This window comes from Quercus lobata, chromosome 2, assembly GCF_001633185.2.
Source record: "Quercus lobata isolate SW786 chromosome 2, ValleyOak3.0 Primary Assembly, whole genome shotgun sequence".
NCBI lineage: Eukaryota > Viridiplantae > Streptophyta > Magnoliopsida > Fagales > Fagaceae > Quercus > Quercus lobata.
Window position 1 is genome coordinate 85457907 of NC_044905.1, and position 63259 is coordinate 85521165.

Consider the following 63259-nt stretch of genomic DNA (forward strand, 5'->3'; position numbering starts at 1 on the left):
AAAACTGTTCACATGTACTTATAGTCACATGACATTTTTAATGACACTATATAAAATTTTTTGCAATCTAAGTTGCATAAAAACCTTGCTCTAAATTTTATATTAGATAAATCTAAAAAAAATTGATGTCATCAATCACATAAAAATTTCAAGACTCTTGTAGTTTAAGTAGCAGCTCTCCACTCTCATTGTAAATATTGAATTATCCAAAAAAAAAAAAAAACTCAATATCATAAAAATAATTAAGACATTTATTTATCACTGTATGTTGAAGTTGCACCAATTATATCCATTATCCACCAATTTTGGCTCAATAGACCTATAAGGTATGGAAATGAAGGAATATCTAGAAATTAATTAAATAAATAATAAAATGAAATATAAAAAACAATAGTTTTTATATAGAATAAAAGTATTGTCTTTTACTAGTCAAGAAACTATTTAAATTCTAATCAAATTAACACAATTACTTAAATAGGATCTGAAGAGGGTAAAAATATGGCTTGACGAACTTCCATTAAATGGGCCTGACGGATCCATGTCCGTGGGCTGATAGAGGGCAAGCCCAACTTGTGCAAAGGCCCGTTATGGATAGATACAGCAGAAACCCTAGATGGAAAATACTTGCGACACACACTTAATCACCATAGAATCCCTAGGTAAATGGAATCCTAGCATGAAGAGGATTGCGGAAGATATGCACGTAAATGAAGATCTTCTCTACAAGGAAATGTCTTGTCCATCACGTTTGGGACTATTTAAGAGGATTCCTATAAGGAAAAGACTTCTACGCCAAGGAAGAGATGCTAACCTTCTACTACTATAAAAACCCCAATACCCTCACAAATCAAGGTATGCATAATTTACCCTTCTCTAACACTCTAGAATTATGAGAATAGTTCTAACTTGACTTTCGGAGGGTATTCGGCCGGCACCACACCGGTACTCTTTGTTAGGTCTTCTCTCTTTTCTATACAGGTATCGTTACAAGTGTGCGAGGGACCTGTAGTTCACTAGTGATATTTACGGCATCATCAGTTAGCACCATCTGTGGGAACACCGAAACTGCAATTTGTAGGCTATACAAACGCTACCCGGACAAAAGGGTTGCACGGTTACTTACACGCCCGATGGCAACCACCAACAACGTTTAGGAAAACGAGCCTCAACCTACTACCCTGGAAAGACAGGTCCTAACCCTTACAGCGGCAGTGGAGCACTTCACCAAACAAAACCAGACCCTAGAGGAACAGCTGCGACAAAAGAACGCGGTGATGGGAAACCAAGAAGAAGATCAAGAAGGTGCTAGTGCTGATCGCAGGAACCAGGAGAGACCGGAAGGTAGTAACGTCCCAAGCAGACCAGAGCGACAAAACATAAGCCTCCCAACCCTCATGGATACGGCTCTGCCTATTGTTGCGGAGATGCAGACAATGAAGGAGCAGATGAAAGTTATGATGAACGCCCTCAAGGGACGAGTATCTAGCGATCTTGACGACCTAGTCAACCGAATCGACTCACCGTTCACTGCATCCGTCAATTGCTTCCCTCTGTCGCATAAATTCCGCATGCCACATATAGACAGTTATGACGGAGTCAAGGACCCTCTAGATCACTTAGAGACCTTTAAGACCTTGATGCACTTTCAAGGAGTTGCAGACGAAATCATGTGTATGACCTTCCCTACAACGCTGAAGGGCGCTGCGAGAATTTGGTTCAGTCAGTTAACACCTGGCTTTATCAGTACTTTCAAAGAGCTGAGTGCCCAGTTCACTTCGCATTTCAGTGGAGGGCACAAATGCAAGAAGTCTACTGCATGTCTGATGAACATTAAGCGATGGAAGGACGAGACGCTGAGGTCCTACATAACCCGTTTCAACAAGGAGGCCCTCTTAATTGACAAGGCGGATGACAAGATACTCGTGGCATCATTCACTAATGGGTTACGAAAAGGTAAGTTCCTATTTTCTTTGTACAAGAACGATCCAAAGACCATGTCGGATGTACTTTACAGGTCTACCAAGTATATGAACGCGGAAGATGCATTGCTGGCCCGCGAGGATAAGCCCTAAAAAAGGGAAAGCAGGAAGATACACGGCAGGATAGGGGGCACAAGGTGGCTAGGACCGGAGAACGACGGGATGATAGACGCTCCAAACCCCTCATTGGGAGATTCACAAGCTTTACCCCATTAACTACCCCAATAGATTAGGTCTTAATGCAGATCAAAGACGAAAAAGCCCTAACGTTCCCTGGCAAGTTGAGGGGAGATTCAAGCAAAAGGCCAAGGGACAAGTACTGCCGCTTCTATTAACACCACAGGCACGACACAGCTAACTGCTATGATCTAAAACAGCAGATAGAGGCCCTTATAAGATAGGGGAAGCTACAGAGGTTCGTTAGTAAGGAAAGAACGGATCCACTTCAAGAGCAGGCCCTGCGACGGGAGAATGAGCGCCCAAGGCCACCCATTGGAGACATAAGGATGAACATAGGGGGCACGACAACCTCTGGGTTGTCCAAAAAAGCCCGGAAGACCTACTTGAGAATGGTCCAAAACGTTTAGTTTACAGGCATTGTATCCAAGATGGCATGGATCGACAACCCCATCATCGGATTTTCAGAAGAAGATGCTCGAAGGCTGCACCACCCGTATGACGACGCACTTGTTGTCAACCTAAGGGTAGGAGACTACAACATGCACCCGGTTCTAGTCGACAATGGTAGTTCGGCAGACATCTTGTATTACCTGGCTTTTCAGTAAATAAGGATTGATAGAGAACAGTTGGTCCTGGTTAATGCCCCTCTAGTTAGTTTCGGGGGGATGAGAGTGTTCCCCATCGGTGCCGTCACGTTGTCAGTAAAGGTAGGTGATTACCCCCAGCAGAACACAAAGGAAGTAACATTCCTCGTGGTCGACTGTTCGTCCGCTTACAATGCCATTCTCGGATGACCCACCTTCAACTCATGGAAGACTGTAACTTCAACCTACCATTTAATGATCAAGTTCCCAATGGATTATGGAGTAGGAGAACTGTGTGGAAATCAGGTGGCAGCATGAGAATGCTATATTGCTATGCTAGAGATGGACGATCATCAGCAAACAATGTGCATAGGAGAACAACGAACAGTGGCGGAGCCAGTTGAAGAGTTAGAAGAGGTAATCCTTGATGACTTAAGTCCAGAACGAACGACTAGAGTGGGTACGTTGGCAAGCTGGCCGGTGTGCCAAGAGCTCACGGCATTCCTAAGAGACAATCAAGATGTGTTCGCCTGAAGTCACGAGGACATGTCAGGGATCGACCCCTCAATCATGGTTCACAAATTGAATGTATCACCCTCATTTTCCCCAATCCGGCAGAAGAAATGAGTATTCGCTCAGGAGCGGGACAAAGCCATTGTCGAGGAAGTACGAAAGTTGCTTGAGGCAAATTTCATCCAGGAAGTGTACTACCCCAATTGGTTGGCAAATGTCGTCATGGTTAAAAAGGCCAATGGAAAATGGAGGATATGCGTAGAGTTCACGGACCTCAATAAGGCCTGCCCCAAAAACAGCTATCCACTCCCTCGGATAGACACTTTGGTAGACTCAACCGTAAGACACCAGCTTTTGAGCTTCATTGACGCTTTCTTGGGCTATAACCAGATTAAGATGGAAGAAGCCGACCAAGAGAAGACCTCTTTTGTCACTAGCCAGGGACTGTTCTACTATAAGGTGATGCCATTCAGACTAAAAAATGCTGGAGTAACATACCAAAGATTAATGAACAAGATGTTCGCGCACCAGATTGGGAGGAACCTACAAGTTTATGTTGATGACATGTTGGTGAAGAGTCTACACGAAGAAGATCACCTAGGCGACCTCTGTGAAACCTTCGACACCCTCTGGTTATATAACATGAAGCTGAACCCAGGTACGTGTGCGTTCGGAGTGATGGTGGGGAAATTCTTGGGCTTCATGGTATCCCAAAGAGGTATAAAGGTTAATCCAGATAAGATACGAGCCATAATAGAGTTAGAACAGCCAAGGACGGTCAAGGAGGTGCAAAGTTTGAATAGCAAAATCGCAGCCTTAAACAGGTTCGTCTCGAAAGCGATAGACAAATGTCTACCTTTCTTTCGCACTCTGAGAAAATCGTTTGAGTGAACGGACGAATGCTAGATGGCGTTTGACAACTTAAAGGCATATCTTTCATCTCCACCGTTACTTAGTTCATCCAAGCCAGGAGAAGAGCTTTATCTATACTTAGTTGTTTCACAAGCCGCTGTTAGCGCAACTTTAGTTAGAGAGGAAGACGGATCTCAGAGACCAGTCTACTTTACAAGCCGAGCACTCCGAGGAGCAGAAGAGAGGTACCCTCAGATGGAGAAGTTGGCCTTCGTGTTGATAACTGCTACACGAAAACTCAAACCATATTTCCAAGCACATACCATCGTTATCTTGACAGACAAGCCCTTGAGAAGAGCCATGAGTAGCCCCGAGGTAGCAAGAAGAATGGCTTTGTGAGCAGTGGAGCTTAGTGAGTTTAACATACAGTACCATCCGCGAACGGCTGTAAAAGGGCAAGTAGTGACTGATTTCATCGCCGAATTCACCCTCGAAGATGGTCAGGGGGCAAAGGAGACACAGCAGTGGAATATTTATATGGACGGATCTTCAAATAGACGAGCAGGAGGGGCCGGTGTGGTGATCCAAACCTCGGAGGGGGATAAGATCGAGTGCATGATTTGATTGGATTTCCCCACGACCAACAACAAGCAGAATATGAAGCCTTGGTGGCAGGGCTAGACCTCGCAAAGGTTGCAGGTGCAGAAAATGTGGTTGTACATTACGACTTGTAGGTAGTAACAAGTCAGATTAATGGCGACTATGAGTGTAAGAACAAAAGGATGAAGAGGTATCTAGAAGAAGTGAAGAATCGAATCGGCAGCCTCGAAGTCAGATTTGTTCAAATACCAAGGGGTGAAAATGAACGCGCCGATCGACTAGAAAAAGCAGCCTCGGTAGAATTTATGCTTGTCCCCGAATAGGTATTGTCATTTGTCCAAGTCTCCTCGCTTATCGATGATGGAACAAATGTGCAAGAAGTAAATTCTGAAAGCAATTGGACTATGCCATTGATATCATACCTGAAGACTGGCGTTTTACCAGACGAGAATGACACTACTAGAAAGTTAAAGGTCCAAGCATCACGATTTGTGCTGATAAAAGATGTTTTATACAAAAGAGGGTTCTCCCGACCGTACCTGAGGTGTCTATGCCACGAGGAAGTAGATTATGTAATGAGAGAAGTCCACGAGGGTATCTGCGGAAACCACTCGGGGGCACGATCATTAGTGCACAAGTTGATCTGAGCAGGATACTATTGGCCTACAATGCTGAAGGACGCACATGCTTATGTTAGGGCTTGCGACAAGTGTTAAAGGTTCAGCAATCTCATCAGGAAACCATCCAAAGAACTGACTCCCATAACGGCCCCTTAGCCCTTCGCTCAATGGGGACTAGATATCATGGGACCCTTCCCAACAGTAGTTAGGTAGCTAAAGTTTCTGGTGGTTGGTAGACTACTTCACGATCACAGAGAAGAACATTAGAAGTTTTGTTTGGAGGAATATCATCTGCAGGTACGGGATACCCAGAGTGCTTGTCTCCGACAACAACGCATTTAGGGACTTCTGTTCGGAGCTAGGTATCAAGAATCACTACTCGTCGCCTGCACACCCCAGGCTAATGGACAAGTTGAAGTCACGAACCGGTCCTTACTTGATCATTAAGACTCGGCTCGAGGGGGCAAAGGGTATCTGGCTGAACGAGCTACCAAGCGTTTTGTGGGCATACCAAACTACAGCAAGAACGCCCACTGGAGAAACGCCTTTTCGACTAGCATACAGAAGTGACGCTGTAATCCTGACAGAGGTAGGGCTCACAAGCTTTCAGGTGGAGAACTACGACGAGGATAAGAACGAAGAGGCTATACGACTTTAGCTCGACTTGGTGGACAAAGTACGAATGACAGCGGAGCAAAGGATGGCGCGGTACCAGAATCTCATGGCGAAACACTACAACTCCAACGTCAGGCATAGAGACTTTCAGGTTGGAGATCTTGTACTACAGAAAGTAATGGGCGCTACTAGAGATCCTTCGCAAGAAAAGCTCAGCCCCAATTGGGAAGAACCTTACAGGATCGCATCATGGCAGAGGAAGGGGACCTACCACCTCGAGACACTGGACGGACAAAAGTTTCAGCACCCATGGAACACGGAGCACCTACGAAAATACTATTAGTAGAGATAGCATGAAAAGTAACAACGCTTTTTCCTAGTTTTTACTACAATTATTAGTTTTACTTTAACAACTTTTTGCTACAATACTTCAAGTATCTTTTTAAGCCCAAGGGAGCAGGTACTTTTCTACAAACACATGGTTTTTTAAGAAGAATATCCAAACACATCTCTACGTCTTTTCAACCTGAATTCTCACAAAGTCCACAAGCTGGCTGGATCATCCTAGGAGGATGAAGATTCTAAGTCCACAAAAGTGGATAGATATAAATAAAGTCCACAAGCTGGACGGATCATCCTAGTAGGATGAAAATTCTAAAGTCCACAAAAGTGGACGGACATAAACAAAGTTCGGATACTGGACGGATCATCCCAGGAGGATGAAAATTCAAAGTTCACAAAAGTGGACGGGTAAAAAATTAAGTCCAGAGACTGGACGAATCCTAAGAAGATAGAAATTCGAAGTCCACAAAAGTGGACAGGTAAAAAACTATGTCTAGAGACTGGACGGATCAACCCAAGGGGATGAAGAATTCCTAGTCTAAAATGTACGGTATAAACTACCTAGTTCATGAAATGGACGGTTCACCCATACAGAATGCAAATTCTACTTAAAATGGACGGATCGTCTAATTAAAACTTTGGTCCTTTTGGTGGATGGACCATCCTTGAATATTAAGCCTATAAGGTGAACGGTCCATCCAGAGCGACGAAAATATATATAGAAAAGGGTGGGCGGACCGTCCATTAAGGATAAAAGTCTAACCGAGTCCGTAAGAGGGACAGTCCCTCTAGACATTAAGACAGACGCAACTTATAATTCCATAACACAATGTGGACGGACACATTTTGGAAGTTCGGTTTTAACCCAATGGCCATAAAATTAAAGGCCTCACATAGTGGATGGGTCGAATGAAAGATGGACCACTACAATCATAGCAACCATGAAACAAGCAATTAAACCAAAATGGGCAGACAGAAATATAAAACCCTTGAAGGGGAGAAATTGTTTAACATATACATAGCGATGGATAAAATTAAGGGATTGTTTTCCCAACTTACAAAAAAAAAAAAAATAAATAAATAAATAAATCTACTCCTAAGGATCTGCGCCCTTCTCCTGACGGGTGTCGTCTGCCACGATTTGAACTTGACCTTGGGCATTTTGGGCCAAAGCTGACTCTTCATCACCTTGAGTTCCATCCTCAGCAAAAAGGTCGTCAGTGTCCTCTGAGGCGACGGGCATGGCAGAGGTTTGAGCTTGGTCCTCAACTTTAATGTTTGAAACATCCAGGTCGAGGTAGGCTTTCTTAACTTGATGGAGGGCGTCGTCAAAACCCTGCAGGAAAGATTCTCCCAGCTCTGACAACAAGGCGTCGGAGTCACGATACTCACGTATCGCCACCTCCTTAGCCTCACGAAGCCTATCCTTCAGGTCCTAAATCTCCTTGTCCTTTCCCTCAAGGGCCTTTTTTGCCTCCTCCGTGCTCAAGATCTTTTCTTACCCTCTCTGAAAGTTCAAAATTTTTCTCCATTGTGGATTTCCAACTATGTAGCTGGTTCAGCTCATCCTCTGTTTGCTCTGCCTTGGCCCGTACACGCTCCAGGGTTGTCTTGTGAGTAAGACACCATCCCATCAGCCCTTTCATCAAAACCATGGCCTGAAACACGAAAAAAAGGGGGGTTAGATTGAAAGCAAACTGGAAAGGACGGACATAAAGGTGGTGGGCTGGATTACCTGGGCGATTGCAAAAAGACTCGTCTCCCCCATGGCTTCCGTGGAGTGGTTGCCCAAGTCCTCATAATCCTCCTACGAAATGATGGATGAGAGCTGTTCCAAGGCATGTTTAGAATCTTCGCGGAGGAGGACGAACGGCTTTTCTTGATTGGTGGATGGAGCCTTCGTAGGGCTTTTGCCAGCCCCATGCTTCACTGGGGTGACCGTCTTCGCACCTTCAGCCATTAGCCCTACAACGGGCTCCAAAGGGACTTTGGGCTTCTTAGCAAGACGGTCCCCTTTAGGCAGCTGCTTCCTCTTTGTGGACGGGTTGCTTGAGCCCGTCTCTTTAAGAGCCACATCGCCGGTCTCCTTTTTCTTGGCAGCTTGCGACCTGATCAGTGCTCTCCTCTTAGCGTCGTCCATTTCTAAAAAGGTGAACGGGTGAAGTTAACAACTAAGATAAAAATGAAGACCGTTCAAATAGAATGAGGATGACGGACTTACGTCTGCAAATTTTTTCTTTGTATTTGACAGCTGCTGGCGTTGGCTCAGGTCCGTCATAATACCAATGGATGGTATTAAGTGTAACTTATTTTGCCCAAGTCCTTTCCTCTGACTGGGTCTTAGAAAAAATCTTCTCTAGAAAGCTGAACTTCTCAAGTTCAACTTGGGGGCGCTGTCTAACTGCAAAGAAAGAGAATGGTTAAAACTGTTGGAAAAGTTATAATAAACTGAATGATTGTAAAAAGTTCACACACTAGGATGGGTGCATACTAGACGGATGCAATATGCTTCAAGTCGTGTCGACGGGCATGTGTTCCGTGTCCCCTGGACGACACATCCACTTGTCACCTTCTAGAAAGAAATAACGGCTCTTCCAATCCCTATTTGAGTTTGGTGTTTCAAATATAACCTTTAACAACGAACTCCTTGGCACGAAACTATACATTCCTCTTAACTTGTCTATCTCATCCGGACGGTAGTAGTGAAGGAATTCCCTCACCGTCAGCCTCCTGGCACCGTCAGTCATAGCACCGTACAGGACCTCCATTGCTATGAAGACCCTCCAAGCGTTTGGAGACACTTGGTTAACGAATAGGCCCAAGTATTTAAGGAGCTCACGGTGAAGGGAGCTTAGTGGAAACCTAAGTCCCGCCTTCAGCATCTGTTCATACACTCCGACACCTTCTAGCCCTTCATAGTAGCACTTCTCTGACTTATAGTGCAGATGGATGAGGATGTTATTTGGAATTTGGAAACTATCCCTAAGTGTTTTGAAGTGTTTCTCCTTGATGGTGGACATAAAATTATTCACCGTCCATTCCGGTAGCATGATGAACTCCCTAAGTCCATCAGTACCTACTCAGAAACCTCTTCTTGTTCAGCCATCTCCATATCCTCATTTTTATTAGGACGAGGAAGAGGCGAATAGACTCCTCTCTTTGCCTGGACTCTCTTGGTCTTTATGACTGGACGGGTATACTTCCTCGTAATCCGTCCCGTCATGGACAACTAATTGGTTATTTGACGCATTAGACATTGCCTACATGCGACGACAAAACCTAAGACTCTGACGGATCTAGAAATTATGACGGGTGTATAAAGTCTAGGAAAGTAAATAAAGGGGGTAAAAGTATATTTGCAGGTAAAAGGGACTTGCGAAAAGAGAGTACTTACCAATTTTGTGAATGAACGGAGGAAGTGTGTTGATAACGGATATAGCAACTGGACGGAGTGGTCTCTGACAAGGATGATGGTTGCGCTCTGATAGTGTGTTTCAGCAGAAAATGGAGAAATGAGACAGGCAAATGTTGATATTTATAGAGGAAGTGCACAGAAGACGAAGTGACGCTTCGATCCGAGGTAAAATCCAATCATAGAGCGACACGTGTCATGCGTCATAATGGCTTCCGGACAACCTGTTAGGCGTTGGTGCAGTTCACGGCATCCACATTGAAACCGTCGACTCACAGGCCTTTGAACCGTCATCCCCGTAACTTTGAACCATCACCCCACGGGTCCTTCCACTCAAGGTTGACGAACCCATGGGGTGAAGGGGGCAACTGAAAAGGGTAAAAATATGGCCTGACAGACTTCCATTAAATGGGCCTAACGAATCCATGACCGTGGGCCGATAGAGGGCAAGCCCAACTTGTGTAAATGCCCGTTATGGATAGATACAGTAGAAACTCTAGATGGAAAATACTTGCGACCCATACTTAATCACCATAGAATCCCTAGGTAAATGGAATCCTAGCATGAAGAGGATTCCGAAAGATACGTGCGTAAATGAAGATTTTATTTACAAGGAAATGTCTTGTCCATCACGTTTGAGACTATTTAAGAGGATTCCTATAAGGAAAAGACTTCTATGCCAAGGAAGAGATGCTAACCTTCTACTACTATAAAAGCCTCAATACCTTCACAAATCAAGGTATGCATAATTTACTTTTCTCTAACATTGTAGAGTTGTGAGAATAGTTCTAACTTGACATTCGAAGGGTATTCGGCCTGCACCACATCTGTGCTCTCTATTAGGTCTTCTCTCTTTTCTGTGCAGGTATCATTACAAGCGTGCGAGGGACGTGTAGCTCACTGGCGATATTTACGACATCATCAGGATCAAACCTCCTAATTGATTCATTTAGAGATTTTCATATTTGATTTTGAGGTTCGAAAGGGAGTTTTCTGCAAAAATATTTTCAAAATCAATTGTAAATGATTTTTATGATTTAGACAAATGTCAATTTTCATTTTTAGATGATTTAGTTGAAATATATTAGGAAATAATTATTTTGTATTATTTCTTTTGTTGATATTTTGTTAACATTTAGTTTGGATTTTTATGAATTTTTATTTATTTATTTAAGCTTTGGCCCCCCTATGTCTCAATCTTGCATAAGCTGTGAGTATAACGAGAAAAAACACTATTAACACTTTAAAGTTTTATCAACAAAATACTCAAATATGGGGAATTGCCATAATTTCATAATAATGTATAAGATAACTTTCACTAACATACCTTCAAGTTTTGGCTAATGTCAATCAGGTTCAAGATTTTTCAAAACTGTAAAATTCGATCGCTAAAGCTAACTTAACCCTTAAGACCATTGAGAAAAATGACTAACTGGCTTAATAGTGTTTAGGAACCAAATTGGTTTTAGGGATCAAAATAATTAGTTTTGAAAAATCTTAAACCTAATTGACATTGGTTCAAACCTAAAAATATGTTAATGAAAGTTAACCTAATGTATAAGATTGCATCATCGAAGGAATCTTTCGATGTGGAGATAAGCATGAACAATCTTATAGTGAAGAGAGGCATTATAGTAGTTTTGTAAAAGAGGAGTTCTCTTTTACAATTTGAACTAACTTGGTTTAGGCCTAACTTATCCGAGCTTGTTTCCTTCTTTCCCCATTGATGAGTAAACAAGTATTTAAAAATAGAGTTTCCTGAGTACTCGGCTTTCAATCGAGAACGCACATTGACGTCTTGCAATTGGGCTTTAAATAATCTTACAGCCGAACAAGTCCAGATACCCACCGGCACTTGTGAACAAAAAAAAGGGGAATGACACACAACCCAATGACTATGAACTCTCTCCTTTTACTTGGACACGTTCAATAAGTAGTTTGAAATGTTTGTTCATTTCGGATAAAGTTTAGATACAGTAATTCAAGTGCAGCATATTGGGTTCTTTTAATTGAATTTAAAATTTTGATTGTTTTGAATTTAATTATCCTGAGAAAGATAACATTATTGGTATCTTATTGGTCAATACATTTAAGTATTTGAATTTAATTAGAAACGTAATGTACTACATATAAAGTATCGTATCTAAATTTTATCCTTAATTTTAATATCGGTTCCAAACAAATTTGGTAAAATAGGATTTGTATTTGGTGCAATAACTAGGCCTATTTTACCATATAATAATGAACCAACGACTGAGCTTGAAAATCGAAAATTTACTTTTAAGTTTAGCCTTTAGATAAGACAATTTTTTAACCCTTCAATCTTTTTACCATTTTATCTTTCAAATTTTTACATCTCATAACACCATGGTAATTGCACCATGCAATAATTGCATGGGATCCAAATTTGGTAAAATATAGATAAAAGTTTGCTTCTCTTGGGCCTTGTCATTTTCCTATAATTTGTTCTGGGCTCTTTGGTATGTTTGGGGAATGATTATAAGTTAGATTTTAAATTTTCTTTTTAATGTATTGTTTGTGGGTTCCACATTACTTTTTTGTCTTAGTTTTATTTCAAAAATTTAACTTTCAGTTTTTTTGACAATAAACTAATTTTTAGTTGTTTGTCTCACTTTATACAAATAAGCTACTAAAAATAAGTAGGAGTAATTCTCAAACAAACATACGGGATGGAAAATAGACATACATGCAACAGGCCAATTATGTTATGGCCTAAGATGAAACAAATTTGAAATTTTTGCATTTGAGATAAACTTCCTTCAACCTTTTTATTTCTTAAATATATAATCTAAAGAATGATAAAAAGCTATACAATTGAATTTGGAAATATTCTTCCTTCTCTTCAACTCTTATCTCTTTTATTGTTTAAACTTAACACCTTATCTTATAAAAAATGAGTTTTTATTATTATTATTATTTAAATTTCAACAGTAGTAAGACTTTTATTTTTAATTTTTATTTTATAATATTTATACCAATTAGTCAATGAGTTATAGCCTAAATAGCATTTCACCCCTCGTGACTAGATTGCGGTTTCAATATTGTTTGGGAAATTTTAGGCATCTAGTTTGGGAGTGGGATAAGTGTTGAAATTTTGTGATGAAAGAGCGATAAAAATTTATTTATTTAATGTCATGGTTTGTAATAGAAAAGAGAAATGAGGAATATTTTTTAAATTAAACAATGGTTTCTTTATTTTCTTTTCTTTTCTTTAGCAGTACTAGCAAGCGCTAAAGCAACTTGATACAAATTTATAGGAATGCTAACAAAGTAAATAGAACAAAAACTATTCTCATTTCAGAGAAAGAGGCTGTACTATTCTCATGATAACAAAGTACATGAACAGTATCACTTGTTGGGGAAAAGGCGTAAAAAAAAAAAAAAAAAAATGCAGGAAACTTAAAACGCAGCAAACGCATCGTGGATCCAACCTCAGCCTCAGCCTCAGCCTCAACAATGGAGTTTTGAGCTTGTACTTTAATTTGGAATATTGTTTTGACTTGAGAGACCATGGGGTATCCTTGTTTTTCTTTTTTCAAGAATAATACAAATAAAACCCTATGGCAGTCTTGAGTAGAATTCTAATATTTTTCTTGAATAGAAAATGAAATGGAAAATAACATGTGACTCTCTATCAAAACAAAAAAGAAAAAGAAAACGAACATATGGCTTGACCTTATTAGAGGAGAGCAGAGTTTTTAACTTTTATTGGTTCAAGTCTGTGAACCCCAACACTCTCTGGTCAACATCTGTTTCCCCGCCTGTATAGCTATTGTTCTTTGTAAGAAACGTGGACGGGTAGGTATGACTGTCCGCTGAAGATTGGCAGCTATGGCCTATGAAACTCCAGCACCATGCCTCTCTTCTTCTCTTTTTTCAAGATTCAAGAATCCATTTCCGGCATTTTCTTTTTCCATCCCCACAAGACCATGGTACGTACGATCAGATTTTGCTTTCATAATCACAACTTCTTTTTCTTGAAGCTTTTTTTTTTTTTTTTTTTTCTTTCGGTAGTAACATTTTTATTTTTTATCAATATATATCCTTGATCATGTCTATACATTAATGGGTCTGCGTAATTTTTATGTTTAATTTAACAAGTTTTGATTTTCTTTGGTTCTTTTTTTTGGGTGCAGTCTCTCACACCTTTGATGTTTAGGTCATTGCTGAGGCTTCTAACATCACTAATTGGTGATCCTGCGGCATCAGTCTCAACCTTACTATTCTACAGCGACCTTTTACCTCAGAATGTCGTTTTGGAGAGATTGGTTCAGCATGAATTACTACATGAAGAAAATTATCTCTTCCATTTTCTCATAAACTTCATGAGATGTTTCTGGTAACTGTTTCGTGAATACCACAAGCTGAGATTTGACTCATCTCTTTTTCTCCATCTCCACATGGATTTTTATCAAAATGAAACATAGTTGGTTCTCAATTTTCTTTTTCCTTTTTCTTTAATTGTTGAATAGTGGATCCGCAGATTTTTTCGTGCAATTGTAAACTTAGTCATTTGGTGAGTCTATTAATTTCGGACTTAATTTTACACTGAATAATGTTTTGTTTCCGTACTTCCATGTCAATAAGAACTTCTGTTCGAGTTAGTGAATGTTTATAATCTTGGTGTTCTCTATTATGATCCACCAAAAGTCTCTCTTTTTTTTTTTTTTTTTCCTTGTATGTTTGTAAGGTAGACAGCTGATAATTGAGGAAAGAAATCAAGGACCCCATCCCACCAATTATTCGAGTTAGTGCATTTTAAAAGCAGTATTTGTTCGAGGGTCTTACTAATTAATGTAGCAAGACCCAATTTGAAATTTTGAATTACTAAATTGGATCAAGATCATCTCCATATTGATATGGTAGAAGTCATATTCTTGTTGTAGATACAACAAACGACTAGTCTGCATTTAAAATTGGATGGATCAAAGTCTCTTTAATCAACTATGCTTTTTAAGTTTTTGTATAAAAAAACTATGATTTTTAAGTTTTGAAATTAGTTAGAACAATGTCATTTTTTTGGTTTTTTCGTGGGTGCCGTGTACGAATATCTCTTTGAAAAATCCATAAACTCATCATTGTTTTTTGTTTAAATGCTTTTAAACCAAAGCCTAAGGCCACATCAATTATTGTCAAGACTCAAGAATAATCAAATAAGGGTATGAAGGTAAAATTGTTCCAATCAGTTGGCCTCTGATTGGGATTTGGAATTAACTGAATAAATCATTAGTCATTTAAAAATTAAGAAGAAAATTGGTTAAATTTAGGGGTGTGCAACCAACTTGCTAGCCCACCAAAACCGACCTGACCCAATTCAACCCGTCGGGTTGGTTCGGTTTTTAGGGTTTCGTGGATTAGGTTGGGTTACAAATTTTTTTTTGATAGTGGGTCAGGTTGGGTTTGGGTCATAAAATTCCAAACCCGCCAAACCCAACCTGACCCACCCATATATTTAATATATATATATATATATATTTAAAATATATTATATAATTAATAATTTTTTTAAAATAACTAGCTCTTCCTTTCCTATATAAAAACCAATTAGTTCACACAAACCCTAGTAAATTACAATTGTCAACCCAACCCATGTGAGTTGGGTTGGACTTATGTGATGGGTTGGGTTGAGTTGAATTTTTGTTAACCTACTATGGTGGGTTGGGTCAAAAAATCCCCTTAACTCAACCCAACTCGACCCATGCACACCCCTAGTTAAATTATTGATTTTAATGATGGCTCCATAATGATTGCTTTTTATCATTAAAGTAAGACATCAATTAATTTTTAGTGTAGGCAGAGTTTGACTTTGAATCTCAAATCTCTTATTTGATGATAAAAACTTTTACAAGTTGAACTATCCTAAAGTCTAAAACCCGCACATAAGATAATCACTTATTTGACAACATAATTTTTATTTGAGATGGTGCAAAGCTGTGGGCTCACTGTCGAGGGACCTTGTAATTGCCAATACCAATGTGCTCTCTTTTTAAGACTTAATTTTAGCTAATGTCATCATTTTCCTTGACCCTTAGTATTCTTAGTCAATCCAAAGTGGCTTACTTAATTAAGCTCGGGAAAAAAGACAATTAAGAACCTATACTAACATAGGTTGTTACAAAAACATAAATAAAGGAAGCATTAGGGTTTATGAGATCTTGCACTATGACACATATTTGGGGCTGCTATCTCTTATTGGAAGAAACAAAAAAGCAAGTCTTGATTACATTAAAGAAAGAGTTTGGAGGAAATTGCAGGGTTGGGGAGAGAAGTTGCTGTCACAGGCGAGTAGAGAAGTCTTGATCAAGGCGGTGGTTCAAGCCATTCCAACTTATACAATGAGTTGTTTTATGCTTCCATTGGGTCTTTGCCACGAAATTGAGGGGCTTATCTGTAAGTTTTGGTGGGGGTAAAGGGGAGATTGTTGGAAAATACATTGGGTAAAGTGGGGTGATATGTGTGACCCAAAATCGGAAGGTGGAATGGGCTTTAAGGAGTTATCATTTTTCAATGAAGCTCTTCTTGCAGAACAAACATGGCGATTGCTGCACAACAAAATCTCTTTGTTCTATAGAGTTTTTAAACCAAGGTTTTTTTTTTCAGAATTGTTCCATCATGGAAGCTAAAGAAGGTCATGGAGGCTCTTATGCTTGGAAGAGCAATTAGAAAGGGCGGTGTGTCATTAGAAGAGGAGTAAAATGGAGAGTTGGGAATGGAGAATCTATTAAGATTTGGTGCAATAACTGGTTGCCTACAGTAAACAATTTAGGAGTGACGACCCTTTGAGGGTAGAATTCCAAGACGCTACTATAAGTACTCTAATTGATCCTTTTTCACGTATTTGAGATTTTAATTTATTATCCATTACCCTTATCCCCACAGATACAGAGCTGGTTTAGAAAATCCCCTTAAGTCATGGACTTTCTGAGGATGCACTCTATTGGCCCTATGTGTAATTGGGACAATACTCCGTCAAGTCGGGCTTATTTTTTCTCAAGTTCAAGTCATGTTGCCTATCATTACCAACCCACAATCCATCCTATTAGCCCAAGCTACCATGGAAACAGATTTGGAAATTTTCCTTGCCAAGCAAAATAAAAAATTTTCTATTGTGAGCAAGCCGTAATGCATTGCTAACAAAATCAAATCTGGTGTGGCGTTGCGTCATTGATGACCCATCATGCTTTTCTTGCTCCAATCAATGTGAGGATGTATTGCATGCACTATGGTACTGCCCGAGGCTATCACAAATCTAGGATGAAGAACCTCAATGGAGCTTTAGACAAGTTTCAAGACACTTGGAATTTGCTCAATTACTGTCCACGGTGTTGGAATTGAACTACAACTTAGAGTTATTCGCGATGATCCTTGGACCATCTAGTTTAGGTAGGCATGGAAATTTTTACTTAACTCGACCCGACCCTAATGGGGCGGGTTTTACTTGACTTGTGAAACATTAGGGGTGGGTTTAGGTTGGGTGCTGGTCTTAGGCATACTCACCCCGAACTTGACCCGAATACAACAAAATTACAAAAATACCCTAACTATACATATATCACTAACTTCCAAACCCTAATCAATCTCATTCTCAACTCTCAATTCTCACTTCTCACTCAGCTGCCGCCCCCCTCAAGGCTTATGCTCTCCCTCCCACTTTCACTGCCCCACGCCCACGCCTATGCCCACCCTCACTCTCACCGACCCATCAACCCACGCCCACACTCACTTTCTCAGCTGGTTGTCGTCATCATTACCTCCATTTGTCTTTGCCGTGAGAAGTCACTCCGTTACGCCTACGTCAACTTTGTCCATCACCACCACGATTTGTATCAAATTCTTGCTTTGTTTTAGGGTTTTCTTGGTGAATAATGAAATGGGTTTGTCATGGTTTTCTTGTTTCTCAAATAGGTTTTTGAGAATTTTTGGTATCTTGGGTTTTCTTACTTTGTTTTTATCTGTCTCTTTGTGTGTGTGTTTTGTATAAGTTTATGTATTTTGTGTGTTTTTATCTCTCTGTTTCTTTGGTTGTTGTCATCGCTTGATTCTGGGTTTTGGTTTCTTTTATTGATTTTGATTTGGATTTCTATGCTTGTGTTTGTATTAGGATTTGTGTTTGTGTTTGTTATTTTGAAAGGGAAAATCATAAATCTGAAAATTTTGTGTTTGTGATTTGTGTATTTACGTTAGGATTTGTGTTTGTGTGTATTTTGGGCCAAGCATGATGGGACAGGACGGGCTTGCACGGCTCGACGGGGCGGGTTTGGGGGTTAAAAAAACTCGTTTATTAAACGGGCAGGTTTGGGTAATGGGAGTAGGCCTGCGGGGCTAGTTCGGGCATAAAGAAACCCGCCTTGAACCCGACTTGTTACCATTCCTAAGTTCAAGTGCAACAAGTTCAGCTTCTCACCGCTGGGCTTCCCATATGATTAGGTAATGCAGCGCGCCATTGTAGGACTTCAAGAGTATTGAGCAGCCCAACCACTAGTCCAGCCACAAGCAAACAAGCCGAGAGTCAGGTGGAAAGCTCCTAATGGCGGATTTTACAAAATAAATTTCGATGGGGCAATGTTTACTGAGATAGATAGAGTTGGGATTAGAGCAATCATTCGAGACTACAAATGTTTGGCTATGGCTTCTTTGTCTCAAATTATTCCTCTTCCCTTAAATGTGGTGGAACTTGAAACTCTGGTAGTAACAAAAGCCTTAGAGTTTGCTTTAGAATTGGTGCTGGATTATGCTATTCTTGAGAGAGATTCAAAAAAACTGATGAACTCATTGATGGATGATTTGCTTTCCTTAGCTTCTTTTGGACTTCTGATCCAAGATGTAAAAGTTATTGTTGAATCTTTTCAATGTATTAGTTTTTCTCATGTTTGTAGGGAGAGTAATACCGTAGCTTATAACCTAGCTAGATATGCATGTCATGTCATTGGTTATTCAGTGTGGATGGAAGATGTCTCATCATACATCTTTGCTATTTATCAAGTAGATTTGCTTATTTCTTAATAAATTTGAAGTCTCATTTCTAAAAAAAAAAAAAAAAAACATAGGTTGTTGCAAATCCATATTTATACAATGTGGACCGGATGCTTTTTCACCCTATTGGAAAGCATGTGCTCAATTGAAAATTCCAATACCCTAACGTATTGTTTGTGTTATCATGATGTGATTATATAATTTTATTCTTCCAAATTTTTTTTTTAATGAATTATTTTCATTCTTCCCTATGTGAAAAGGATAAGGTTGAGATAATTAGTTGGACAAATGCAGTCAGGTACGATCAATGCCTTTGCTGACATAGAAATTAATCACATTATCTAAACATCATTTTGAATATGGACAGAAATTGCATAAATTAAGAATTATGCTATAAACTAACCCTAGCTAAGCTGAAAGGACACTAATCAGTTTTTCTAAAATTTAAACTATATTCTCCCTTTGGATTGTTGTCAGTGAAAAATAATAATAATAAAACTCATGAGAAGAGCTATGAGTAGAATCTTACAATAACCATTTTAGCCTTAAATAATTGGAAGATTTTGGTTTATTTGTTCTCCTCCTCTATGTTTATCGAGAACATAAAACGTTTTATTTTGTCTCACATGTTATCTGAAATTGTCCCGAAAATCTATAATAACCACGTTAGTTGATTGGTCCTTTTCTAAGTTGGTCACTACTCATTCCATTGTCCAACTCCAACCAAGTTTGTTACTTTTCAATTTCATGGCTAAAACTAGAAACTTGAAACAAAGGATGAATACAAAACATATTGATTAATAAGTCATTTCTTTTCCTTTCTTTTAATTTTTGCCTCAAATAATACACATTAAATTACCGGACAAGAACCATGTAACATGCGCTACCATTTAAAAAAAGAAGAAGAAAAAAGAAAAAGAAAAAAAGGTAACATGCGTTGCCCATGCTAATAATTAAAGCGAAACAAACATTTTCTTTTATGTTTTTTATAATTACTAGTATGATTTGTTGTATTTGGTGTATAATAAGAGTAAGGCCAATGATAAATTTATATAAAAATGAAATTGCTTTCTATGACAATTTGCAACTTTAATAATAAATCTAAGGACATACCAAATTTCATAACATATTAAAGTAATTGATGTAAATGATTAACACTTTTTTTTATTATTTAAAAAAAATTAAAAATGTTTAAATGAGGAAAGACTATCCTATATCAGAGTTAGAGAAAACTACAGGTCTCAGAAATGAGTTACATTGGACTTATAGATTACCTACCAAAAAAAACTACTAACAGCAAAACTTACCGTTTACTACTTAAATATGACGTGAAATTGGATATCTTATTATTGCTAACATTTAGCCGCTAAATAAATATAATGTTGGAAGAACAATTTCTTAGGCAAATACCTAGTTTAAACCGTTATACAGGCCGTTAATATTTTTTTCCCTGTACTTACAGTCTGACACAACGGCTCTGAGCCCTAATTTGTCCAAGCCAAAAACAACACGACAAAACAGGTAAACTAAATAATGTTTTCCTCAAAACAAAAAACAGAAAAAAGAAAAAAAGAAAAGAAAACCATAATATAATGTAATCAACAAAAAAAAAAAAGAGTTTCAAACGAGCTCATTAACAAGCGCACTTGATGTTCATCAACATATGCGGTCCAGCTCAGCAGCAGATTCCATCATCTACATTGACTCAAGCCCCTAAAAAAAAGAGAGGTCTTCACATCAGGCGGCCCACGACCCACGATCCCAAAAATTCCCACCATCTTCCCAAAATACCCCTATTCCATTCAAACGACGAGTGGCTGTCTATATCTAAAACTCATTTGTCTTTACCCAGGTCATTATCGGTCTTTCTCAAAAAAAAAAGGTCATTATCGGTAAGTACGAAAAAGTCCGTTCTCAGTTGAGAGAGTGGGTGAGTGAGTGTGTGTGAGAGGCGGAGTTTTTTTAAAAAAGCGCTTTGACGCATTTTGGGCTTATCGCTCTCTCTCTTTTCTTAACCTGTTCACTACGAAGAGCATTTCGTTAATGGTGGATCTTACTCACTGAGTCGAATCGTTCACTGAGCCGAAGCGAGTACGAGATCGACAACAATGTTGGACGGACTTCTCGGCCGAGGCTTTGCCTCCAAATGGTTTTTTTTTTTCTTCCTTTTAACAAAATTTTCACTCACTTTTTTTCTTTTCTTCTCTCTATTATATATAAATGTATAAGGATTTTGGATTTGGATTTGGATTTCAATTTTATGTTCTTAACTTTTTAAATTTTGATGTGGTTGTAGTAAGTCGTTGATTAAACTGACGAAGACTCGGATCGATGTGATACGGAGGAAGAGAAAGGCGACTGAGAAGTTTTTGAAGAAAGATGTGGCTGATTTGCTTGCGAATGGCCTCGATATCAATGCTTATGGAAGAGTAATTGCTCGCTTGTTCTTTTTAGCTTTACATTTATGCTCATCTGATTTGATCTCAGAGTCGATTGAGTTTTTCTTTTTTGTTTGGTTGCTGAGAAAATTTTTGGAGAAAGAAGAATTCAAAATTTTGAATTTTGAGTTCATTATCAGAGATAGAGAAAAATAAAAATCCTAAATTTCAAATTTTATAGATAACAAAATCATTTCTTAAAAAAAAAAAAATTTGAAAGAAGAATCTTTACACTTGGTTGGAATCTACGTATGTTTTTCTGTGCTTCAAAGGTTGTAGTATTTCTTTACAAATTTAATTTGTTTTGTGTTGAGTGGCTTGTACTCAAAGAAGGGTTATTGTTTATTGCATGGTGGTGTGAAACAGGCTGATGGACTTCTAGCGGAATTGATGCTTTCATCATGTTATGATTTCGTTGAGCACTCGTGTGATTTCGTATTGAAGCATCTTTCCATAATGGAAAAACAGAGGTTTGAATTTGAATTGCTTTATTGTTATGGCTTTAGATGAATTATTTGCGGCCCTTTAATTTTCATCCAAAGTTTCGAGATAAAACCAATGTTATAAGCTAGCTATACGATAAGTCTATATTTGCACGGTTGAATGTGATACAACAACCACACATTTAGCGCAGCCTGCTCTAAATTTATAGCCCTATTATCTTTAGTGCACCATATTGGCTGGAAAATCCACCTCATATGCCAATATATGCCATTTTTGTACCATTAAACTTAATTATTATGTGGTCATCTATGGAGCTCATTTTTCTACCTAAGAAGCACGGACATGCCAAGGACACTCCTACATGTGTGTCAGTGTGTTGTGAGGAAACAATATTTGTTTATTTTTATTTTTTTAAATCCTTTAGTTTTAGATATGTTTCTAAAGATTTTGATAGGTGTTGTTATTTTCAAAACCTAAAAATAAACATAAATATGCCTATACATAACTAAATGCACCTAAAAATATGTATTCATTAATCAATTGGTATAGTGTCATAATTTTTCAAGAATTGTTGTGTTGCCTTGTTTTGTCATGTTGTGTCCGTGTCCAAGCTTCTTACAATCATGCAATGTGGGCTTATCATGTAACTATTGGCCATCATGGATGACCTCTTATACCATTCAAATTGGATATGTATGTACCATTAGATTGAGGCTTATTGATTTGGATAAAGCCTAATGTGTATTATTTTATGAGCTGGTGTGTCTCTTCTTATGATGAGTTTGGCATTGATACATTTTTGTTGGGTCCTGTTCCACCAAAAGTTCATTTTATGGTGCAAGTTCTGCTTTCCTACCTGAGGGCTTGGTCTTGAAGAGCCAATGAAATGGAGTTAGAGTGACACAGGACAAACCAGGACTTTGCATCAATAAAATTAAAGAACAGAAAAATAAAGGATAGAATGTAGGAATACTAAACCCTAATTCTAATTGATGTCGGGAACCCTACTTATTGAATTACATAACTAATCCTGACTTTAAATAAAATACTAATAAACCTAAATTAATACTAGGACCCAAAAATAAAATACAATTGACCAATAAAAATAAAAATTAACTCTAAAAAGAAATAAAACTAAAAATTTAAAAATATACATTTTTCTCTTCCTGCATCATAGAGTTTTCTTCATTTGACCTTAGGCAATTATTCTTGATACTTGTTCTGAACTGCACTGTTTTGACTATACTTTTCTATCAAATTTTCTTTGCTTGACATTTCTCTTGCTTCATCTTCTTTGCAGTGAATGCCCTGAGGAATGTAGGGAAGCTGTGTCATCCCTGATGTTTTCTGCTGCAAGATTTTCAGATTTGCCAGAATTACGTGATCTCAGGCAAATGTTTCAAGAGAGATATGGGAATTCCCTGGAATTATTTGTGAATCAAGAGGTAATGCTTTGTGAACTCACTTTTAATAGTACAAGTTCATAACTGTTATATTACTAATCAGTTAAATTTCATTTATAGTTTGTAACACATTTAACTTCAAAGCCAACTACATTGGAGAAGAAAGTTAAGTTAATGCAAGATATAGCACGGGAGTTTTCAATAAAGTGGGATGCTGGGGCTTTTGAAAAGAGGATGTCTAAACCCCCCACATATGTACAGGTATGCTCTTTTTTGTTCTATTGTTCTTTGTTCAATGGTTTTACTGACAAATAGAAATAGCGAGCAGATCTTGGGATTGTTAAGATTTTTGGGACATCTTTCATACACTCAACAAATGTTGTTTTGCCTACTTGTTTTTTTTCCCTAAAAATAATTCCTAAAATAAGTTTTTAAATTTTTTCTGTGATTCATGTTCTTGTTCTCCATAAAATATCTTCCACTATCTTGAATTTACCTGCAATTTCTGTGACTGACTGCAGAACCAACCTAAAACTTATGGGTCTTTCAATGTCGTTGATGAAAAAACCAAATCATCCAGTGGTATGAAGACAGTCTCAAGAGGAGAGAAGGATGATTTTTTATATAAAGAAAGACTTGACCTTAATTATGATGGGCATAAATTATGCAATGGCAAAGAGGGTAGTTTATCAAAAAGAGAAGAACTAGACCTTCCATCTAGACGTGAACTCTCTGGCAAGGGATACAAGGCACTCAATGGCAGAGAAGAAACTATCCTGAAAAAGGATGGTCATGACACGCCATTCGAAGGAAGGCAGGAGATTGCTGATGACAAGCATGAAGAACGTAATTGGATGGGAGATGCCACCCCAAAGCCAGTTAGATCTAGCAGTTCATCTCGGGGGAAAAGAGTAGAATGCATTGATGGTGGATCCTGTTTGCTTAATGGTAGGGAGAATACTGCCCTTGAAAGAGACTACCCAGGATCATTACTTAAAGGAAAGCCAGAAATTACTTCTAGCTGTGCTGGACTGCAGTCGAAGAGCAATGTTAAAGAACCATTTGCAGGTAATAATCATGCTGGTCAACTTGATGATACAAGCTCAGTGAGGAAAGTTGAACGGAATGAAATAAATAAGGTGAAGCCCTATCACAATAGCGGCATCCCTCCTCCTTATGTTAAGTCCAATGTTAAAACAAAGGCTAGCAGATCTGGGTTCGATTCAGGATCCTCATTGTCTAGTTTGGACAATGATGCCCTTGTAGACCATTCAATGCACAAGAGAGGCAATGCTGGTAATACTTCAGGAAGGATCCAATCAGGTTCTGATTATTCTGACTATGAGAGGCAGGTTGTCAGATCTGCAAGTGTGAGTGATCATGGTCAAGAGAAAGATCTTTATCAGGATAATACAACTGGTAACCCCTTACCAAAATCAAAATCATCCAGGAGGAGACACTTAAAATCACATTCCCATCACGATGATGCTGGCTACTTTGAAGATGCAGGAGTTGTTACAAGAAAATCAAGAAGCAGGAGAAGGGATGACTCGAGACGTGGCTTGCAAATTTTGTTTGATGATGAGCACTATCAGAATGAGGCAGAAGAAAGGATATTGGATAAATTGCTGATGCAGTATAGCAAGAAACCATCGTCCTATGAACCAGGGAGGATGAGAAGAAAGTCTAAACCTCATCATGCACATCACATGGGCAATAATGCAGATGGATTCCCACAGAATAGCAAAGATGGGGCTGAGGAGAAGTCAGAGGTTGTTCCTTCTCCAGCCCGGTCAGTTTCTCTTCCTCATAAACATACAGGTCCATCAGAGGCAACCAAAGTTTTTTCCCGTGCTGCTTCTTTTCAGCCAGATAGGTCAAATCCAGCTCGGCATGTGCATCCTAAGTTGCCAAACTATGAAGATTTGGCTGCCAAGTTTGCGGCCATGAGAGGAAGTTAAAAGGCTTGAGCAATCAGTTACGAGTATAATTGCAACCATTCTAAACTTCTTGCATTTGTTTGCCTGAGTGGATCACTGTTTTGGAAGAAAATTAGCATGGTTTACTCTCATTACAAATAGCTTGACTTACACTTGCATTGTCTGCGTTTGGTATGGCTCTACATGTGTCTAGGGCTGGCATTACTATTTTCTTCAATCCATGGAGAATGACATCTAAAGGTTATATTCTAAATTTCAATACAGTTCCCAGACCCATTGGTTGTGAGAGTTGTAACAATGCATGTAGCTTTAATTGATAAAGGGTTCCATATATAGAATTTAAAGAGTGAGATTGCATATTGTATTGTTCTTTGAACAATAAAACAAGGGGTATTAGAGTTCCACTGTCAAAGATGAACACTTTTCGTGGTAATTGACTACAGTTTTAGTTTTTGCTTTTAGTTTTTATTGAATAACTCTTCAATAGAATATCTATTCATGGTCATTTCAATTTTCTGTGGAGTGTGGAGAGCTAGGGAAAGAGGTTTTGAGTATGAGGAAGTGAGAATTTATGCCTCGATATTTTAGGTTGAGTTGTGGTTGTCATTTTTTGTGCAGAGAATGCGATGACGGTAAAGTGCAGTACTATAATAAAGTAAATAAATACAAAATGACATATATGACCTCGAATGAGAGTAAAAGTAAAACCCAGAGCTCAGAACAAAAGTCATTTTAACATTCCCCAGGTCCAATGCCCTCTGAAGATTCGCTACCCATTTTCTTTCCTTGTCAAAGGTAAACGATCGGTTCCCGCCAAAAAGCTTCTGACCCCTCCCATATATAAAACAGTGCACCTTTTACTGCCCCATACTCTACCACAGAGAGAGAGAGAGAGAGATGAGGGGGACATCCAAGGTGATTATGGGGGCAACCTTGGTAATGGTAGTGAGCCTTGCCATAGTGGTAGGCCTAATCTTGGTGCTACTAGCTGAGCTCTACTGTTCTCTCTTACTCCGCCGGCGTCAGCTCAGAGACACCAACTCTGAAACCGCCACCACCACTACTGCCATTGCCACTGTCCCCACAACCACCAGCACTCCCTCTTCAGAGCCCTCACAGCCCCAAAACCAGTCATCTCCTCCACCTCTCCGTAGCTTCTATGCCCAAGGGGTTCTCCATGCCCCAAGAAGCCTCCTCTTCCCTGCATTCTCTACCACAGAAGACAATGCAGAATCAAAGAAGCAGCATTCCAAGCTTCATCATATCATTGATGTACTCCAAACCCAAGAGACCAACACAAGCCCTCGTCAAATTGGACTATTATCTGCTTCTTCTTCCCCACCAACTCCTTTCATTCATATAACCACACCAAAGCCAATTCAAGAAGTCCATATTCAAGGTGGTGGTGGTGGTGGTGACACTACTTGTAATGACAAAGCTTGTAATGACAAAGCTGGTGGTTCTGGGGAGCATTTTATGTACATTTCTAACCCCATATATGACAATGATGCTAGGCCAAGCAGCGTGGATACACCATTTGAAACACCAGACACATCGCCTTCACGGTTAGAAATGAGTGGTTCTTCAGGTGATGATGAGGTTGCTCAGACATCTCCATGTAGTCCCTCAAGCCCTACCACACCTCCTTTGACTCCAATGAAGAAGCTCCCAGCTGAAGCTTGCTCTGTCTCCTTTAAAAATGCCAGATCTTTAGGTACTTCAGGTAGTGAGTCTAATAGTAACAATGGCCATTCTTCATCATCATCAGGTTCTCCTTGTACCTCTCCTTCATGGTGATGCATTGTCAAAGGCATAACCAGGCTGGGGAGCTTTGTTTTTTCTTTTTTTTAGCTTTTTTGTTAACCTTGAAATTTGGGTTTGATGTGAATATAGTAATGGAAATGGAAGTTGGTAGCAGAGAAAAAGACACAGTAGAGGGTAAGAAAGAAACTTTTTCTCTGCATGCGTGGCCACGGCTTGTTCACCCAAGGCAAGCCACGCCAAGGCCATCTAATTTTCTTCATCTTTCTTTTTCCACCAGTACGTACGTTGCAGAAATGCTTTTTTGTTTTCATTTGCTTGTGTGGGTGTTTTTGGAAAGTTGTTTCTGTTCATATCTACTGGTGTAGTTGAAAAGAAACCATTGTTTTTCTTCTGGGAGTATGAGAAACTGAGAATGCATGTGAACTGTGATGAGATGGACTAATGGGCAAAGAAAGAGGGATGAAAAAGATTAAAAAAATTACTGAGTGACCTTGGGTGTTGATTTCAATGCATTGAACCTAAAAAACAAACGAAATCTGTCACCCGCGAGGTCTTTTGTCCACTTTTGATAAGGACGAGTCGTGTTGGTTTTGCTGAGCCCTATGACCATAAGCTTTGAGACAAGGCAAGAAGCTTCAGTTTCTGCACTGACTGAATTTATGAAAGTATTAAAAAAAGTTACTTAGTTTGAGCATTCGCAACAGTGGATTTATAATTTTAGCTATTTAGCATCAATAAAAGTTATTTTATCTATTTTATCTACATATGTTACAGTAGTGAATTTATTTTAGCTTTCAAAATAATAAAATAATATAAACATCATAATAAAATAATATAACCACTGTAATAAAATAATATATCCAACTACCCAAAAAAACATACACAGCACCAACCATCTCTACCATCAACCACACCCACACCCACAATCACAACCACCCCCACCACCACCACCACGACGGGCCACAACCACCACTCTACTTTGGCAACCACCACAAAAAAAAAAAAAAAAAAAAAAAAAAAAACACAACCACAATCATAACCCCATTGCCACCAGTCACCACAACCACAACCAAAATCTACAAACCCACTGTCAAAATCATCTACCACCACTACTATAGCCAAAATCAACCACCACCACCACAGCTACCAAACCCATATGAAAATACATTAAAAAAAAAAAAAAACAAACAAACAAACAAACTCAATCACAACAAAGAGAATAGAGAGATAGCGTCTGGGTGGAGGCGTGGATCGGCGGCTTGGGGCTTGGGTCGGTGACATTGAGGCCGGTAGAGGGGCACAGACTGGGCGATGGGGCTTGGGGAGATCAACAATGGGGCTTGGCGTGGGTCGGCAGAACAGATCGGCGATGAGGGAGCTGGCCGGCGAGCTAGAGAGAAAAAAAAATTTTTGAGGAAGAAAGAAGAAAGAAGAGAAGCCGGAGAGAGAGAGAGAGAATGAAATGTTTATTTAATGAGAGAAGAGAGAGAAGTGCTCTTAAAGGAGCATTATGAGTGCCCTTAAAGGAGCATTATGAGTGCCCTGTGATCATGGAGAGCACCACATAAGTTGAAACACAATCTTAGCCCCTTCCAAAATAAGTCATTGTTTGCTTTTATAGTTTCTTGCCTTCATGGAATTTCCCTTAGAAGGAGCACCCTATATATATAAGGTACTAACAGAAACAGGGGGCTTTCAGTTGCATTAATCAATCTGTTGACAGAGCTATTTTGGCAGCTCCTATTGCGATTGATTTCCAATTCAATTAGTCTTTGTTTGGTAGTGAAAGTTAGTTGTGTTAGCTAGACCCGGCAAAATGAGACTTGGCTCGTTAATTGTTTTTTCTTTGGACTTATGAGACGGATCAGCCCGACCCCAACCCGCTAAAATGGCAGGTTGGATCCATTGTTTACTAAGAAAAATAATAACCTTTTTCTTATCGTTTTGGCTTTGTTTGTCTCATACTTTTTCACTCTCAAATCTCTCTTTCAGATTTCTACTTTCTCATTTTTCTTCTTTTAACTATTCTCAATCTTTCTCTTTTTCGAGTCCAATGAAAATTGATTTCCATCTGCTAGCATTGTGATTCATTTTTGCCTGTTTGGTCTTAAACTCGCTTAGTAGTTACCTTGACAGTAAATTTCTTTTTCCATTCAAAACACCCATAATTTGTGAGTTTGTTTAACTTTGTTAACAGAATGAAAGAAAATTTATGTAAAAGAAACTATAGAAAGAGATTTTAATTACTCATTTAACTTTTTTTTATTTTATAAATTCATTTTGATTTTCTTTAGTTCTCTTTAAATTCACTATTTATAAAAAATATTAAATATCACAATTTCTTATATATAATTTGTGTGATACATTTTTAGTTAATTATTTTCTATAAGATAGTATTGTCTTTTTCAAAATTCTTTTTGAATTACTTAAAATTACTTAGACTAAACAAACACTAACCTATGCAGTTCATGAGTGATCCTAACATGATTATGTCTTTCTAAGTAAAGTTTTCAATGCTAGGTGTTATACTGGTAACTATATTTCATATTTTGTTGACATACGGTTTGTCTGTCATTCTTTTATGAAATTTTTAGATGAGTGAACTTTGGATTGAGAACTTAAGAATTTATGTATTATTTCATTTTTATATTTAAAGAGTGTTTTTTTTGGGTGCTAAACTAGGAGTCTTTTAGCTAAATATTGTTGAATCTGGAGTTTATTTGTGTTATAGGCACTGTTCCAAGTTACTTAGGGGATTGAGGAAAGAGAGTGAATTTCGGCAACACCAAAGTATGAGAGAGAAAGAGAAAAAGTTGGAGAGAGAAAATTTTGAATTTCAGTAATCACATTACCAAAATTTTGCTGCCCAAAGGGAAACTAATTGTGGCAATGCCATCGTCGAAATAGGGGAATTTTTTTTTTTTTTTTTTTTGGCAATTGTGGCAATGCCATTGCCGAAAATGGGAGGAAAAAAAAAATAGTGATTGCCGAAATCTGGGGAGGAATTAAAAAAAAAGTGCTACGTCCACAATATTTTCACAACAAATCACAGGTGATTAGTTATTATTAGTTTAAATTTGAATTTAACACAAAGATTACTTTTTTAATCCAACAATAACAACCAATAACAACCTGCCACTTAGGATTTATTGTAAAAATGTTGTAAAAATTGTATGCATATATCATTTCTCAAAAAAAAAATAAAAATTGTGGAATGGATTTGTGGCAATGGCATTGCTGAAATAGGAGGAAAAAAAATTGTTGCAATTGATTTGTGGCAATGCCATTGCCGAAATAGGAAAAAAAAATTTGTGGCCATTGTGGCAATGCTATTGCCGAAAATGGGAGGGAAAAAAAAAAAATAGTGGTTGGAGCACTCAGTGACACAACCAAGGTTGAAGTTGAAAGCTTGTGTAAGTGAATGTACTTTCTCTTCACTGCAAATGGACTTCAATTTTTTTTTTTCCTAACCAGATTATAATCCCCAAGATGGTTGGAGCACACAGTTGTAGTTTCAAAGACATAAGATTTCCAATAGCTAAGGAACTAATGAGAAATGATTTGTCCACAACATTTTCACAACATTTTTACAATAAATCCTAAGTGGCAGGTTATTATTGGTTGTTATTATTGGATTAAAAAATTAATCTCAGTGTTAAATTCAAATTTGAACTAATAATAACTAATCACCTGTAATTTATTGTGAAAATGTTATAAAAATATTGTGGATGTAGCACTTTTTTTTTTTAATTTCTCCCTAGATTTCGGCAACCACTAATTTTTTTTCCTCCCATTTTCGGCAATGGCATTGCCACAATTGCCAAAAAAAAAATTTCCCCCTAGCAATGGCATTGCCACAACTAGTTTCCCTTTGGGCACTCGCCTAGCACTAGCACACTTCGAGCACTTCACACCTGGGCAGCAGAATTTCGATAATGTGATTACCGAAATTCAAAATTTTCTCTCTCTAACTTTTTCTCTTTCTCCCTCATACTTTTGTTGAATTTTGGCAACACCGTTGCCGAAATTCACTCTCTTTCCTCATTTCCCTAATTAACTTGGAACAGTACCTATAACGCAAATAAACTCCAGATTCAGCAATATTCAGCCAAAAGACTCCTATCTTTAGGTATTTAAGAGAATGGTATGAATTGATAAGAAATTTTCTAAAAATTTTAAAATAGTTTTATTGTAGAGTTCTTAAAATTCCAATTATTACAAAAAGTTTTATAGTTCACTGCATTGCTTGCTTTCCTTGACATGGAGAACAAGGGTTCAAATCTCCTCCCTAGTTGTCAAATTATATATATTAAAAATATTAAATCATCATTATATGAGTTGATTAGAGTATTCCATTTAATAGTATGTAGCCAAATATTGATTGCTACTTTAAAAATATATATTGATTAATACTATTTTGGTATATATTTTAAGAAAAATCTTAATCACTCATTAAAACATGGATGATTAGTTTTGGATTTAAAAATACTCTATTTGCATATACTATTTATTTATTTATTTATTTTTAAAAAGTGCCATACGGAGTTCATATATATTATTTAAAATCTATAATATTTATTCTTGTTGATCTTGAATCTCAAACCCTTCCTCTACTAAACCAACCTCGTAAGCGAGGAGTTATCATTTAGCCTAATGAGTGTGGCGGTAAATTCTACATGGACTTGGTTTAGGTCCAATGTATCCAGTGCGTTGGACCCAGTCAGATGGGAGACATTTTCAAAAGTTGATATGTGTTATCTTCTCAACAGGTCTAGTACTACTGGATAGGCCTGGGTCGAGTTTGTGCCCAACCTGGAACTGACTCGACCAAATCGGGTGGTCAATATTTCAACCCGTTGCCGACTGGAGTGGTTGATCAGATTGGGTGGGTCGAAGCTTCCACGGTTGTTGGGTGAATCGGTTGGAGTTGGTTATCTGGAAAACGACGAAACTCTGGCCAAGAAAAGATGAAAACGGCAGAACTCTGGCAAGAAAATTTTGAAAAAAAAGGTAGAAATTCTGCCAAATCTCACTAGATCCAGCAAGATCTTGGCTAGATCTAGTGAAATCTCGCCGAATCTAGTCTAAATCTTCCCCAAAAAATTCAAAAATCTCTCCGAATCTACACTTTATCGCTAGAAACATGAAATGGGTCAGTTGGATCGGGTTCCTCGGATTTGAGAGGAGAAGATTCGATATCTAACCGATTCAGCTCAGATTTTGGAGAATAAAATTCGTCGCCGACCACTGAAGTAGTCAATTTGGTCGACGACGGGTCGGGTTCGGTCGGCAGCAGCGGGTGGGTTGGTTCTAACGGGTCCTTGGACAGCCCTACTACTAGACATTGGACCTAAGCTTGACCCATTCTATATGGAGTTAGTTTAGGAAATCTAGAAAAATTGAATTAGAATTTATGATGGGCGTATCTAGTAATTGGATAAAGGATCACACTCTTTCGGTAGCCAAACTCTTGGGATGGATTAGCAATATTTAATTTTAATTAGACTCTATGTTGAAAGGCATTATTTAAGCTGATTGAAGCAAGATCTGATAGATCTCGTTAAATGACCGCATCAGACTTGTAACTAAGGGCCTGTTTCGTAAGAGATTTTTAATAACATTGTTTGTGTTTTTTAGAAATATGTGTAAAAGGCATTATTTAAGCTGATTGGAGCAAGATCTGATAGATCTCGTTAAATGACCGCATTAGACTCATAACTAAGGGCCTGTTTCGTAAGAGATTTCTAATAACGTTGTTTGTGTTTTTTAGAAATACGTGTGGGTGAAAAAATGTATGAAAATACGTATAATATTATTTAAATACTGAAAACTGTTATTTAAACAACAATAACAAACGGACCCTAAGACTTAACATGATGGACCATACGATGTCGCAAGTCTACCATTGGATCAAGAGGCCATTCTTTTATTATGAAAAAGAAAAGGGTATGTGAAGCCAATGGGCTCATCAAGTTCAAATTGTTGTTTGATTTGGGGATTTTTGTTTATTAGGATTTCATTTTTGTTCCCAGATCAGTTAACTTTGTAGCCACAATCTGACTTTTTTTTTGGGGAAAAGAGATGGTACTTTGCACATCTCTTTTTTTCCTTCTTGGATTCTCTTTTCGGAGGAAGGAGATAACTTGGGACCATCCCTCTTTGTCACCCCACACCCCCCACCCCAAAAAAAAAAAAAAAAAATCTTATTTAGCAAAAATAACAAATGTCACCTTTGTAATTTAGTGAGTGTCAATTTGGTCTTTGAATTTTTTATTTGAACAATTAACCCTCACATGAGGTTTGTGACAAATCAAACGTTTTGCTTCCTATCCAAAAAAAAAAAAAAAGTTTTGCTAGTATGTTTGGCTAAACATTAAGGAATTTAATCATATAATTTGTCACATTATCAATAATTTTGAAATGTAATTATTCCCAAGTACGCATTAGCTGGTTAAATTTGTTAGACTTAAATTAACATGAAATAATAACAGAATGCTTGATTTGTTACCAATCTAATGTGTAGAAGTAAATTGCTTAAATCAGAAGTCCACAAATTGAGACCCCCGCCCCCAAAAAAAAAAGACAAAAAATAGAGAAGGCAGTTGTGTCTTCATATCATTTTGACCAGAATGAAGTGCTATTATCTGCGGGATGAATACGTTGGCAGGAGCAACAAAGTAATCTAAACTTAGCATAGCACCTCATATGATTAGAGTGAAAATGACTTGGATGGCAATGAGATATCTGTCAATTAGAGAAAGGCACTGACCAAAAAGCTGAAATCATGGCAGGTAGGAGGGCTTGAATAGTGAATTCTTGGATTTTTAATGGTTAGAGTGCTTGAGTTTAATATCCCTCCCAACCTGATTTGTTTGCAATGCCTGTTTTAGGCCATATTGCATATAATTCAGCAATCAAGTTTTGTTCTTTAGCTATGACACTTCTTACTGCTGTATTTATTGACTTTCAAGTTCCATAATCACTCTTGCACGTACAGGAGCATGTAAAATGTCTGTAAGTGTCACAAGCTTTTCTAATGAGATCTCAAAATGTACATAGAACAAATATTCTTACAACATGTTTGTGCAGCTTCGATACCAGTTCACCTTTGATCAGCCACGATGAATTTCCATCAGATCCAGGGATGTCCTTACCAATGATCGAGGAAAACCTGATATCATATGGATGACAAAACAAGGGAAATGAAAACTTCTTCCAGTTAGTAAAAAACGTTTGGGTTTTCAAGCTATATTTAAGCACTAATTACATCACCAAAAGGTAATGTAGCTAGATCACCAAGGTTGACTGCATATTTTCAATTAATAGCCAAAAAATGGAGACTCCCCAGTGAGTGATGAAAATATGCTAAAGAAATAAAACATACTATAAGTTCATAACATTGCAAGTAGTACATACAGTTAAATAGCAAGTATGGGTATCATCCAGAGCAGCAAAACAGTCTTCTCCCACTTTCTTGCGATCTACTGTGTAATTTCATTCCAGTTTGACGTGAAGGGCTAGCTTTTGCCAATCTCTTTGCTGCAAAAAAAGGCTTCTCTATAAGCATGGAAACGAATTTCTGGGTAAAAGAGAATTGGACTCAACAGTTGGTTGATGTCATCATTAATGGTTAATTGGCAGGGCAATATCAAAGAAAAACTGTTGCCAAATGATGAAGCAACTAGTGGACCTAGACTATTCATTTAAGAACTTTGTTCAGAAGTTATAACTTAAATGACATTTGCCCCTTTCTTTGTTTTAGGAGTTTTATTTCTTATTTGATTTTCCTCCTTTCTGATCAATTATGGGCATGTCAAAACTTTGAAGGCTTGATCAACCCTCATATTCTAGGTGCAGCTTTGCGGTGAAATGAAGAGACAAATCATTGCATTTGATCCAAAAAAAAATCAACAGAAAAAGGTAGCTAGAGTTACCTATTTCATAGAAGAGCTCGTTCACATTCTGTGCAGTTTTTGCAGATGTTTCAAGAAAAACCAAACCATTTTCTTTTGCATATTGCTCACCATCCTGTAATCATTTTTGAAGTATTGAAAATTTGTCTTTAGCAATTACATAGAACAATGGACTCACTTGCAACAAGGATCAAATAAGCAACAAATAAGTTGCATAATTGACATAATCTCTCCTAATCAAAATCACAAATATGGAATGCACCCATACAAAAGCTATAATGCTTTTTTGTGTTTGCTTTTGTTCATTTTTTTATCCCATTTTTTCCTATTTCTTTGGCACTTTTTTTTTGGGGGGGGGGGGGGGTAGGTTTCCTAACAATCACCTCTCCTAGACCCCAGAAGATTGGAAGTTTGTACACTGGGTGCAATTTTTTTTTTTTTTAAAAACAGTTTGATGCTTGCACAGTTCAATACAAGTCTTTGATAAATTTTTTTTTCAAACACAATAAAACATAAAAATAAATTTTTTAAAGTGAAGTGCATTTCAGCAAAATAGGAAGAGGCCAAAGTAGGATCCTATGCAAACCAGGGCACAACTTGGCATTCTCAGGGTCTAGGGCAAAGCTTAGGTTGTGAGTCCTCTCCTCAAATGTCTAGAGGCACATAACATGAAAATAACAAATAAGAATATTGAACTATAACTACCTCGACTCCCACTTTTCTCTTCTCTTCCAAGTCAGCCTTGTTAGCCGCCAAGAACATTATCAAATTTGGATTTCCTGATATAGTAAAAAAAGATATCAAATTAGATTTTGAACTAATACCGTTCACTTCCACAGTACATTAATGCTCAACAGTTTTCAAAACATTATGTTGAAGGGGGTAACTCTGGCCAATATATGAAATTGAGCTTGATTTCCACATGATTGTGGATATGGTTTCAATAAAATATTTTTACTTAATCAGTCTAAAGGGTGGTCAAACTTATCAGAACTTTGAGATGGCCAGTGGGTTTTGAACCCATGAATTATTCCATTCTAATTGGACAAGGAGGTGCCATTTGAATTACAAATTATTGACAATAGTAGCAACGTAATATGATTATAAAAATTTATCCTCAAGGAGATACCCCTAAAGTGATCTTGCATACTTTGGAGATGGCAAAAAAATACATATGATGTGAACTAATTGTAAGAGTAATGGACTACTAATGCTCTGCAAGAGAAGAAAGAATGGAAGGTATAAACAACTATAACATCAGACCTGGAGGAAGGCATATCCCAAGCAATGTATTGGAAAAATTGCTCTAGTGATTCCATGCATGTGGGCCTACATGGAACCCATGTAGGTGCCACAAAGGCCTCACATAGTGGATAGTCTAGATCTATGCATCTCAAGACATGTAAGAACTTGTATTGCATTTGCAGGTGATATGATCCTGACTCGAAAGTACCACAGTTTGTGAATTTCATTGAAGGAAGTGGACAGAGAGAGAAGAAGCAATAGAAAACCAAGATATAGAGAAAAATAAAGTTTAGTCTTAGCTTATATGAGATTGACCAGGGAAAGATTGCCACTTTGGGGGGAGAGGGGGCAGTTGCCTATGCCCCCATTCTTGAAATTTTGAATCCCCCATGTTCCCCATAAAAGGAAAAGATAAATTTCTAGATCCATCCCATCCCCTTGACTGATTTTTAAGTCAAGAAAAAATAAATCACCAATTTCTGTCAATTACCTTGTCTTTGCAATTCTTGAACCCACTTTTTGGCCCGTTCAAATGATTCCTGAAAGCAAAGTGCCATACATTTAATTAGTCAGACGGATTCCCACTTTATATGTATATATCACTCTTACTATAGACAATAAATTCTCACTGTCACCTGTAATTCTAACAAATTCTTCACGAAGCATTCACAAATCATTGATAGGTATAAAATTTATGATCAACTTGGATTAGCATTAAGAACAGGATACTCAAAGATAAGTCATACTCATCATCCAATACCTAAATAGATTGAGTTATCTACCAATTTTGAGACATATTTAGACACGTTATAATCAGATATGAGCGTATTATCCAGTGTTATTATGGTCAGAATGATTACAATATATGCCTACGGATTTGCCATCACTGGGAAAAAAAGAAACAGTGTAGGAAATGTCAAAAAAAGGCAACATAGGGCTAATTACCACTACAATATCAATGAAACATACAAAACCAAAAGAGAAAGAATGAAGCTTATTGGCATCTTAAGGGTAATATAGATGTTTCAAAACCTGCTTATATTTAGATTAAACAGCTAACATAATATGAATTCGAGATAAAAATGAAAATGTGAAAAGCTAGCAATAAAGCTAATCCTAGATAAAGGTGAATATGTGAGAATCTAACAATTGAAATATTGGAATGTTGAAAAATAGCTACCATGCTTGTAATGTCATAAACCACAACTGCTGCAGCTGCACCACGATAGTACATAGGAGCCAAACTATGGTATCGCTCCTGTCCTGCTGTGTCCCATATATCAAATTTTATAGTGGCTTCATTTAGTGACAAGACCTGAGTGAAGAAGGCTGCTCCAATGGTTGATTCCTGCATATTACACTTACGTTAGAGGCTACACAACATCATGATTTTGAGGAAAGAAAAATAGTCAAGAAAATGAAAGTGAACCTGGTAATCGAAAAACTGGCCTTTGACAAATCTCAATACCAAACTGGTTTTTCCGGTTCCCATGTCCCCAAGAAGTACCTAGGAAAAGCTTAATGATGTCAAAACCAACAAACTTCTCCCTCTTGCTAATCATTCGTGTAAAAGTATATAACAATGCAGAACTATAAAAATTTCAAATTCAGTTATTTACGAAAAAAATTAACTAAACTTAATCCAGAAACCTTCTTGCATTTTCAGTAGATTCACTGGGATCATACCTAACACGTCACAATAAGGTTTTATAAACCAACTTAACTTTATATATTAACACACTATAAATTAGATATTCTTAGCTACAAACCTCATCAAGTTAATGTGATCTACAGAACTTTGACAGAGCAAAAAGAATTCCTCACAAATAGGATATCACTTCGCCGGAATGCGTTTTTAAGTAATCTATGACCATAAAATTATGCAGTTCCCTCCAGGCTTCAGACAGCGGCATATAATAATTGAAGCACGTGAAATTGGAAAAATCATGATTTGGGAACTATTAATGATTAATCAGCATCTAAATATCTAGTCCTGGTTGTACAAAATGAAATCTCGCCGAAGTAACAAATATTAGATACTATTTGTCAAAGTCGTTAAACTGTGTCTCAAATAATAACACAGGCGTCTCTGGTTTGACCCACAAGCTCAATGATTCTCACTAGCTTCACCAAATCAAGCTTAACCATGTGAGATAGAATTAGCCCTTTTCATAGCATGAACTAATTTTATAAGAAAAATAATAAGGAAGACATACCCACCAGCTTGGCTTGTATATTCTTGTTGCCTGTTGTCCTTGCCATATTTCTCAATCCAAATAGATACTGGTTCTTGAAAATTCTGAGGGACGAAACAAAGAGACAGAAATAGAAAAGAGAGTTTGTGGCAGAGATGATTATCAAGTTTGAAAGTGAAATCCAGCGAAAAGCAATGATGAGCTATGAGAAAGCTGTAAACCACGAGGATAAGGAGTTGGACATTGATATTGGCAGAGCAGTTTGTGTTGGTTCCACGGAAGATTAGATCTATTTACATACTATTTGTAAGTGAGAAACCTGGAAGAAGTCAATTTAGTACTAGCTATATGGTTTCGAATCAGGACTGGTAGTTTGTTCGTTGACTGGTAAGTTAGTTGCCCTTTTTGTCGGTTCTCTTCTTCAAAAGGCAAAGTTCTCCACTCCAACGAGGTGATGAGCTAAAGCAAGAACATGCGGCCCATTTTTTTCGGCTTTGTATATGCTTTTTCTTTTCTTTTATTTTTTCTTTGTTTTTAACAAACTTTTTTTTTTTTTAGAAGAGAAATTCTTAGTTTACATTCCACTTGCAATGTAAGATTCATATCGTAAACTAAACAAAAATATACAATATTATACATATTTGCAAATAATGTACAATGCAATGCAAACTCATACTGTTTATTGGCCATGAACAGTTATTTTAGGCCAATGAATAGTGCTGAACAGTAACAAACTGAAAAAAAAAAATTATTTTTTTTGTTGTTTTCAATTTTCAGCAAAATAAGCTGTATCCAAACGCACACTTATACTTTGAAAAATTCTCCTTTAACTTGTTATGTAACAAAATTACAGTGACTTATTTTAATTATAATGATAAATCTGTGATTGCACACCAGACAGATTAAAAATGCACTTATGGAGATTTGCTACTAATATACTCCCAACAAAGTTGAACTTATTCAGGTTTGATGCTTATATCAATAGTACTCTTTTTAGAAGAATAAGAGGAGTATTATGCAAAAAATATTTTTCAATGGATTGTGTTAACGGGTACCTTATGCTTATATCAGTAGTACTCTTTTTAGAAGAATAAGAGGAGTATTATGCAGAAAATATTTTTTAATGGGTTGTGTTAACAAGCACCGTAAGGTGCCGATTAACAACACATATTTGGGCAACTTTTTAGATTTTTGGACAGCTTTGGTATTTTTTTTTTTTTTAATCTCTTTTAGTAATTTTTTTGACATCTTTTTTCTTTTTTTTAAAGTGAAACCCAAAAAGGAAAATCTTAACAAGCACCGCATGGTGCTTGTTAACATTTCCCTTTTTTTAACACCTTACTTCATCGGAGATGATGAGGATTTATAGGTCTTTGGATTTCAAGATTCATTCCTCCACTTGGCCATTACCTTGATTGTGGTTGAGGAGGGTGTGCCTTCATGGGCGAAATCTAGGGGAGCATTTTTGGTGATGCTATAGGTTTTCGATCTTGGGGCTATTACCCTAGTAAATATAGGCCACATGCTTTGTGGATTGTAAATCCCCATTCATTGGTTGTCCTTAACTATACTATGTGCCCGTTTGGTTTCAACTAAAACCTGCGTTCAGCGTTTGCGTTTTAAGAATGGGACCCACGCTACAATAAATGTGTCCCTTTTTTTTTTTCTCGTGTTTCAGGAGTAATTGGCTACTGTTTAGCCACAAATGTTGACTTTTCCCCTGTGAACAGTGCATTTGTGCACTATTCACGAACCCACAAATTCCACTTTTCAGCAACTTTTTCATTAAAAATGGGTCCCACGGCACTATTTACACATTTAAAAAATATTTTGCTACAGTGTTTTTAGTTTCAGTTTTCAGTTTCAGCAAAAATAAGCTCAATCCAAACAGACCCTATATCTAATCGACGGGCTCTGGCATTGGGTCACTTGCCTTTGCTAACTTAGTAACTTACATGTCTTAGCCAATGAACAGGGCCAAATCAATCATCTACCTTGTTTGTTCACTCCTAATTGGCTAACCAGAACCATATATGATCTCTTTTGCATCAAATCACATGACTTATTATTGTATTAAAAACATATGTGGATGATTGTTAAAAAAAATGTCTTTTTTTATGGAGTAACTTAAAAACTTTCCTCCAAATTTTATCTTTTATCTTTTATTTGGAGGAAAGTTTTTAAATCACCTGACTTATTATTGAATTAAAAACATATGTGGATGATTGTTAAAAAAAAAAAAAAAAAAAACCTTTTTTTATGGAGTAACTTCAAAACTTTCCTCCAAATTTTATCTTTTATTTTATCTTGCTAAACAGATAAAAACTTTTATAAACCAAAACCTTATGATAAATCCTTATGCCCTTAGAGCATATTCATACCTATTTGGAAAATTATTAGATACTAGACATTTAACAATAGTGATGATGAAGTGGTCATATAGGCTTTTGCACTAATGTTATGAATGTGTCACTTGACACTAAAATTAAGAAAATTAAAATAGACATTTGATGTAAAATTATACTACAATTAAAAGCTAATTTGGATTGTAATTGGCCTTAAAAGTTATTTGCAATGCCCATTTGGCCAATTCATGTATCACAAGCTTGCATTTAAATTGGCTTTGAGTAACCATTCTAATGATTATCCATTAATTTCTTTGTGAAATTGGAAAATATTGATGAATCATTTGTTCTTTAAATGTGCAACCCTTTTTTCTTTATAATTCTATAGTGGGGGAAGGGAGATTTGAACCTTGGTTGTCTTGTTCGAAAATGCCGGGAGATGCCAATCAGTTGAGCTACAAGAATTTTGGTCTTTGAATATGCAACTTGATGCTAAAAAAAAAAAAAGGGTGATCATATATATAATTTTTTGGATACAAGATAGTTTGAATTTTTGGTGTATGCGTCATGATGATTGTTCATACTATCAAACTAAAATATCAGTTGATTTTTGGTTTAAACAGGATTTAGACTTAGGCCCCGACAACAAATTTTTATACCAATTAATTTAATTATAACCCACGTATAAGAAAGAAGATCATATAAGAATTATCTCATTTATAATTTGTAAAGTTAATGCATGATGGAGGTTGTATATTAGCTTTATATTATTTAAAATTATGAAAGTCGTATAGAGAATTGTAACTGTTTTCTTTTTTTCAAAATAAAAGATATGAATATTAAATTTTCTAGTTGCTAACATGCACGATGTGCAAGATTTTTTTAAAAATATTTTTAAAGTTAATACATATATTCATATTATAATTACAACAATCTCTTTATTATCAAGATTAAAGGAAAAACAAACTTTCTCTAGAACTCAAATAGAAAAAGAGGGAGAGAAAATATTCATTCCTAAACAACGTTTTTTTTAATATCAATTCATAAACAACATTTACTTACAAAGTTTTGTGCATCTTTAAAGTACATTAGAAATTGACAATATTCTTCAAACAAACTTTCTTAAAATCAAAATTTTCTCATCCTATATCCAAAAAAACATATTACCTATCCAAAATTTTATAAATCAAGAAAAAAAATGATACAAGCACTTTTAGTACCCAACCCAATAAAAACACAATTTTAATCCAAAAAGGGAAAAAGAAAAAAAAAGTCAAAATTCAAAGTTTCTCCCTCTAACATCGAAAATAGAGAAAAAAGGTATGTAAAAAATTTATTACAAACCAAAATTAAAATGAGATTATAAGTCATTAGACATAGAATTTATAATGATTAATTACTCAAATAGTTGGTAGACACATTCAAATACAAAGCCAAGTTGAGTGTTTCATGATATATACTTGAATTCTCACTTCCAAAACAACTAAATATTAACCAAAATTATATTTAAACCAAATGCATAAGAGAGTTTGTGATGGGCAATCAAAACACCAAAACGTATCAACCCAAAGCAAAGTTGCAAGAAAGTATAAGAAATTTACCATAAATGTGACAAAAACAATTATAAATCAACAAAAAGAGAAGAAAAAAAAATCGAAGAGAGAGAGGGGAAAAGATTGAGAGAGAGGTGTATAGGAAGTAATAGGAAATTTAAAATAAAAGAAGACTGGGAGAGGAAGAGTAAAAAAGAAAAAAAGAAAAAAAAAAGATTAAGAGTTGGAGGAAGGAAGAGTAAGGGTAAGGTGAAGAATTATAGGGAAGAAGAAGTGTTAAGAAAGGGGGAAGAATGGTTGAAAGAATGATGAGGAGAAGAAAAGCAAAGAAACTTTTTTTTTTTTTTTTTTTGGGAGAGAAAGAAGAAACCAAAATTAATTACTAAACCATTATTATTATGTATTATATAGATATTATTATTTCTTTATTTTTAACATTAAAAAGAATGAAAAAATTTGAGGAAAAAAGAGTGATGTAGCTGCTGAATATATGGCGCAATAGGAGCTTTGCAAAATTAAATGCAAAGCTTCTATATAAGTATAGATTCATAGGTACATCAATAGCTGAAGTAATGTTGCCACTTCCCCGTATAGGATGATTCGAAAATGGGCAAGAATTCTAAATTCGCAACAATTCGTTTGGTGTTCTCCACACGTCACAATCAATACTAACAACTTCGTTTAGACATCTAATCTAAGTCATTAATTAAATAATTATGATTATTAAAAGAAAAGTTGGTTTAGGGAACACATCAAATGTACGTATCTGGATGTAGACAACGACATGAAATAAATGATTGTAGTATAAATAATAAATTGAATTGTACAATATTAGCCAGCATGAAACTTTGCCGCTAATGGTGGGTTTGAAAACTTATATCAATGGCAATTCACACGCAGTTCACATGGCCGAAAATGAAAAGAGAATAACAAAATGGCAAAATTGACCAACCTCAGAGGCCAGAGGGTGTGGCCCAATCCAATTCGTGGCAGAACCTAAGCAAATCGGTAAAAAGTCCTATAATTTTCCTTTGATTTTATACATCCACCTGCTTGGAAGTTGGGCAGCAATTGCATTGTCTTTTTGATTATTGGATTTGGTGGTGGTATTCCGCTCTTCCCATAGACTTTCAAATGCATTGCAATGACAGCGTGGCACCCCTTATGTTTTTGTCTTAATTAAGTACAGCAAAATTGACTAATTGAGGGATAAGGATTGGGAAACAGTCCAAAATTATAATTGCCCACTTCGAGGCTGAAGCTGAAGTGCTTAAGCAGATTAACTTTGGTGTCACTGTCGTATTCCTAATCTTCATGTAATATAAAGAGCCTCAATTTATACATTTTTAGTGTTTTTATTAGAAACGTTTATAATTAAAATCTCTCATTTTTTAATTATTAAAATAATATATATATATATATATATATATATAGACACACACACCGTACAAGCCGGCTGTGAACTCTTTATTTATTTATTTATTTTTAAGCAAATGCCTGCTGTGACCTTAATGTTCATGTTCAAAGTGTTCACATGATCACTAATGTTAATATTGTACATAATTCAGGTGAATGGCTAAGAATTAAATAGTTTTTATTTATTTATTTATTTTATTTATGGGTCCAGATATATATACTATTAGTAGGTAAACCACTTTTTTTTAATGGAACTAGGCGAACCATTAAACAAAAATGTCAAAAATAAACCTTCGAAAAAGAGCTATTATCTTCAATAAAATCTTGATATATCACGTTATCTTGTGTTTCAACATAGAATTTATAATTAACTATAATTTGAGTTGTCAAAAGCTTTGTAGTTAAATTGACACCTCCTTATATACAAAATGCTTGGGGGTTTAGGAGGGAAAAAGTTCGAACTGCGGGGTTAGCACATTATCAGGGGAGTTCATGTTAGTAAGTGAAGAAGTTAGTTTTGGTCATAAGGACCTATGAGGGTGGTCCGAGGGTCTCCTCAGCTAATCAAAGTCGAGGTCCAAACTCGGCTAATCAAAGTCGAGGTCTGAAGGGGTGGTCTGCAATCCAAGGGAACATTTCAGGAAATTCCATTAATACGGATAAGCATCACAGAAACATAGGATAGAGGGAAGTCCTAAAATATCTAAGGAGAAAGCTGCTACCACTGCATTGAATACTTTGTAGCTAACTTTCTGTCCGCATTAATGAGGAAGTAATACCTGAACAGTGGTTTTCAGCCTTACAGCTATTACTCAAAGATTTCAGGAAGGTGCTGATGGGACTAGTATCAATACCAACCATTTGACCTACACGTGGAGGGTAGAAATGAAAGGGGGAGATAGTATAAAATAGAAGGGATACCCTGAGAGTGGGGGATCAAAAAATTAAGGAAAAATACTGTAGCAATCAAGAATTGAACTTGTAATCAAACTTGAGAATCAATATATAAGAACTGATCTCCTCGGATAGTGCCGAGGATGATTTTCTTTAGATTAAACTAGTTTACTTACATTTTCTTATCCTTTGAATCCACTTTACTTGTTGTCCAACTCACTAAAACCCAGTTTTCTAACTCACTCTCTACAAATTCATTGTATTGGACTTTTTGGGCCTAAGTTTATTCATCATTTGGGCTAGGGACTCAAATCTAGTTCTTACATATATATATATATATATATATATATATATATAATAAGAAAAGAAAAGAATTTGGGTTAAGACAGCATCTTAAATTATACTCACCCTCAAAAAAAAAAAATTTATATTTACCGTAAATTCTGAGATTGGGCTATAGAAAGTGAAAAATAACTTGGAAATTTTAGTGGAACTTGTAAAACAAAAATTCCGACTACAACTTCCACCTAAATAAGTGTCATTTTTATCATTCCTATTCAACAACTCCATACTTCATAGTCCATATATATTTCTTATCTATCTTTTCTTATTCTTCTATATTTCGCTATTTGTTTATCTCTTCATCTTTCTTATCTCTCCCTCGTTGAATTTATAGCATCAACTCATCAACAAGGAGGTGTTCAAGGTTGGTGGCCCACCTCCTGTCATTCATAGATGCTTATTTTAATTTAAATCCCCATTGATCTTCACCATCTCTGCCGCCACACCAGTAGTCTTTGTTTCCAAAACAATGATAAAAATCACCTATATTAAAAACGAGATTCAATATTCAAACATATCCCACCCATCATATAGATACTAATAGAATTGAAATTTAAATCGCTTTTGTGGTAGCTAGTTATGATCAGACCCAAATGAGTCCAGATCCCGTGATTATTCTATATACATTACCTTTGATTTCCATCGATTTATACTTTCTATGTAAATTACTAGACAATGTGATTGATGAGATATTAAATGATGAGGATGTGCAAATCCCATCTTTAGTGTCAAGCATATAAAGTGAGAGAGAGACTGGATAGTCTATATTTTGGAAGAGGAAAAACAAAATAGGAATACGAGAACACAAGGATTACGTGGTTTAACATTGATGGCTTACGTTTATTGTATAAGAGTGTTAGTACATAACCTGCATTACAATGAACCATAACATAAGTATATAGTAGACTAAACTCTAGACTTTTAGTACAAGAATGAGACTTGTCTTGCACACACAGTAGGTTTGGGCTTGGCTTATTATATTAGGCTAATATATCTAATATATTTCTAACATTTAATAACTTTCTGTGTAATTAATCTTGAATCTTAACTTTATTGAACTAAATCTAATTATATTATATTAGCCTCAAGCATGCTAAGAAACTCTTCTATTTTTTTTTTTCGAAGGTTAATAATTTCCATTTATCATAACTCGGAGACTCAGAGTTGTAAGTAGTGTAGTGGTTTAGCTCTTTTTTTTTTTTTTTTTTTATAGGAAATTTTAGCTGTTTAGTTGATAGTGTTTTTCTTTTTTGAAAAAAAAAAGGTAAGGGCCTATTTGATAAGATAATTTAAATATAGTTTTTTATTTATTTTATTTTGTAATCCATAAAATGGTGGATCCCATACTTGAATCTATTGTTTGACTGATATTCTCTAAATACAATTTTAGAGAAAATTGTATCTTACTTTCCTTGTTCATATTAAGATTTTGAAAACGGCCAAAAGAATGTTTTCAAGATACAGAAAATGTTTTTAATAATATAGTAGTAAATAAATTAAAAATAGTGGACCTCACATATTTGTCCAAACTCTTCTAGATTTTAAATTAAAGACTTTTATCTTTATCACAAAAAAGAATCTAACACTTCAAATTTGAAATTTATCATTATCAAAAAGTAAGTACATGAGCTCTATCCCTTATCATTATTCACAAAAAAAAAAAAAAAAAAAAAAAAAGTAATCTACAAATTTTACACTTTTTTTTTGTAAATTTTTTATATAAAAAAATCTCAAAAATATAAATGGTCTCCCAAACATATATATATATATATTTTTTTTTTTTCAATATTTAAAAAATTGCTTTTAAAAGTGGGAGCTAAAGACGTATAATGTAAAAATTATTATCTAAAAACTAGCTTCAATATCAATTTTTTGAAAATTATTTTAATATTTTTTTGAAAAAAAAAAAAATCCTCCTACCAAACATGCCCTAAGTCTCATAAAAGAAAATTGCTAATTTAGTGGGATTGCACATTTCTTTGTAGTTAAGGAATGAGGCTGGTAGTTTTCTTTTTGAAAAACTAAAATTTAGGACCAAATAGTTGGCAGTAACTTTTAGTATTAGTATAGATAATGTCCTAATTTTTAGCAATTTTAAAGTCCACAACTTAGAAGCCACTTAAATAGTAGTATAGATATAGATGGAGATTATAACTTCCATATAAGGTAGGACTTAGTCGCTCCTAATCAAAGCACATGTATCTCATATTATTTGGTTTTCTATTTTATTTTGGAATTTCTATTTTATTGTTTTCATATTTTTTTGAAAACAAAAACAAAAATCCTCCTACCAAACATGTCCTAAGTCTCGCAAAAGAAAATAGTTAAGTTAGTGGAATTGCACGTTTCTTTGTAGTTAAGGGATGAGGCTAGTAGTTTTCTTTTTGAAAAATTAAAATTTAGGACCAAATAGTTGACAGTAACTTTTAGTATTAGTATAGATAATGTTCTAATTTTTAGCAACTTTAGAGTCCACGGCTTCGAAGTCACTTAAATAGTAATATAGATATAGATTATAACTTCCATACAAAGTATGACTTAGTCACTCCTAATCAAAGCACATGTATCCCATATTATTTGGTTTTCTATTTTATTTTGGAATTTTGCTTGAAGATATGTACTCTTTAAAAAATCAATGGACAGGTAAGTTTTTCATCTTATCCTTGACTTTAAATACAATAATTTTTTATTTAAATATAAATTAAAGAGGATTGTTCTGAATTTGAAACTTATATCTTTTCTTTTTTTTTTTTTTTTTAAATTTATTAAATGAAATTCTTAGAAAAAAAATGGATTTTTCTAGACGATAGTTAGGATAACTGATGAGTATCAATGATTTTTAGGAGCAGAATCAGCAGATCGGGTAAGATCAAGTTTGACTCCATCCACTTAGTGATCAACCTAATCATGGTTGGGATATGATCAAGAGTCATGACAATCCAATCACTCAATATATATATATATATATATATATAGTACTGCATAATCATATGACAATGAGAGTTACCAAATGCTCACAATCATTTAGAAGAGAGTAATTCAGGTACCACATAAAAATCCATAATTTTTACAATCATTCTATATAATAGATTGTAATTGGCTATTTGTCACTTTCATATGGACCTATTATTTTTTTTTACCACTTACACACTATCAAATTACAATTGTGGCAAGAAATTGTAAAAAATTTTGTGGACTTTTTCTTTGAAAGAAGATATATAACTTTTAGTACCACATAAAATGTCACAATTTTTGTTACAACTATCATACATGTCAGACTATGACTAATTATTTATCATTTTTACAAGAATAAACTACCTTTTTTCTACCACTTATAATCTACCACGTGAATAATTGTAAATCAAATTGTGCCATTTTATATGCCGTCTTAAAATTTTTGATAAAACTAGAAGGGTGGGATCTTTTGGCAAGCTGTGGACAAATTTCGGTCAGTTATTATCAGCCACGTACATGATAAACGCCCCACATGGAAACCTCATCTCTTCATGCAACCCCCAGGCATAACCTGCTACCTTGTTTTTTTCTGGGTTGTCTCATATTCAAAATACAATATGCCCCAAAAATAAAAAATAAAAAGAGGTTTTCCCTTTACTGTTACATAGATTGCTAAAAGTAAATTGCCATTTCAGCGTAAAACCACCAATCGATCAGCTTAGAATGACAAATAAACAAAAAAACTTTACTCAAATAATAATTAACTGTACGTTAACAAGTCAAGTTGTTTTAATTTTTAAATGCAAAAGTTTTGGGTTTGTCTATATGTTGAAATTGGAATACAAAGGAAAATTCATCAATAAAAAAATAGTTAAATTTTCCTATTTGTTTTACAAAATAAACCAATTAGGTCGTGCCACTACCATATCTTCTTTTGAAGGAAAATGTGAGCCAAACCAACAGAATTTTCTTGGGATTGACTAAATTAAGATAGAGATTCTTTGGCTTGTTAGTTACACTCCGGAGTATGGACAAACAAGGAGGAATTAAAATCTCACCACTTGATTGAATTACTTGTTCTGGCCTCACATTAAGAGGATAATATCATAATCGATCTACTTTGTAATATTATATTATATATTCTTATATAACTCAGCTTTCCCTTTTCGAGTTTCTACCAGCTTCGTTCTCTCTTGTAACACATACATCATACATGGCCTCCCATGGTAGCCTTAAAGTTTCCACATCCCCAAAAAGTGGCAAAGGAGAGGCTGTCACCACTTCACCAAAAGGCCAATGCTTGTGTTCACCAACAACACATGAAGGATCTTTCCGCTGCAAGTTTCATCGGTCAAGTTCATCGGCCTGGATGAAGCGATCAAAGTCCATGCCGCCTAATGGTTCCGTAGCTGCCTTCTCTCCCAAATCAGTCGAGTCTACTTAATATGGTGCTTGAAAATATTGTCCTCCTTCAAAATCCATGTACAAGACTAGAACCGCAACTTTGTATAAGAATATAGGTATATATATATATGTATATATATGTGACTCTCTGTAGCTTGGTGGAGATGTCTTTCTGTGCAACTCTTCATAAATCACAAGTAGCTTATTTCTATGTTGTTATTGGTAAAATACGCTCTATCTCTTTCTTATTGATGAAAACATATGAGAGTTGTCATGGATGTTTTCTCAGGCTTAAGGTATTGCAGCTGTTAGTACTTTCTGTGCATCCAAATCATGACTTGAGCTACGAGCAAAATATGTGACAAGCTTCTAAGCAAGTTTAATTATTCAAGCTATTAAATATCCTTCAAAAATTTCCAAGGCTTGATAGTAATTTTTTTTTCCCGGACGAGTCACACAATATTGATCAAAAGGGGTCAGGGTAAAGATAATATTATTTGTATTTCATTGTTCAGTAAATGCAGCCATAGTTTGAATTTTGTTGGGAAACTAGTACCTAATTAATTAAGTTTTATCTAATCAACAACCATTTCCAGCCCTGTAAGTTTGTGGAATTTGTGTATATTTGTCGAAAATTATTTTGTTTTATATACAGAATTATCATCCACATACGTATGAGTGATCTATAATTCAGATCGGCACTTATTGCGAGTGAATCTTGATTTTTTTTTTTTAATTATTAAAATTTTCTGGGCCATAGTAAAGGTAATGGTTGAGATGGGTTATGAATGGCCTTTGAATTTTAGCCATTTTATATTTGATCAAATTTATATCAATGATAAAAACGAGAAGCTAGCCCATTGTTTTTCTGTGAATCAGGCAATCAGCAGCCAAAGAAGTGGTGGCCCTCAATGTGGACAGTGGAAGAAAATTTGACGTGTAAACTACATCTATCTATTGCATGTCTCTTTTTCTGTCTCCCTCCTCTTTCTTTTGTTGCTAAGCATATATATCAGTTACATGTCACTTTCTCCATTTTAAACGTTTCTGTAAATTATTTTTTGAAAGGCATTCTGAATTCTATAGATTAAGAAAAATTCAATCAATCAGTTGAGAAGAATCATGTCTTTAAGAATATCATATGGTAGTCCCACCCACATCAGTAGTAAGAAGAGAGACTAATTATATATATTAATGCTGTTATTCTGAAATCACATGGCTACATTCATAGTGCCAGTAATAATGAGGATCAGATTCGTATATCCAAATATAAAGGTATACTTTGAGGATATTAACTTTGTCTAGAATGTGCATAAATCTCCATTAAATATAGTAATCGATCTAGCCATTTATTTGTACTACACTAATCTGGAGGGTTGCAACCCTGTAATCACTTCGAAAGACCTTTTGTTTTTGCTAGCAACTCTTGGTCGGGTCTCAAAAGCTATCTATAAAGTACAAGGCTCTTTTACCAAATTGACGAAAAACACAACATTTTTTTTTAAAATTTTCCAAAGGAGGAATATTTAAATTCTGTCTTTTGAAAAAAGTTGAAAGCACTTCTCGAAAAGCTCCACCAAATGGGGGCCTTAGAATCCAATGCCCTCTTTGATTATGCTCATCTTCTCAATATAAGCCAGCTAGGTCAGAGGCTCTTCTTATACTGTCCTAGTTGGTATTCCTCAATTCCAACTGGTTAAGGACTAAGAGTGATAAGCTCCCTCAAAGTCAGAATTTTTTTCACGTATATCTGCCTAGGATTTGATTCATTCTAAAAATGTTAAAGCCAACTAGTGGACATTGGCATGGGATGATGCTATTGTGCCTCAGCATTACTTCATTTGTTTCTGGTTCGCTATTAAAGATAGGCATTCTAGACGTGTCAGACTTGTTGCTTGGGGTTACTTTGAAGATGTGTTATGTGTGTCCTGCAAAAGCCAAATTAAGTGTTCTTTTACTCAGGGAATTTGGTAGGTTTGGTGGCTTGTATGAGGTGGTATCTTGTGAAATGGTTGTCTACAACTTCCTTCTTAAATGGGATTGATGGAGATTGGTTTGGGTAATGCAGTTGTCCGTAACCGTAAGCATTACTTTATTTGATTTTGGTTGGCTATTAGCCTAATAAAGACAGGCTTTCTAATCGTGACAGACTTGTTGCTTGGGGTTACTCTGAAGATGTGTTGTTACGTGTGTCCTGCAAAAGTTAAATGAAGAGTAGGGATTATGTTTTCTTTTAAGTGCTCTTTTACTCGAACAATTTGGTCTCAGGTTTTGGCGCCTTGGCGGCTCATATGTCAGGTGGAATTTTGTGGAACGGTTGTATAAAATGCCCCACTCAAACCCAACCCCGTTTGAGTGGACGTTATATACAACCATTTCTACAAAATAATAAATCTTATTGTATGGCCTATTCATAGATTTAGTGTGTATATATATATGCAAAATACTTAAAAGAGAAGATCGGTAATAAAAAAAAAAAAATACATTACAAGTACAAAAATATAGAAAAGTACAATAAGATATACGTTAGTATAATAGGCCTAAGAGTAAGTTTAGTACTCCAAATACATAAATAAACCCTCTAATTCGAGGTGAAAGAAAAGAGAAATTTGAATTTAGAAAGTAGATTGTACAAACACTTGGGGGGTATGACTTTGTAAAGATGTCAATAAATGATCATCAGAACCAACTTAATACAATTTGGGGCTTAAGGTGATATTTTGAATGCAAAATGAAAAATGTAGTAAGGTAGGTCTCGTTCTAACTTAATGAATTCTTGACAAATCAAGAAAATAAACCTAGAATTCACAAGAAATTTGAAAAAATTTTAAAGAAGTATTTTATTTTAGATTATTGAAAACCAATCTAGAAAATACATATTTATAGAAGACCTTATGAGTTTTAGTCAGGTTTCCTTGCATGAAAATTACAAAAATACCCTTAAAGTTCCTACGACATCAGTAAATAAAATAGCTAAATAATATATTTGTTTTTAAAATGGTAATAATTTTCTTACTTTTTGATATGCAAAATTATTAAATAAGTTTTTGTATTTAGGTTCTTATAACATTTCTTTTACAATTGATAAGAGCTCAACCGCTTTATCAACACGCTCATTACAATTTTCTTTTAGTGAAGCAATTTTAAGATTTCAATTTTATTGACCCAATATTTTGGGGACCTTGGAGATAGAGGAAAGAATGGAAAACTCTTTAACTTTTTTTTATAAATTGAATATCATCCTACAAACTTTTAGATTTTCTTTTTACATTTTGAGGTGCTTTTTTGTTCCAATGGGGGCCTTAAGAGTCCTTTTTTATAAAACTTTGGGGTCTAGGGGGCTTAAGGCGTAAGCGTTGAGCCGGCCAGAGTGATCATGAGAATGAAAAGAATAAAGCTGGAGGGAACCTTGAAGAAGGTGATGTTGGACAAGATAATAATCAATAACAATATTTTTGGTCTGTTCATGAAACTTGACAAGAGAAAAGGTTTCTTCATAGTTAACGTTATACTCCTAATGAACCATTAGGCCACAAGATGAACTTTATATTTCTCAGTAGTGTTATTGGAATTAGTTTTGATCTTGAGGACATGCGGAACCAAATACATGAAGTGTTGATAGTCAAGAGTTGAACCAAACAACCTCACATAATGTTATAATGCTATTATCTAATCTTTTTTAAATCCAGATTTTTCTACATCATTATTAGGCGTGTACAAAAAACCGTTTAGACTGAACTAACCGACCAAATTGGATTGAAAATTTGGTCTCGTTTGATTTTTTTTGGGGATCCAATCAATCCCAGTCCTCCATTTTTAAAAATTTGGGTTTCAATCTTGGTCTCGGTTTGCAAACAAAAAAAAAGACCAGACTGAACCAAATTCTTTATACATGTAATTTTTTTACTATTTTATAAATACTTTTTTTTTTATAAAAAAAAACCCTAATGTGATCTTCAAAAAAAAACTTAATTTTTTACCCTAACACATAGTACTGTAATTTCACACAATATTCCTACAATTGGATTCTATGTCATTTATGTTTTTAAAATTTGTGCCAAATATTGTGTTAATCAGACTTTATTTACTATTTGATTCATAAACCCATTTTTTATTCATAATTTTAAACTATAAAAAACTTGAACTTTAAACATATAATTAATAACATAGTTATTGATCTTTAATCATCTTTAAATTTTACAAGTATGGAAAATATACAAAGATAATGTAACCTAAAGATAGATTTGTCAAAATTCACATTCAATTAAAAAAATATAGAATGTAATAATATGTATGTAATGTGTGTGTGTGTGTGTTTTTTTTTTTTTGAAGGGATATTTTCTTGAGTTACAAATAGTATTAAATTATATTAGTTTAAGATCATTAGCAGTGGGTGTGTTAAAACCTAAAACACCCAAAATGATATTTTAGCACATCACATACCAAAAAATGACCTTCATCCAATTGCTATTTGCCAAAAAATTTTAGCATTTGTTACAATGATTAGTTATTAGCAATGCTACTTATTTTTTATTCACATCTTTTCTCTCCTCTTAGAGCTCTCTCTTTTCTTGAGTGACGGCGTTGTGGGTGGCAATGATGGGTCAGCATTGTTGGGTTGTGTATATTGGTTGTGGGTGGTTCGTGGGTTTACAATGGTGGTGGGTTCTAATCCGGTCACATGTTATGGGGTGGTGATGCTAGATTTTGAGGGTTCTAATCCATTCATTTTAACTAATCTAATTGAAATTAAATGAGAAGTGTATGTTTTTCAATGTCCAACTTATATTCTTATGTCAATTCTCTTTAAATTTTGGTATCTTTATACCATCAATAGTTTTTTTTTTTTTTTGTGAGATGAAAGATAGATACCATCAATAGTTTTAAAAGTAAAAGTAATATGTGGTGTCTTATTATGTGTTGTGGTTGCAAGAATGGGGAAATTAAAAAATCTATGGGTTGATATAAATATTTTTGTGCCTTATTCCGTGTATTTTTTAGTTTTATAAATTTATAGACCTGGCGATTTAGGGCCCGTTTGGTAGAAGAGTTTGAGTAATATTGTTTGTATTTTTTTGAAATACGTATGGTGAAAAATTGTGTGAAAATGCATGTAATGTTGTTTAAAAACTGAAAACATGTTATTAAAATACTCTACCAAACAGACCCTTAATTTTTTTTTTTATACAAGATAAAATTTCTACTCTAACCTAATTTAAGTGTATATGTGTGTGAAACTCTCTCCTAGAAACTTGAACCCTAACCCTTACCCCCCACACCCCACAAGCATTTATACATGTGGAATGACTACCACACCAAAGGTGCACGGTGGTCAATTATGAAACTAAAGACATTCAACATTTTCTTATATATTAAATTTTGATTTGATTAAAAATTTGAACCATGATTTAATGTAGTTTATATATATATATATATATATATTTTCTAATTATTCTTGAAACTTCAATGGGCATATACAAAAAATGATGACACTAAAAAAAAAATCTATTTATTTATAACTTTTGTCTTTTGCGTGTAGTCTAATTAATAGACTATTTCGTGATCTTCAAAAAAAAAAAAAATTCGTGATCTTTATCTTTAATTAATAGACTATTTGGCTTCAATTAATAGGCCATGCTCCAGCTCCTTTGGCTTCCCCCATTAATTAATAGGCCGTACTCTAGCTTCTCAACAGTCATTGAATTCGAAAGCCATGGCTTCAACAAAGAACGACTACGTTGTCTACTCCCCTCTCCCTCCCAACCCCACCGCCCAAAACGTCGTCTTCCTCCCTGTATACCACCCCGCTCCAACACGACGCCGTCTTCTCCTCCGCAAATTCCTCATTGGCGCCACCTCTCTCCTCCTCCTCTCCCTCTCCATCTATTTCCTCTACCCCTACGACCCCACCATCCAACTCGCCCGCCTCAGACTCAACCGCATCAAAGTCAACTCGTCCCTGGGACTCACTCTCGACCTCTCGTTCTCTCTCACCGTCATGGTCCACAACCGTGACTTCTACTCGCTCGACTACGATTCCCTCGACGTCTCGGTGGGGTACAGAGCGAGAGAGCTAGGGTTTGTGAGCTCCCAAGGTGGCCACGTCAGGTCCAGAGCTTCGTCGTACGTGAATGCCACGCTCGATCTCAACGGATTGGAGGTCATTCACGATGTCTTTTACTTGCTTGAAGATTTGGCCAAGGGAGTGATCCCTTTCGATACTGATACCCAAGTCAATGGCGTGTTAGGGTTCTTCTTCTTCAAAATTCCTCTCAAGGTATATATACATTATAGAACCTTGCTCATCATAATTCAATAATGTTGCATTTGATTTTTACATTTGTTGGCATTGTTTTCGATTTATGGTATGATTTGATTGGATTAAATGAGTGCTTGTGCTTTAATTAACTTATGCTTATATGGTGGGGCTAGGGTTTGGTAAAATTAGGGAAATTCGGAATCTAGGGTTTCGAGTGGTTAAGGAGAGGCATTGGTGTTCTTGTTAGAATGAATAGAGATTAAATTGCTAGGATTTTTTTTTTTTTTTATGTCCCTGATAAGTGATGAAATTTTATTGAAAAGAATTGCTCCATATTCACAATGATGAACACAAAGTATCTAAAAGAATTACTAGAACTAACCAGAAAAACTAAGAGAGTTGTGAAACTCAAAAAGTGGAAGTATAATGTGTAAATCCCCAAGCTGTAGACCACTCAAACAAGGTACAAACTACAAATCAATGAGGATCTCAAATGCTTTTGTTTGAAATTATAATTAATAACTTGTAATGATATGGAGGAGAAACCTCTTTTACACCGGGTGTGCTCACTAAGTGTTTCTAAAGAAATATGTTATATAAGGCTTCGAGGTTTATTAAAAGGTCTAAAAGAGATCATGGTGTTGTAGTTGCTCTGTTTAGTAGTTGGCATATGAAGGCTTAGAAAGCATAATGCTATCTGCTAATTGGTTGGGTGAATTTACAAAGATGGAAATATTGTGGTGGATATGCATGGACTTAGAGAGGAGTGGCTGGATTGGTGATATGGTTATTGAGTTTCATGTTCATCACCTTCCTAACTAATTAACAAACTAGGATGGAATTTTTTTTTTAAAAGAAATATCGAAAAAAAAAAAAAAAATATATATATATATATATGGAAAATGAGAAGGATGGGGAAGGGGGATTCTAAAAAGTGAGCTCTGTTTAATGGTTTGTGTCTTGCGAAGATGAGTACCAATTATCTTTGTAAATGTGGTATACTTATGGATATAATGGTGAATGAGAGAAAGATCATAATAGAGTTTTTCTATTTTTTGGATAGAAGATTCAATAATATATATAGAGAGAGTACCGGTTAACAATGGTCTAGCTGAGAGGATGTGAAGTTAGCAACTTAGCATGGTTTGAATGTGTAGAAAGGAAGGGAGGGGAGTGGTGGGTTTATCTTTGAGGATTAATGCCTTAATTAAGGATGTGATTTTTCACAAGGTCATATGTCTCAATTATATATGCCCATGCTGCAGTTTCAAAATCTTCAAGGCAAAGCTCAAATAATGTCACGATAACAATTGATTTAGATATGTGCATCAAATAAGTTGGCAAATTTACTCTTTTGCCTTTTTATGTACTATCATTATTTGCTTTACTTGACATAAACCAGTCATCAGTTCACATAAGTAAAGAAACAATCTTGAGCTCTGAATCTATAGATTGATTATTTGGAAATATTTGTATGTGATTGCGTGGCTTTTTGCAATAACTAAGTATGTTGCAAAACCGAAGCAGTACACTCACTGCATTAAGAAACGGTATGTTAAGGAAATTTTAGTTTTGTTCTGATAATTCCATAGCATTCTCCTACAAGCTTTATTCTGTTACATGATGCATCTTCTTTCTCCATGTGTTTAAACTGTGTTCCAACATGTACATCAGGCAAGAGTATCCTGTGAGGTGTATGTAAATACAAACAACCAGACAATTGTCCACCAGGATTGCTACCCTGAGGTGAGCTTTTACTTACTTTACTGTATTGCAGATTATATAAAATTGCTGTTTCAGTTGCACACATAAGGAAACTTTTCTGTCATATCAAAACTAGCTTTTGATTTCGAGATTGAAAATTTGGTGCTCGCTAAGTATAAACACTTACTAAATCTAGCTGAAACACAGTTCTTGATGTTATAATTATACATTAAAAGGATCACTCCAATTCTAATGAGCTCTAGCTCAACTGGCTCTTCCTCCCCTTATAAGTAGTGCTTGGTGGAGGGTGAGGTTGTTGGATCGAGACCCATCAGGTGCATGTGTAACTTACCAATAAAAAAAAGGTTAAGCCCAGTTCCATCTATAGATGAAGTTGAGTTACCTCCAGCTCCAAAATTAACTATCATCCAGTTTGGTTTCCTACTAAGGCACATGGTTATGAAAATCACAACCCAGATTGTAGGATAGAATGAGAAATAGATCTTGATCAGTGCACCATCATTAATACAGCAAACTGGGGTAGAATCTCATAGGATCTCAATCCCAAGCCAATCTATATGATTATATACCACAAGTACTGCCGATTTGAAAGGGATATTGTTTGAGAGAGGAGTTTAAGAAATATATGGTTGGTGCTAATATGTGTTTGGTGACCTCAAGAAATGGCCATATATTGTAACTGACTTTTGGGAGGGGGTGGGGGGTGGAGGTTCAGATATATTATTACTATTGGGTTTGTTTGTTTTGTTCTATATCCATTGATGAAAAATAAGGATCAAACTAGGTTTAGAAGAGAGGTGACATTTGGAGGACTGGAATTTTGTCACTGACGGGATTTGAATCATATGATATTGTGGATAGCCAGCTTGGTAGGTGGACCTTTCACCTTTGTTGTTTTTTATTTGTTTGGTCAATTTGACAGGAAAACCCATTCTGCTTCTTACAAATTTCCCGAAAGTCAAATTTGCCTCCTTGTTTCTGATGCTATATAGATGCCTATATGCAACCCTGGATGATATTTAAGTTCCTATATACTAAGCAAATTGAAAGTTGAAATTAGAGGTGATGAAAGTATAAATATATTACAAGTTTTGCCCATCCATTAGGTTGAGTCTAGGGTGCTAAAAGATGTTAAGATTTGATGAATTGAAAGTTGAAAGCATCTTTGAATTTTGATTATGTTGGTCATGAATAATTCTTGAGCTTGAACAACCATAATTGGAGTTGGTCTTGAACCGAACTTAAGGTTGCAAAACTGAAAGAGTGCTAAATGAGTTTCATTAGCTTTTGCGCACTGAGAAGGAAATTCCATCTCCTGGGATGATTAATGAAATACTCAAGTTCCATCAATTGTATAAATTAATTACTAGCTTCTGCGCACTTGCTCCCATGCGTGTTTAAAACTTTAAAGACTCCTTTTTTTATTAAATAAAAGCTAATTTTATTCCTCTATTTGTAGTTTTAGATTGTTATAGATAATTTAATTTGATACTTAGCAACATGGTGTCAAATTTTTCTTCTTTCTTTTTTTATTTTATTTTTATTTTATTGATTCTTTAAAATACATAATCATTTTTATTTATATTTAATGGAAGGTAGTCTACTAGTCTTACAATCCTCAATCCAACCACATAATCCAATTCGTGAGACCCTCTCACCAATCATACATGGGATCCTAATTTTGACAACCATGTTGATTGCTAATGCATACCCATCCTTTCCCAACAGAGAGGGTAGCAATTTACAGGATATGCTGCCCGTGTGAAATGTGGTTTCCTGTGCATGGCGAGTGGAAACCAAACAAGAAATGAGATGAAATGTGAGGAGTGGTTAAGCTCATGTAATTGTCCTAATACTGTAGCTATAATTGTTGATTTCCCCCCATTTTTTGGTTACATATTTAATATTTTGAAGCATCAAGGTTTCTTTTGCTAATCCATTTACTGGTTTTTGTTTTTTGCAGTGATGGGGTAGATATTATATAAATGCAGCAGAGATTCTTAATGACAATTGACAAGATGGAAGCTGAACATTGAGTTGGGTGTCGGAGGTAAATTACTGAAGGCCTTGGGACCCAAGTGAAGAATACAAATACCTGATTCCTGTTTATTCTCAGTGCATTTGTGGCCCAAAATTCTGAGGGATGATTGGTATGGTTTGTATTGGTCTTAGTCTGGGTGTTGAACCAGCAGATCTTCTGTCAAACTCTCTTTTTCTCCTGTATATATATGAAGAGATGAAATACAGTCTTTGTGATATGGTGTGACCTTTTCTAAAATCTCAGGAATAATTAGAATATTTACTTTACAGATGGGTGGATTAAGAAACAAAAATTTAACAACCTCAGCAAATTAAGTGAAAAATATTGAGCGATGACAATTGAGTGACGGTGCCAAACGGGTAGGGTATTTTGAGTGATGAGTGATGAAAATTGAGTGACGGAAATTGAGTGATGAAAGAAATGATCCAAACACCGCCTAAGTCTTGTTATCTCTTTCTTGTTGGACATGCCTGATGGTTGTGTCCGATTGGCCTGTAAGAGAATTTTCAGTTGGGCACGTGTTTGGCTGTGAGGTATGTGTGGGTTATGTGATACCTGTCAAGAGTTTTGGAACTAATTAGTATTATCTGCACTCTTTTTTAAAAAATGTCAGGTATAGTTGTCAAAATCGCGATTTAAATTGTAGGATCACATGATTTTACAATCTTATCTCACCAAAACGTTTAAGATTGCACTAGGATTGTAAAAAATATAGGATCATATGAGATTCTACCGATCCTACCAAAAACATAAATTTTTGGTTTTTTTTTTTTAATTATTTTTTTATGAAGCTTTAAGGGGTTTATTTTTTATGTTGTGATGGTATGACTTTTTATTTTATTTTTATAAAATTATGTTAACCTAAGTAAATGTTTTTTAGTTTCTAGTTCACTTGTAATCAAAATGAATGAATGCTTCATTATTTCTAAATGAAGAATTTGATGTTGGTTTTGTTGTCTTTTAAACTATAATGTTATTCAATTTGTTTGATCAATATACTAATTTGTTTTTTAATATTACTAAAATATTTTTTTTTAATATTTTTATCAGTTATGCTTGTATTTGTATCTTGATTGATTGATTTTTTTTTAGTATGTTCTTTAATTGTTGCTGAGTGGTATAACTCGAATAGTTGAGTGTGAAATTGTATCTTAATGTCTTTTGCAGTTCTAGTATACAAATATATAATATCTACATAGATGATGAAATGGATGATGATATCTTTTACAGTTCTAGCATACAAATATATGATGTCTACATAGATGATGAAATAGATGATGATGTTAGGAATTTAGGATGGTCATTATAAGAACCTTAGAATGGAAATAATTAAATGTTTACTTCACCTTAATATTCATCTTTCTTTTGGATTTTATATTGTAGTTAGCTAATTTCCATTTGCTAACTTATTTTGGATTTCAAACTTGGAACTTAGAACTTGGAAAATATTTTCCATATGTTTTGATAAATATTTTGGTATTTGGTTGCTAATTAAATATTTATTGAATTTTTTAAATACATTGGGTCAAAACTTAAATATATTTGTTTTGTTAGTATAGATTTAGCGATGTATGACATGTAAATTACATCATATGATGTAAATCTTAGTTTTTTCATGGATAAATTTATAATTTACGTGATTATTCAATATACAAAGTCATTATCAATGTGTTTTTTGCTTTAAATCTGAAAATATGTAGAATCTTACGATTCACGATCCGATCCTACGATCTTACCTACCTTCAACAATCTTACGTAGGATCTTGATTTTGACAACCTTGATTCTAGGATTTGAATCCCTCTTCCCTAATTATTATACCTATCGAATTATCTTTAAAACTAAATCATGATATAGGAGCTACAATTGTATACTCCAAGGGGAGTCTGAATTACTCACTCAAATGCAATTATTAATTACCTGCGCCTAACATTATTGGGTATCTAATACGGAGGTTTCCAAAATTAGAATTTTTCATTGGATGTGAGTCCATGATGATTCTTTTTTTTTCTAAGCTTGATTACTATTGAAGTATATTCTAGCAAAAACTAGAATCCTTCGTTAGACGTGAATACTTTGATTACTACTGAAGTCTATTCTAGCAAAAAGAAAAATCATCTACGGCATTCTAGCTTATTCTAGGAATTGGATATGTGCCCGGTTCCTCCTACATGAAATATACAAAAATCAGCCTTGTAAGTAGGCCTCGTCAATGGGCCGGGCCGGGCCGGCCCGATCTGTTTTTACTTGGCCCATGAGTCTAATGGGCTGGGCTTAACGGGCTGTTGACTAGTCAATGGGCTGGGTCGGGCCGGGTTGGATGGAAAAACCTTAGCCCATGGCCCTACCCATGGGCAATGCCCATTTGGGCTTTAGCAGGCTGGGCTAGTGAGGTGGGTTTAATGGACTACCCATGAGCATTTTTAACAGGTCTTCAATGGGGTTATAAAAATTTAACCAAAAAAATTATAATTATATATTATTACAAACTATCAAATTGAACAATTAAATCTACTAAAAAGATTCTATTAAAAAAAATACTAAGACATACCTCTTAAAAAGGTAATAAAATAAGATTAATTAACTTTTATTGATAAGAATAAATAAGTACATTGAATTAAATATCAACTCTTAAAGGAAATATTTGAAGAATAAAATATCAATTCTTAAAGGAAATATATAAAGAATCAAATATCAACTCATTAAGGAAAGAATTTCTTCCAACCAACGGTAAGCTTTTTTTTTTTTTTTTTTTTAAGGAATTTCTTCTATAATTGTAACTTGTAAGGAAAGAATTGGAATTTATCAAAGGAAAGAATGACTTTCTTTCCAGAGGCACAGAGGTAGGGCAACAGTCATTTTAGTAACTTTGTTTTAAAAATCAAAGCTACTAGACTAATACCAAAATATATATTTATTATGCATATTATATTACAATCATTCCAAGTATTTAGTGGTTAGGTGTGTGGTCTTAAAGTTTTTATAATGTCTAAAGTTCAATCCCTCACCCACCTAACCTCCAAATTATTTTGTTATAAATTTTGGGCAATGAGTCAGGCTAACGGGTCAGGCTACTGGGCTGGGCTAACGGGCCGGCCCACCGGGCACCCATGGGTAAAGAAACCAACCCATAGCCTGTCCCATTGGGCTACTGGGCTGCCCACGGGCTTCAATATTACCGGGCTGGGCTGCCCATTAGCCTGGTGGGCTAGCGGGCTACTGGGCCAGCCCATGGGTCATGGGCTATTTGATGACCCTTACTTGTAAGGATAAACATACAGACTATTGGCATGAGTTCTTAATTCTTATTTCATAAATCTGTGAGCTCCGATCCTGACCTCTGCACCACCTCAAAACACTTTCTTTCCACAATCCACTAATTTAATCACACCTTGAATACTATGGAAGCATTGTAATTGCGGCAAGATAAATGATTTTTTAGTTATTTTTCAATCAAATTCATCGTTGAGAAAGCCAATGTTTTTTCCTATATAACTGCATGAGAGGCAAAAGGCTAAAGTCTTCTCATGGATGTCTTATCGCATGTTTAACATTGGCTTCCACAATGCAGAATTCATCACTATCGCTATAAGTATTATACAAATACAACCCTCGCTTTTCTTTTCTTTTTCTTTTTTTTTTCTTTTTTTTTTTTTTTGAATTTTGGGGATTAACTCTTTCGGACAGACCAAAATAAGGAGAGAGGAGAGAAAAGTGATTTAATCTAAATATTTAAAACAAGGGATGAACATAGGTATCTATAGGAGAGAAGAGGACTTAAATTCTTGAATCCATCCCTCCAGAATTCCAAATTCATTATGAGAAAGAGAACCGTTGAAAGCAGGGATTATAATTAGGAACAACCATAAATCAGTATATCTATTCTTTGTTCTCTTACGAATCAACAAAACAGCCTTTTAACATACTTTAACTGTTGTGGACCATATTCTCTTAGAACCGACCACCCCAAAATACCCAGCTGATGGATGGTTGCCTTGCAACGAATGAACCGGTGCCCCGTTGGTGAACCACACAAATTGGCTTACTGGCCTCACATCCACCACCACCTCCGGAACTCTCCGCCACAGCTGTGACTGCATGCCTTGCACTGTTCAACTTACCATTAGGTGCCTGCCAACTCAACACAACCTTGTGATAGCACCGTTAGTCTCTAAAGCCACCCAAGGATTTCCTGCAGGGTACGCACTTTGTTTTCCTTTTTTTTTTTTTTTCCTTTTTTTGTATGTGCGAGAGGTTTAAAAAGAGAGAATCTTATATGGCATTATATGGGTAG

The 63259-nt window shown here is 35.7% G+C and overlaps 4 protein-coding genes and 1 long non-coding RNA gene across 6 annotated transcripts; 4 read left to right on the forward strand and 1 right to left on the reverse strand.

The window, feature by feature from the left end:
• The first annotated feature begins 13446 nt into the window (after positions 1 to 13446).
• On the forward strand, positions 13447 to 14354 carry LOC115978415. Its single transcript, XR_004088706.1, has 2 exons — positions 13447 to 13650; positions 13855 to 14354. It is a non-coding gene; the product is annotated as an uncharacterized LOC115978415 (long non-coding RNA).
• Positions 14355 to 20572: 6218 nt separating this feature from the next.
• Positions 20573 to 25367, forward strand: LOC115976950. Its single transcript, XM_031098522.1, has 6 exons — positions 20573 to 20840; positions 20988 to 21120; positions 21496 to 21599; positions 22874 to 23018; positions 23097 to 23237; positions 23498 to 25367. Exons 1-6 carry the CDS (start codon positions 20800 to 20802, stop codon positions 24935 to 24937), a joined length of 2004 nt encoding a protein of 667 aa, XP_030954382.1. The 5' UTR covers positions 20573 to 20799; the 3' UTR covers positions 24938 to 25367.
• A 136-nt stretch (positions 25368 to 25503) lies between these two features.
• LOC115976951 (endochitinase A) lies at positions 25504 to 27367 on the forward strand. The gene has a single exon (XM_031098523.1). It carries the CDS (start codon positions 25814 to 25816, stop codon positions 26711 to 26713), a length of 900 nt encoding a protein of 299 aa, XP_030954383.1. The 5' UTR covers positions 25504 to 25813; the 3' UTR covers positions 26714 to 27367.
• Positions 27368 to 33486: 6119 nt separating this feature from the next.
• Positions 33487 to 38507, reverse strand: LOC115976952 (ras-related protein RHN1-like). 2 transcript variants are annotated; one of them, XM_031098525.1, is made up of 8 exons: positions 38059 to 38507; positions 37268 to 37345; positions 37019 to 37186; positions 36329 to 36377; positions 35299 to 35372; positions 34615 to 34708; positions 34097 to 34219; positions 33487 to 33851 (listed from the first exon to the last, which is right to left on the reverse strand). In XM_031098525.1, the coding sequence occupies exons 1-7, from the start codon at positions 38098 to 38100 to the stop codon at positions 34119 to 34121; spliced, it is 606 nt and encodes a 201-aa protein (XP_030954385.1). In that variant the 5' UTR covers positions 38101 to 38507; the 3' UTR covers positions 33487 to 33851; positions 34097 to 34118. The 2 variants fall into 2 exon arrangements, with proteins under 2 accessions (XP_030954385.1, XP_030954386.1); XM_031098526.1 differs by having other exon boundaries at positions 38055 to 38344.
• A 16056-nt stretch (positions 38508 to 54563) lies between these two features.
• LOC115976953 lies at positions 54564 to 59235 on the forward strand. Its single transcript, XM_031098527.1, has 3 exons — positions 54564 to 55219; positions 56876 to 56947; positions 58890 to 59235. The coding sequence occupies exons 1-3, from the start codon at positions 54656 to 54658 to the stop codon at positions 58890 to 58892; spliced, it is 639 nt and encodes a 212-aa protein (XP_030954387.1). The 5' UTR covers positions 54564 to 54655; the 3' UTR covers positions 58893 to 59235.
• The last annotated feature ends 4024 nt before the right edge of the window (positions 59236 to 63259 follow it).

Excerpts from the sequence above, each read along its gene's own strand:
- LOC115976950 (XM_031098522.1), top strand. The coding sequence starts at position 20,800 with ATGTTGGACGGACTTCTCGGCCGAGGCTTTGCCTCCAAATG. Across the intron at positions 20,841-20,987 it reads CGAGGCTTTGCCTCCAAATG|TAAGTCGTTGATTAAACTGA; the intron begins GTTTTTTTTTTT and ends ATGTGGTTGTAG. Across the intron at positions 23,019-23,096 it reads AATTATTTGTGAATCAAGAG|TTTGTAACACATTTAACTTC; the intron begins GTAATGCTTTGT and ends TTTCATTTATAG.
- LOC115976951 (XM_031098523.1), top strand. The coding sequence starts at position 25,814 with ATGAGGGGGACATCCAAGGTGATTATGGGGGCAACCTTGGTAATGGTA.
- LOC115976952 (XM_031098525.1), bottom strand. The coding sequence starts at position 38,100 with ATGGCAAGGACAACAGGCAACAAGAATATACAAGCCAAGCTG. Across the intron at positions 36,378-37,018 it reads TTTATGACATTACAAGCATG|GAATCATTTGAACGGGCCAA; the intron begins GTAGCTATTTTT and ends CTTTGCTTTCAG. Across the intron at positions 34,709-35,298 it reads AGAGAAAAGTGGGAGTCGAG|GATGGTGAGCAATATGCAAA; the intron begins GTAGTTATAGTT and ends AAATGATTACAG.
- LOC115976953 (XM_031098527.1), top strand. The coding sequence starts at position 54,656 with ATGGCTTCAACAAAGAACGACTACGTTGTCTACTCCCCTCTCCCTCCC. Across the intron at positions 55,220-56,875 it reads TCTTCAAAATTCCTCTCAAG|GCAAGAGTATCCTGTGAGGT; the intron begins GTATATATACAT and ends CATGTACATCAG.